The 65022-nt window shown below is 24.8% G+C and overlaps 6 protein-coding genes across 7 annotated transcripts in view; 3 read left to right on the forward strand and 3 right to left on the reverse strand.

Annotated features, from left to right (window-relative positions):
- The window catches only part of LOC128954446 (transcription termination factor 1-like), a 1182-nt gene extending 503 nt beyond the window's left edge, over positions 1-679 (reverse strand). The window contains exon 1 of the mRNA XM_054300025.1: positions 1-679. This exon is cut by the window's left edge and continues 503 nt beyond it. Coding sequence (XP_054156000.1) covers positions 1-679 — 679 coding nt within the window.
- Positions 680-22750: 22071 nt separating this feature from the next.
- Positions 22751-26062, reverse strand: LOC128954434 (zinc finger protein 83-like). 2 transcript variants are annotated; one of them, XM_054300014.1, is made up of 9 exons: positions 24812-26062; positions 24507-24743; positions 24160-24429; positions 23898-24062; positions 23717-23828; positions 23516-23622; positions 23342-23419; positions 23086-23197; positions 22751-23003 (listed from the first exon to the last, which is right to left on the reverse strand). In XM_054300014.1, exons 1-9 carry the CDS (start codon positions 25929-25931, stop codon positions 22877-22879), a joined length of 2328 nt encoding a protein of 775 aa, XP_054155989.1. In that variant the 5' UTR covers positions 25932-26062; the 3' UTR covers positions 22751-22876. The 2 variants fall into 2 exon arrangements, with proteins under 2 accessions (XP_054155989.1, XP_054155988.1); XM_054300013.1 differs by having other exon boundaries at positions 23504-23622.
- A 10173-nt stretch (positions 26063-36235) lies between these two features.
- On the forward strand, positions 36236-37545 carry LOC128954447 (chymotrypsin-like protease CTRL-1). The gene is made up of 3 exons (XM_054300026.1): positions 36236-36381; positions 36841-37276; positions 37369-37545. The coding sequence occupies exons 1-3, from the start codon at positions 36236-36238 to the stop codon at positions 37543-37545; spliced, it is 759 nt and encodes a 252-aa protein (XP_054156001.1).
- A 493-nt stretch (positions 37546-38038) lies between these two features.
- LOC128954448 (chymotrypsin-like protease CTRL-1) lies at positions 38039-39842 on the forward strand. Its single transcript, XM_054300028.1, has 3 exons — positions 38039-38286; positions 38793-39228; positions 39666-39842. Exons 1-3 carry the CDS (start codon positions 38039-38041, stop codon positions 39840-39842), a joined length of 861 nt encoding a protein of 286 aa, XP_054156003.1.
- A 3589-nt stretch (positions 39843-43431) lies between these two features.
- LOC128954449 (chymotrypsin-like protease CTRL-1) lies at positions 43432-45332 on the forward strand. The gene is made up of 5 exons (XM_054300029.1): positions 43432-43462; positions 43541-43543; positions 43980-43998; positions 44067-44508; positions 45156-45332. Exons 1-5 carry the CDS (start codon positions 43432-43434, stop codon positions 45330-45332), a joined length of 672 nt encoding a protein of 223 aa, XP_054156004.1.
- Positions 45333-45776: 444 nt separating this feature from the next.
- Positions 45777-49500, reverse strand: LOC128954450 (uncharacterized). Its single transcript, XM_054300030.1, has 4 exons — positions 49422-49500; positions 47463-49346; positions 46159-46329; positions 45777-45832 (listed from the first exon to the last, which is right to left on the reverse strand). Exons 1-4 carry the CDS (start codon positions 49498-49500, stop codon positions 45777-45779), a joined length of 2190 nt encoding a protein of 729 aa, XP_054156005.1.
- Positions 49501-65022: the final 15522 nt, after the last annotated feature.

Below are 65022 nucleotides of genomic sequence, written 5' to 3' on the forward strand. Positions count from 1 at the left end.
CATATGGTTCACCATTTTTGTTGAACGATCGGTGATAATAATTGCTTATCGCATACGGCGTACACATAAACTTTTCGCCAATTTTGCTCCACTTATTGCCATACAATGTATGCAATTGTTTTATCTTATCGATAGTTTGCACCGACATCTCACTCATACGTTTCAATGGCTTGAATGAAGTCCGCGACACATAATAGATATTTTTGATCGTACGGTTAGGCAAACCGTTGGCCAACCGTAACAAAAATTGCGTACTTTTAACAAAATCCTGAAACTGTTTGCGATCCTCTTTCGTATATTTGCCTATATATGCAAAATATCCTAATAAACGTAATTTCATCTCAACATCGCACTCGTAGTCATCACAATATTGATCCCAATTTTGTTTTAATACTTGTACTTCACGTTTAGTAAATTTTCTTTTAATTACTTTTAAATTATTATCTTTAATAAGCTTATGGTCTTTCGCTGAAATATACTTATTGGTAATTAATAGATGTAATGGAGAATCACTTATAAGACATTTATTATTTTGATTTGTATGTCTAGGATTGCAATCACTATAATCACTATCAATAGTATGACAATTAACTGGTTGTGTATTGAATACAATGTTTGTCACAAAGTTTTCAACACTTTTATCATTCATTAGTTTTTTGTTATCAAATGTGTCTCTCATTTCACAATTATTTGAATTATTATTATTACTATTAATTGATTGTTCCGTATATTTACTATTATTTTGCAAACATTTGTTGTCAATAATATTATTATTATTATTACTATAATTGTCATTAAAGTTTTCACAACTTTCACTTAAAGAGTCATTAAATTTAATAATTTTATTAAACTTATTATTATAACAATCGGTAACAACAAAACCGTTTGCAATACTTTTACCACTTATTACTTGTTTATCATTTAATTGATAATCAATTGATTGATTCATTAATTTTTTATCAACAAATGTGTGTTTCATTTTACAATTATTATCTGAATTATTCATATTATTGTTATTATTATTACTTTCACTTAAAATTTCACAATTATTTCTATCATTCATATCATTATATTTAATAACTTTATTAAACTTATTATTATAACAATCGGTTAAAACAAAACCGTATCGTTTGTTGTATTGATTATTAATATTATTCATTGTTTTTTTTGTTGCAATCAAAATAATAATTAACTAAAAAAACAACAAAAACTTATAAAACTATGTCTTAAATATCGCTATAATTATTGTTAATTAGTTGTGTTTCACGTGTTGTTGTGTTTTGTTTATATGTATTAAATAATTTACAGACACTTATCGATGACATCACATTTGAATTTGAAAATCATTGAATACATTCACACATACATTACGTCTATAATTATATAATATTATAAAATGTATTTATTTTTTTAATATTAATAGTTTAAATAACTATTATTTTACTGTAATTCATAATTTTTTATTTAAAAAAAATTATATTTTATATTTAAAAAAAATTATATTTTATATTTAAAAAAAATTATATTTTATATTTAATAATATCTTAATTTATATTTTATATTAGCAATATTTTTATTTTATTTTATAAACTGTTGAAAACTATTGTATATAAAAAATTATATATAAATGCTTATTTGGGAATTGTTTTTAAAAACAATTCATATGTGATGTCAATGGTTGTGACAAAAAATTTTTATAACAAAAAAATCCAAACTTTTAAATCGCAAAAACATACACACATTTGGGTATTATATGTTTTCCTTATTTTATTTTTAAAAATTATCATAATTTTATAGTTGCGTTGAATTGTTACTAAAAAAATATATTAATTTTAAAATTTACATTATTTTATTTTTAAAGATATTTTTTAGTTGTTTTAAATGTAACAAAATATTTAAATTATTACTTCAATAGATATCTATTATAAAAAAATAAACTTAATATGCAAAAAATAATTTGATAGTTATGTAATCTAAAATACCTTTATATTTAATTTAATATTCATTTTAATTTTACATTATATTTAATAATAAGATTTTTAATTTATTATTATTATTATTATTATTATTATTATTATTAGTAGTAGTAGTAGTAGTAGTAGTAGTAGTAGTAGTAGTAGTAGTAGTAAAATAATTGTAAACAATATTATTATTTGAATATTTTTTTAATCGGAATTAAAATTTTATTAAATTATCACAAATTATTAATAACTAATACTAAAATTTTTGTAATACTAAAAAATACCTGAATTTTGATTTTAATTTGTATAGAATAAACATGAAAACTAAAAATGACAAAACATGCACTTAATTATTATATTAATATTAATACAGTTAGTATCAAATAATATATTATTAATTATTATACAGTATTATACGATATGATAACTAAACAATATATAATTATTATAACCAATACTATAACATATATTGATAAAGTGTTTTATGTATTATTGTTTTGATATCAATTACTGATTTTCAATAACTGTCTGATTAATCCAATCGACATAATTGGATATTCGCAGAAAAATCATTGAAACGTCAAAATTATTGGCCAAACAATCGTCGGTACGCATTACTAGACTAAGTATGCCAATGATTACGGCCCGACCCCCGCCGTCCACATACTGTATCAATGGTCCGCCAGAATCACCCTATTATTTGTTTAGACGGGTTGGCGGGCGGGTGTGTGTGTGTGTGTGTGTGATAAAAAAAAATAGGTTTAATGAATAGTTTAAGGTTTATTAGGCGTCACAAAAATATAGTTATTATTATCATTATTATATATAGTATATTACAGCTAATTTTTTTTGGTACTTAACTATACACAAACCGATTCCCGTTTCCAATGGATATCGTTTGGCATAAATCCTGGGCTCACCGTCCGAATGGTTGTAGATATTGTCTATTTTAACAAAACCCGTACGCAAACGTCCCTCATTGACTACACCATTGGCCAGTCGACCAAAACCGGCAAACAGTGCCAACTCATTGTCAGTGTTATGTAGATCTTTGTCGGGCAAACAAATACCGTTTACCCTATGATATCCGATTTGATCGGCAAACTCGATATGTTTGTCCAATTTTACTAATGCAATGTCAAACCAGTATCGGTCAAAATGGCTATCATTTTTAAAGACCGGATGAATATACCATTGTTTTACATCATAGTTATTATCGCTATTATAGTCGACTGTCTGAACAATGCTTACTGTTGTTTCGCGATTAAGACTTATAAACAAACAAAAAAAATAAAACAATAAAAATTATAAATAATTTTTTTTACTAAAAGTCTAATTTAATTAATAATTATTTTTTAATATTTATAAATATAATTAATTTAATTACTTTTGACAATGAGCTGCTGTTATAATCCATTGTGAGTTTAGTATACTACCAGTGCATCTTTGCCTACTATAATATATTAATATATCATAGTTTTTATATTAATATTATTGATATAATAGTTAATAAAAAACGATTTGAAAAATTTGATTATTAATTAAAAATATTTACAAATCATATCTGAATCCTAAAAATGTTTTATAAGTCCAAATCAATGCAATCCACGGCCACTCTCCCGGTTCGGCGAACCGTCCGTTTTGTACACTACTAGTGATTACATTGGATGACCAATTGAAACACTGACCGGTAGTCAACAGTGATTGTCTGCCGATACCACACGTGTCTAGTGTTACGTTCGGGTATTGTTTGATACGTGAGTGCAAACCATTCACTACTACTACTACTGACACTATAGACAGTGATATCAAAACATTAATAGTTAATATTAAATAAATTTTAATCATTTTTATTTTTTTATTTTAATTATGATAGATATGTATATACTATATATTTATTTATAATTGTTAAATTGTTAAATAAATGCATCAAATATTTAAATATTGATATTTAGTTACATTTTTTATAAATATTAAATTATAATAATTATCAAATTTAAATTTCTTTATATTTTTACTTTACAGTGTTCAATATTTAACTATTAATGAATCAAATTTTTTTGGTACTTAAATGTATAATATTTCAAAAAAAATATTAATGAAAATATTTTGTTACAATAATTTTTTTTGTGTTACTTATTTAATTATTTTTAAAAATTATTAAATTTATAAAATTCATACAATATTTCTTTAATTATTTAGCTATTATAATAAATTGCTAATAAAATTAATTTTCTTAAAAACTTTAAGATGACTAAAAACTATTTCATGTTAAAAATTATTATTATTAGTTAATAGTATCAGTAGTAGTAGTAGTAGTAGTAGTAGTAGTAGTAGTAGTAGTAGTAGTAGTAGTAGTAATGAATAGTTTGCAATTGTTTTATTATATTTATAGTAAAAAAATATTTCAAATAATTTTTTTTAAATATTAAATTATATACAATCTTATTAGTTGTCACTAATTATATTACTAATTATTATCAATAACAGTACTATTAATCCAATTGACATAACTGGACAGTCGTATGAAAAACATTGCAGAGTTAGGGCTATTAAATAGACAATCGTCAGCTCTGGTCAGACTACTCAGTATACCGATAAGTACGGCCCGACCCCCGCCCTCGATATACTGGATCAATGGTCCGCCTGAATCACCCTATTGTTTAGTGTTTAGATATACAGTATAAACAGGGTATATGTAGTAAAGGCTAATATAGACATATATTTATTGTTATAGTTTGATACTTACTATACACATACCGATTCCCGACTCGGGTGGATATCGATGGCCATAAATTTGTGGATCACCACCGATCCTATGGCTTGAGAAACTATCTATTTTAATAAACCCCGTTTGCAGTAGCCGTTCATCATTGGCCACACCGTCGGCTAGTCGACCAAAACCGGCAAACAGTGCCAACTCTTCATCGGTATTGTAGATATATTTGTCGGGCAAACAAATACCGTTTATCCAATGATATACTATTGTTCCGATCTGACCACTGCTGGTCACTATCGTAATATGTTTGTCCAGTTTTAACAATGCAATGTCATAAATGTTTCGGTGTTTAAGATTTTGGATATTTTCGTAATCCGGATGAATGAACCACTGGTTGACATCATAGGTATGATTAGTATTATGTCTAACAATAATCACTGACATCGAGTGATTGACTCTTTTGAATAAAAAATAAAAAACAAAACAAAAAAACAAATCTTTAAATTTATTTTTAAAAAATAATTATTAAAATTATTCTAATATTGTTATGTAAAAAATTCTTATCAATAAATATATTTTATATTGTAATTATGAAAATATATAAAAAATAATAATTAAAATTTTATTGTATTATACAGTACTTTATACAATGGGCTGCTGTTATAATCCATTGTGTATTTAGTATAACTCCACTGCATTTAGATCTATACAAACAAAAAATCATATAATACTGTAATTTAATAATTAAATTACAAATTATAAACATTTACATAAATATATTTATTTATTTTTTATAATAATGATAATTATATTTATAAAAAAATATACTAAACATATCATATTTGTATCCTAAAAATGATTTGTATATCCAAATCAATGCAATCCACGGCCACTCTCCCGGTTCGGCTAACCGTCCGTTTTGGATATTTGCAGTCATATTATAGTGTAGACACTGACCGGTCATCAACAGCGAGTGTCTGCCGATACCACACGTGTCGAGCGTTACGTTCGGGTATTGTTTGATACGTGAGTGCAAACCATTCACCACTACTACTACTGATACTATAGACAGTAATATTAAAACATTATTAACTATTATTATTAAATAGATTTTAATCATTTTTATTTTTTGTTTAATTTGAATTATGATAGATATGTATATATGCTATATATTTATTTTTATAATTGTTTAATTAAAATGAATGCATCAAATATTTAAATATTTTGTTACATTTTTTCCATAAATATTAAATTATAATAATATTATCAAATTTAGTATAGACACTGATATTAAATTAATTAATAATAACTATTTTTTGAATAAATTTTCATTTTGTTTAAGTTTGTATTTTAATATCAAATAATTTATTTAAAAATTCAAGTTAGATTAAGTTATAAAGTATAATATTTTAATATATTTTAATTGAATAAAATATAACATATAAATTTACTGTATTATATTATACTATTAGCATATTGATAAACATATATATTTTTAAAAAAAAACATTTATTATAAGTTAGTATTAAAGTAAATAATTTTAAAAAATAACTTATAATTAGTATAAAAATACTGTCTATTAATTTTGACAATGTTTTGCAAACTAATATAAAATTTAATTTATATTATAATAAATATTAACTTTATATTTATACTAAAGTATTTATTGAATTCAATTATTGATTGATTGACTATTCAATAACTGACTGATTGTTGTTTATTGATTATAACCATTGATTGGATTACCGATTAAGATATCATTGAAAATATTATTAAAGAGTTTTTATAGGCAAACATTTTCAATAAATTATTAACAACTTTAAGGATAAACAATATATTTATTTTGACATTAAATTGACAACAAATAAATTATATGAAACATTGAAATTAATTTTGTTTTTAATATTGATATAAATCATAAACTTTATTTCTAGTAACCCGTTTGTGTGATTATATTAAATGTTATAAAATAGCAATAAATTGAGTAAATATTGGTTTAGTATTTTTAACTAAATTTATAATAGAAACAAAAACTTTGTAAAAAAAAGTTTTACAGATTTTTTTGAATAATCGTGAGAAAAATTATTACAAATTCATTGTAAAGTTAATTAATAGTAATAAAAATAATAATAATTTAGACAACTATTATGAGATAATACACAAGTGTTAAGATGACAACATTATGTTGAAACAATTAAGTGATCGACAAATAAATGATAAATAAATAATTAATGATAAAAAAAAGTGATAGCAAACTGTGTGACAAAAACTAAGATTTTTAACAAACATTACATTTAATACACAATTTAATCAATTGTTGTCACACAATTAGCAGTGATTATAGTGATTGTAATAATAATAATATCACAAAAAAATGTCTTATAAGCGATTCTCCATTATATCTACACATTGCCTATGCTTTTATCAAATTGAAAGAGAGATAACCAAATAAAGTAAATAAGTTTTTTTAAAAGTTATTTAAATGAAAGTTTTAGTAGACATTAGTTTGAAAATATTGAAAACAAAATTTAGAGAAAAATTAAGAGAAAAGTTTCCCTATTTTTTTTTATATGATTTGCCAATGGTTTGCCGTTTTGTCTAATCGTACGATTTATAAAATCTATATGAAACCAAAAAAAAATTAAATATAAAAAAATTACTGGTAATTTAGTTATTTATTAATAATTAAAAAAAAAATATTTAGATAATACTAGAAATTAAATACACAAAAAAAAACATTACACAGTATATTGAATAAAAAAATTTAATAAAATTTAATTATTATTTTAAAATTAAAAATTCACTTACCGTACTTGTTGTTTTACTCAGGGTAAATTTTCTAACATAATTAGCATACGATATGTAAACATTGGTGACCATTGGTTGGGCCAAAATCAGACAACCGATAATCAAGTGGTCATCAATTGGATAGTTATGACAATTGACTAATCGTACGGTAGTTAAGTGCAACAATCGGGACAACGATTTCAATGACTCAAGAGTTACGACAGCATTGATAATATTGACGACTCGTAGTTGCGGTAAATGGCGGCCAATGTTTCGGAAAAACTCGTCACTGCAGACACTGTTTCCGAGTCTGAGCGACAATTGTGTCAATTGTTTCATATGTTTCAATGAATTACTTCCTAATAAATAGTTATCATTTGGTTCGTAGATAAGCCAACAATCAATGGCCAATCGTTTCAATTGTTTCAGATCTTTGCCCAATATTTCCATCAGTTGTTTGAATAGAGAAACAGTGATCTCAAAGTTTATGGATATAAATAGATATTTAATTTTATAACACCGACGACTAAATCTATGATTTAGTAAATTACAGACAAATTCAGTAGAAAATCCGTCAATCATTAGTCTAAGTTGTCTTAATTGATACAACTGTGACAATGACCGGACAAATACGGGAACAACTGATTCGTCTTCAAACTTGACAACAATGTCCAACGCTGTCAATTGGTTGGCATAGTTGCCGACAAACTGGCCAAACAGTGACTGACCGACATCTGACAAACTGAATGCTACCGACAGTAGAGTTGTGGGCAAAATACAGACACCGCTGCCATCAGTAAAATAATAGTCTAAATCTATTAGTCTATTGAAATAATTAGAACCGATAACCAGTTTCTTGAGTTGTGGCAAATGCTGACTGATTTTGGTGACCACTTCTCGATAGTTGACTATACTTTCCAATAACACCAGTGTCTGTAATTGTGATCCAAATTCGGCCAATAATCGGTCAAAACTAGCTTTACTGACGGTATAACCGATAAGACTAATGTGTCGCAAATGTCGACAATATGTCTCAACAATGTCTACGAGTTTGTTGTCGACAAAAATTACTTTACAACTACTGATGACTACTTTGTGAATGTTTGGACACTTTTGGACAATCGCTGAAAACAACTCAACACTTTGGCTATAATTATAATAATCTTCATAATCGATGTCTAAACCGATGTTTGTTTGCGTACTGAATATCAATCTCATCCACTGTTTTGAAACTAATTGTTGTTTCAATTTGTCTTCAATCGTCATCTTCATCGACGACAGCAATTGTTTCGCCAATTTATCGCCGAAACGATCAAACGAGTCCCTCATTGTTGGTAATCTTGTATTAGTTGTGATCATCATCTTTACCATTGTTTTCCGATGTTGTAATAATTATCTTCAATGTCTAATAACTTTTTTTTAAAATAAATGAATTTCTATTTATTTATTTAAAAAAATAATAATTATTTTTAATTTATAAACAAATTAAAATACATTAACTGATTAATTATTATGTAATACAAACATACATTAAAATACTTTTTTTAGAAATTGTATTCAAAATACTAATCAATCAAATGTTTTTCAATAAACTTAACAATCAATTAGTATTAACATTGAGTCAAATAAAAAAAACAACTAATAGTATACTAACTAATAATTAATACAATTATTATTGTGTTTTAACACATAATAATAATTATTATAATATTTTTACTAAATTTTTTACTAAAAAAAAATCTCATTACACTTAAAAAAAATTAATTAAACACCAATTGTTTTACTCGTTTATCAAACAATTACCAAATTTTTTTTACTATTACTATTACCATAAAATAATTATAAGTTTTTTTATTTAGTATAACAATTACTGTATATTAAATATCATATATACAGCTATTATCATATTAATTCAATACTGTATTACTACTGTATATAACATATGATTCAATACTAAACTTTTAAACTTAAATTTACTTTAAAATTAAAACTATAAAAAACTTTTTTTGTTTTTTTTGTTATTAATATGCAATAAAAGTCAAACACAAACATTATGCTAATTACTGTAAAAATTCAAAATCTATTAGTAATTAATTTTAACTAAATATAATTAAATAAATAAATTATTATTTAATTAAAAATAATAATAAATTATTATATATATATATTATTAATAAAATATTAGAAATTAGCTGATAAATTAATTTTTTTTAAACTATTTATATTTATTTTTTATTAGATTTTTTATATTAAAAAATAAATAACAATTAAATGTTGTATTACTAGACGTTAATAATGTTAGACATGTATTGCATCAACAGTTATACAGTTTTTTTTTTGAATTAATCAAAAAAAATAGAATAAAATTTTTATATAATTTTTACAGTAATTATTGAATGCATTAATAGTTTAATTGAAAAAAAAAATTTGATTTTGTTTTGATTGATTGACACCAAAACTATTGACATATTATTTATTATTAAATAATAATTTAATTGTGATTTCAATTAATCAAACAAAACAATTGATTACACATTTGGTTAGCATTTTATGTAAGTATTATTACAATATATTTATAGTGTTATTAAAGTTATTTGTTATTTATTTTTTTTGTTGATTTAATTTCATTTGAAGTTACCGTAAGGTCGGTCTCAATGACCACAACGACAGCAATGATGATGACATCGACGAAGAAGGACTCGTTTGATCGGTTCGGCGATGATTTTTGTCAACTATTGCTAACAAATCTGCCAATCGATGACCGACTAAGACTGCAATCGGTGTCCAAACAGTGGTCGACATTGATATTTATCACAGAAACACATCTAGTATTTGATAGTAAACTACTCCAAAGGATGTCTTTGAATTCGTTTCAAGATTTCAGACAAACACTACGTTTGTTTGAAGTGATCGTCAAGAAGTGTCCAACTGTTCAAACACTGACTATAAGTGATATCTACTTTTGGGACAATTTGTTTGACTTATTAGTTAACTATAGTTCACAATTGAAACACATTTGTCTTAAGCCAACTAATAGGTATCAATGGGTTACCGGTAATCAAGCTATTGATCAGTTTTGCCACCGATTTGGCCATCAGTTGCTAACATTCAAGTTTGACGGCTATTACGTTGAAATCAATAGACAATTGTTTCATAAAGTTGTCGACTGTATGACAAACTTGTGTACACTTCATATAAATATCAAATCATCAAACGATATGAGTCTCGTATACAATGAAAACAACAAATCGTTTCGATTACCGAAATCATTGAAATCATTGACCATAAGATGTGATGAAATTTTTATATCAAAGTTTCCGATATTTGCCGAAAGTTATGGCCAACAAATGCAATCGCTTATCATAACTATCGACGAACCGATAGACTCGCCGAAAGATCTGTATCACCAATTGATGTCCGGTTTTCAACTGATGTTACAATTGAAAGAATTGAAGATTTCATTCAATAAGTTAGTCGACGATAGTATTGCCGTCGATTTGTTGGTCCAAATTGGCCGCAATTGTCGCCGACTTGAAAGCCTACACTTGAGAACATTTGTCCGAAGAAAACAGACCATTGAATGTATGTTTGATACAATCAATGCTAGTTTGGCGCCGAAATTAAGACGATTATCATTGCACTTGTATTTCATGGAAACCGATACTACAATCGGTACTAACAATCCGATAGTATTGACAAGCCATCGACTAAACCGTATGAAACTATTAACCCATTTGTCAATTGCGGTAAATATATGGCCGATAATCGATAAGCAATTTTTGCGTGACATTCATCTAAATTTACCGCGACTTCAGGCCATCGACTGTAAGCTACTGGCCATCAATGATATGTATATGAAATCGTTGACACAGTTAGCCGGAAATCAATCGATTCTAGGATTACTACTCAAACACATTCAATATTTATTTGTTAAATATAAAGATAATAGTAATACTAACAAAAAAATTATTCAATATTTTGAGACTAATAATGTTGTTAAATAATAGTTATGATGAAAATTTCTATGATTTTATATCAATTATTTTCTTTAATTATTACATTTATTATCATTAATTTTTTTTTATGAATACTCATAATTAACATAAGATTTGACACTTTTTTAACATTTTATTGTTGTTTTAATTCAATCTTTTTTTATTGTTTTAATTCAATCTTTTTATTACACTTATTAAAAATTTCAAATAATATCCACAAAAAAATGTAACAAAATGTTCAATAATATAAACAAATAAATTATACAATTTATATTATTATATTATTAACATAATATAAATTTAAATAATAAACTTTTTTTTATAGAGTCTATAGACAATTATAACAAATGAGACAAAAATTGTATTATTATTAAATACAGTACTGTATATATTGTATGTTTATACATGTTATTATGTAATACACATGTTATTATGTATATATTATGTAATATTTACTGTAAAAATGTTAAATATTGTATAACTTAATTGATAGATATTGCATTTGATTTATCAATCGGGGGAGTTAAGTTTTATTTTAAAGCAAACATTATCAAAATCTGTCTAATATTTATAAAAAGATATTCACATTTTTCCAGTACAAGATAGCAAATTTGCTGAATAATTTTTGTTGCATTTTTATGACATTATATTTCAAAAAAAAATTTCTAATATCTGATTGTTTATCGTTTATCACATTATGATTGGCAACTCATTGATAATCTGGACATAAATCTACCAAAACTACAATATTTGAAATAATTGTATAATTTGTGTAAAAATAATGGTATAATTTAATAATAATAATAAAATATTATTAAATAATTAATCACTTAATTAACATATGATACAGTATTCAATTATACTAATGATATAATAAAACATTAAATATTGAAACAAACAAAAAATATTTCTACTACTATATACTACTATATTTAATAATTATATCATTTTTTTATATAATATTACCTTAAATGTAGATCATATACATGATATAAATGTAATACATTTTTCTAATATTCAAATTACAATCAAAAATGATATATAATATTAAATAAGTTTAAATTAAAAATCTATTCATTTTAAATAAATTACTATAATAAAAATTTTTATTAGAAAAATATTATTAAATTAAATATATTATTTTATGATATTATTATTATTATAATAATGTATAAAACAATTAATATTACTTTAATATTAATTATAACTGTAGTATCAGTATTAGTAGTGAATGGTTTGCACTCACTTATCAAACAATACCCGAACATAACGCTCGACACGTGTGGTATCGGCAGACAATCACTGTTGACTACCGGTCAGTGTTTCAAGTGGTCATACAATGAGACAACTAGTAGTGTACAAAACGGACGGTTAGCCAAACCGGGAGAGTGGCCGTGGATTGCATTGGTTTTGTGTGAAAAATATTATTGGATATTTAAGACAAGCAGGTAATCAAAAATAGTAATATAATTTAAATATTAATATATATATTTATATTTATTATTATAATAAACTAATTTATTTAAAATATATATATATATTAATAGTTAACTATTTTATATTTACTTTTTAATATAAAGTTATATATTTAATTTTATGTTTATTTAATGTATAATTTTTTTAAAACTATTTAAATATTAAGTTATCATTGTCCGGGTGTTATACTAAACAGCAATTGGATTATAACAGTAGCCCATTGTCTCAGGTAATGTCATTGTCATTAATATTTTACATTTATAGGAAATATAATATTAATATAAATTTATAAAATAGATATTTTTAATTTTAATTATATTTTTTGTTTATGGAAAATTATTTAGATATACATTTTTTTCATAATTTTATTTTTTTACAAAAAAAAAATATTGTATAAAACGTGATGTTATTAATTTTAACTTAATTTCATAATTCAATAACTGCTAAATCGTTTAGTAGTTATTTTAAAGTGTCGAGAATCGAATTCTCTCCTATCGTAGGGTTCGGTGGGTTCGAGTCCCCCATAGGTATCGCAGATTCTTAGTGCAAATTCTTTCCAATTGTTTTATTTTCTAAATTATTTTTTCTATTTTTTGAGTGAATTTTTTTTATCAATTTATAATTCTGGATATTAACATATTTTTCAAAACTTTTTTTTAAAAAAAAACTCTTTTAAAAATATCATTAATTACTAACTAATACCCCAAAAAATAACTATTGTTTAATAATTAATACAACTATAAATACAGTATATTCAAAAAAAAAATTGAGTTAAAAATAATAATTAAAAACAATTTGTTTTTTTGTTTGTTTTTAAAAGTACTGATTACAAGTGTCAGAATGTTCGTACAGTTCAGGATCATAGAGATGATAGCCATACATATGGTGTCCAACAGGTTCACTATCATCCACTATATTTGGGATTTGATTCAAAAAGCCCTACCCATGACATTGCATTACTTAAATTAAAGTCACAAATACCGATACCGACGACAACAACAACAACAAGTGGTGGTAATAGCTATCAGACAACGCCAGTAGTGAACAGTATTTGTTTGCCCGACAAAGACATTGTTAATACCGATGAAGAGTTGGCACTGTTTGCCGGTTTTGGTCTGATTGATGAAGACATCAAAAATTGGGGTCCATTGCAAATGGGTTGGATTAAAATGGATAAACCATATAATAATAATATAGATTCATCGGCCCATTGGATTATAGCCCATATATATCCACCCAATACAGGAGCTGTAATTTGTGAAGTAATTATATGAATTTTTTTTAATCACCATTTCCTGTACTATATATATATATATATATATACTGTATATATATATAATATTGGAATAATGGAATTTATTGGGAATTTATTCAAATTTGTCAAAAATTGTCGTTTAAAAATGCAATAAAAAGTGATCACACCCAATATACCCCCAAGTTTTTTTTAAATTATGATATTTTACCCCCTCCTATACCCCCCCCCTGAGATCAAAAACCTTTGGCAACCCTGATATATATATAGTATATAAGAATTATATACTATATATATATATAGTGTTTCTATAATTATTTATAATTATTTTTTTATTTTAAAACTATATACTTTTAAATAATAGGGTGATTCTGGCGGACCATTGATCCAGTATGTCGGGGGTCGGGCAGTACTTATTGGTCTAAACAGGGCGTCTACAGTCGTAAACAATGAAAAATGTACTCCTTATAAATCATATTCAATAATGGAATTTACGAGAGTTTCAAAATTTATTGATTGGATCGTCGAAACTATTAAATATAATTAATTGGAAAAAAAATATTTTTTATTTTTAGAAATATATCATTTATTCCAGGGTTAAGTAAGGGGGGTAGGGGGTAAGGCCAAAATACCCCCCCCCCGATTTTGGGATTTTACCCCCAGACTATTTGACCAAATAGGAAAAATTGTTGCTTAAAAACGAGGAGAAATGACCCCCTCCCCCTAGTTTGAAGTTTAAAAACTTTTTAATTTTAGTTGATGCTATTTTAGTAAGTGTTATGTTTTTAATATTTATAATAATCTAATTATTGATTAAAAATACTTAAAATAATGTTGAAACTCATAAAAAATACATTATTTTAATTAAAATAAACTAAAAAATTAAAAAATATCTATTTGTTGAAAAGAGTAATCATATTATAATTTAAATATAAGTTTAGGATAGTTTAAGAAGTTAAAAAAACAAATACTTATATTAGTTTTTTAAAAATTTTAAATTTAATTAATACTATTTTAGTATGTGTTTTTATGTTTTTAAAATTTATATGAATCTAATTATTGATTAAAAAATAAGTAAAAAAGTTAAATAAACGTTAAAACATCAAAAAATAACATAATTTAAATTAAAATATTAAACTAAAAAATTAAAAAATACTTATTTGTTGAAAAGAGTGATCATATTACAATTTAAATATAAGTTTAAATAGATTAAGAATTTAATAAAACAATAAATACTTAAATTACAAGGTTTTTATTAAAAATTTTTAAAATTTTAACTAAAAAATTTAATATATTTTCAATTTTATAATTAGTATTCTCTCAGTATCTATATAAAAATAACAATAAAAAATAAAAATATAAATCTATAAAATTTAAACATTAATTATTATTTAAAAAATTAATTAATTTAAGTTAAAATTTCTAAAATACTAAAAAACTCATACTGTATCATTAATGCTTTTATCAACTATTTTTAAGAATTAAATACATTATTATTTTATTTTTTGTTAAAATTTAAGTTTTTGTTTTTTTGTATTTTTGGAAATTTTATTTATTTTCCTGGGAATTTATACGGGAACTTATGGGAACTTATGGGAACTTATGGGAACTTATGGGAACTTTATCTAATTTACATGGGAATATTCGGGAATTTAAGGGAACATTAGGGAATTTTCTCTTGACCCACCCCCTTGATTTTGGATTTTTGAAAAAATTGCCGTTTAAAAATGCAATAAAAATCTTACCCCACCCAATACCCCCTAAAATTTTTCGAGAATTTTGTAAATTTTACCCCTGTCTACCCCCCCCCCTAAAATCCAAAACCTTGCTTAACCCTGAATTTATTCATATATGTAATAAATTTTTAGCAATGTATTTAATTGTATTTAATTGTATTTTTTTTAATTTTAATTTAAATTTTAAATTTTAATTTTAAATTTTAATTTTAAATTTTAATTTTAAATTTTAATTTTAAATTTAAATTTTAAATTTTAAATTTTAAATTTTAAATTTTAAATTTTAAATTTTAAATTTTAAATTTTAAATTTTAATTTTTAAATTAAATTTTTAGCAATGTATTTAATTTAGCAATATATATAGAAATTTAGTTATTAATAATTATTTTTTTGTTTTTTTTAAAAGCAATTGTTTGGAATAAAAAGTATCTTTTATCTGAAATCTTGTACGTAAATATAAATAATAATGCAATAAAAATATATAATTATAAAACATTATAAAATTATAATATTGGTATAATAAATAAAACTAATATTATTAGATAATACAAAATAATAATCAGTTTTAAACAATGAAATATTTATATAAATTAAGTTTTTAATAATTATTTTATGTTTTCTTCTCAATTCTTTGTCCAACACTTTGTCCATCAGTTGGACTACTGGTTGTCAATGCTATCCAATTGTATGTCAGTTGTGTTGTCTGTGTTTTTTCGCAACTTATTGATTGTTACAATGATTATAGTGATTATCATTAACATTGATGTCTTACCCCTACTGAGATCAAGAAATATTGGTTTTTACCCCCCTGGCCTGAAGCCAAAAAGCTAGAGGGCCCCCTGCCAATTTTTTCAACTATATAAAATTTTATATTAAACAAAAAATAAATAAATATTGAATTAGTTTTAATATAAATTAATAGATTATATATAAAAAATAAATTGATAAAAATACTTAATTACATCAATTTAACATTATTTACACTAGTTGGGGCACTCCAAAAGAGAAAAAGTTCCCTAATAAATTCCCACCAAAATGTACAAGAAACAAAACGTTATAATAAATACAGTAGTATATCATTAAAATTTTAATTAATAACAATTTTTTTCAAGACTAAATAATTGTATTTTTAATTAATTACCATAATTAAAATGATTTTGAATAAATTTTGAAGTTTATAAAAATTTTAGATATAATTTAAATAATAAAACCTATTAATCAAACTTTTAAATAACTTTATCAAAAGCATGTAATAGTGTAAAGCATATATCAAAATCTGTATTAGTATTTTTAATATCGTATTTACTAAGTTAGTTATAAATATATATATATATATAATAATTAATATTTTTAGCTAATATTATATTTATTAAATAATCAGTTTAATCAATTAAATAATAGTAAAAATATGAATATATTTAATAAATTTTATTTCGTTATTATTAATTTGTAACTAAAAGTTTTTAATAGTTTACTATCAGTATTATATTTATATAATGTACAAAAATTGCTATTAATTTTAAATAGGTTATTACCATGGTCATGTTTAATTTTTATATAAAATGTTTGTAAAAAACTTTTATATCTATTATGTTTCGCATAATTTAGCAATAATTTCTCAATAGATTAATATATTTTTTTAGAGCTTATACTAAATAATATTGAAAATCATATTTCAGAAAAAATAATAAATAAAAACAAATATCAGTTATTAATATATATAAAGCGACCCCCATTATCGACCCCCGCATAGGAGTGCCTTTACGTGTGGCTGTATGTGTGACTGTGATATGTATTAACCAGGGTTAAGCAAGGTTTTGGATTTTAGAGGGTTAGACCGGGGTAAAATTTACAAAATTCTCGAAAAATCTTGGGGGGGTATTGGGTGGGGTAAGATTTTTATTGCATTTTTAAACGGCAATTTTTACAAAAATCAAGGGGGGAGGTCAAGAAAAAATTCCCTAATATTCCCTTAAATTCCCGAATATTCCCATGTAAATTCGATAAAGTTGCCACAAGTTCCCGTATAAATTCCCAGGAATGTAGGTAAAATTTCTAAATAATACAAAAAAAACTTAAAAATTAATAAAAAAAATTAAAAATTAATAAAAAACATAAATTTTAACAAAAAAAATAATAATGTATTTAATACTTTAAAATTATTAAAAATACTTTAAAAAGCATTAATGATACACTATGAGTTTTTTATTATTTTAGTAATTTTTAACTTTTAAAATAAATAATTTTTTAAATAATACTTTGTTTATAGTTTATAGATATATATATTTATTTTTAATGTTATTTTTATATAAATACTGACTGAATACTAATTATAAAATTGATTTTTTTTAATTTTTTAGTTAAAATTTGAAAAAATATTAATAAAATCCTTGTAATATAAGTATTTATTGTTTTATTAACTTCTTAAACTATCTTAAACTTATATTTAAATTGAATTATTGTTACTCTTTTCAACAAATAGGTAATTTTTAATTTTTTAGTTTAATATTTTAATTAAAATTATTTTATTTTTAAATGAGTATTAACGTTATTTTAACTTTTTTACTTATTTTTAATCAATAATTAGATTCGTATAAATTTAAATAAACATAAAAACACATACTAAAATAGTTTTAATTAAAATTTTAATTTTTAAAAACTTCAAAAAAATTTCGTTACGTTTCGGGGGGGGGGGGGGGGTCATTTCTCCTCGTTTTTAAGCGACAATTTTTCCCATTTGGTCAAAAAGTCTGGGGGGTAAAATCCCAAAATCTCGATCCTAGGGGGGGGTATTTTGGCCTTACCCACCCCTACCCCCCTTACTTAACCCTTGTATTAACATAACACACTTAAACACATTAAGCATTGATATCAATGTGTGAGACATAGCATCACATTTTAGGCAACACTTTCTCAGAAAGTCTTAAACAGCGGCGGCTGAGGCGATGATATTAATTACAATTATATGGTCAACAATACGTTCAATTTAAAAGTGACCAAGGACAATGTTGTAGATAAATTTAAACTAAATAAAATTGTAATTGGTCATTTTTTAATTAATTGTATAATTTGCTAGATAAATGCAGTCTACTATCATTTATAATTTTTTTTAAAACAGTCGACTATAAATTATTTAGTATATAATTCAATTAATTAAAAAATGACCAATTACAATATTATTTAGTTTAAATTTATCAACAACATTGCCACTTGGTCACTTTTTAATTGAACGTATTGTTGATCAGATAATTGTAATTAATAGCATCACCGCCGACGCTGTGAAAGATTTTCTCACACTATCACAAAGTTTTCATAACATTTCATAACAATTTCAAATTATTTGTCTCTATTGTCTCAATACTATCATTGAATAAAAATATAATATTTAATTTAATTAAAACGGGCCGTAATTACGGGCTTAAAAGTCTTGTTATTACTAATTGATTGCTAATATTACATATTTATTATGTAACGATATTGTTATTGATATTATAGTTTATTTATATAGTTATTGATTAAGTAGTAATTATATTAAATATAAGAATAAAAAGTATAAATAAAATAATTACAAATAAACTACAATAATAACCAATTAAACTATTATGTAATTTTCAAAAAATAATTTAAGGATTAATTTATTGTTAAGATTGACTTAAAAAACTTTTTTTTATACTTAATTATATAAATTTTGATAAAAGTATTGCTTAAATACTAAGTATTTTAAACAAACTTGAGATTAGTTTTGTTGAAAATAATAATTAGATTTATATATTTAAAATTATAATAACAATAACTATATCATACATTATTTTATTATTCATATTTTCTTAATAGAAAATTATTGTTAAAATACAGATAATTATAAATATGATAATATATTATTATTTTAATAAATTTAAATCATAATTAGATAATACATAATAATACTAATACTTTTTTAGCAAACAATTATTCAAATAAATTTAGTTTTTTATTATTATTATTATTGTTTTTTTCTCAACACTTGTTTGTAATAAATCGGATCTTTGGCCTCAAGTCTTGAAATATATTCATCCGTTTCTTGTTTTATTTGTTGTGTGTATTGAATCTGTTCTTCAATATAACTATTCGGACGAAACCTGTTGTGTAATGTCTTGAAGTCAATGGTTTGTCCCCTACTATGTCCATCAGTTGGTCCATCAGTTGGTCCATCAGTTGGTCCATCAGTTGGTCCATCAGTCGGTCCATCTGTCGGTCAATCAGTTGGTCCATCAGTTGGACCACTGATATCAATGCTATCCAATTGTATGTCAGTTGTGTTGTCTGTATTTTTTCGCAACTTATTGATTGTTACAATGATTATAATGACAATCATTATCATTGTTATTACGATTGAAATTATTATAAATAATTCATTAGTAAAGTTATGATCATTAGGTATACGAAATTTTTCTGAAGCTATAAATATATTAAAGTATATATGTTTTATTTTGCTAAATTAAAATTTTGTTAAAATCATATACAGTATATTTATATTGATATTATTAAAATTTTTATATATTATATATTACTTTTTAATACTTACAATTAGTTGAATTCATTGTAATACTTAAATAATTAATTTTATAAAATAGACTTTATTAAAAATACAATTTTATGTATAAATTTATATATTAACTAATTGTATAATTATGAATTGGTATAAAAACCAGTTGAGAATGCTAGAAAGCATTTCCATACGAACTCCTAATCCAAATTAAAAATTAAATTAAAATCGAATGATTAAGTATGACAAAATAAACTCAACTATAGTTATGTGGTGTATCAAATCACTCAGTATGAAAGAATAATTAAACTTTAGTCATGTGGGGTATCAAATGATTTAGTATAAAAAATAAACTTAAACAATTCATATAGAGTATCAAATAACWAAAATAAATTATTATATTTACTMTAAATATAACTTAAWTTTAAAGAGTATTAACTCAAGCTTCATCTTATTTAAAATATAAAAATTTGTTTGATAATTTCATAACTTATTTTTAATGTTTAATTCCAATCCAAGAATTAAATATTAATTTTAAATTTTTTTACTTTGGCCGCCATTTTATATACGTTCATAAAGATATTAAATGTTTTATATTAATCATTATATCTTATTTTTAAAGCTATATTCAAATTTATACTTATATTTTTTCAATTTTTTTGTACTTAGATCGTCATTTTCTTTGTTCCCGAAGAGATATAAAAATTTTAATGCTAATTCATAGAGCTTGTTTTTGATGCTTTAATCAAATCTATATTTAAAAATTTTTAACTAAAATTTATTTTAACTTTGGCCGCCATTTTCTCTATGTTCCTGAAGAGATATCAAAATTTTAATGCAACAACTAAAACAACTATACACATATTGTATATCATATTACTCAGTATAACTATTAATACTCTACTAGATACATATTTGTATCAAATGACTCAGTATGACAAAATAAACTCATTTAGTCATGAGAGCTTATTTTTTATGCTCTATACACTTCTAAACGTTAAAATTTTTACCTAAATTTGGCCGCCATTTTTTCTATGTTCCCGAAGAGATAACAAAATATTAATGCAAGTTTTTATGTTTGCTTTTGATGTTTTATTCAAATCTATACTTAAAAAAATTCTTAAAATTTTCTTTACTTTGGCCGCCATTTTCTCTATGTTCCCGAAGAGATATCAAAATTTTGATGCAACTTTTCAATACATTATTAGTAGTGCTCTAACCGAATCTGAAGTCAGAATTTCAAAATACAATGAAATGCGGAAGGACAGACAGACAGACAGACAGACAGACAGACAGACAGACAGACAGACAGACAGACGGAAGGACATATAGAATTCAGTACGTACTCCTTTCAGGAGTTCGTGAATATTGTATTATTATTTTATAGTTTATAACTATATCTGAAATTTAATTATTCATCAAACATTACACAACAACAACAACTACAACAATAGAAATTGTTTATCAAGTGTTAAATAAAAATGTTTTAATTATATATTAAGTTTTAAATAGTTCAGAAATGTATATAAATAATAAAATATCAATTCAAATATTTAGCAAACATTACAACAAATATTAAATAAATTGATTAACAAATGATAAAAAGGATTTGTTATAAACATATAAACATTTTTATTGTTTAGAGAATATTTAATATCATATTTTTATTTTTAAAGATTAAAATAATTAAAATTAAATATATATACTTATTATTTTTTAATTTAAAAACTATACAAATATAATATTATAATTATAAAATTATTATTATTATTATTGTTTATACAAATATCTAAAAAATATTTATCAAGTGTTAAAAGGATGTGTTAGTCATACTTATAATAATTTCAAAATAATAACTATAATTTTTTTTTAATTAAATGTTTCATATATCTTAATGTAACAGTACTGTTAATGGATTTAATTAAATAAATTTTTAACTACATTAAATTTATACGGTATATATTTTTTGCATAATTATTCACATTATAAAACCTTTTTTTCAAAAAAATAAATAATAATAATTGATTGATTGTATTATTAATTAAGTCAACACTCAACAACATATACTTACTGTAATTATTGTTAGGTAACTACCAAATTTATTACACTTGTTATAATCACAATCATTGGTGGCAATAAAATAATTGTTGTTTAGTTTGTATTGATTTATATAACTGTAATAATTTATTTGTTGTTTAATTACTATATAAAATGACAATAAGGTAAATGACAATTTCAATTAATATCAGTTATTTATTTAATTTTAGAAACCAAAAAAAAAACATTTGAAAAATACCCAATGCTTTTAACGGTAAATTAAAAACAACAATTACCGGTACTGTTATTGTCTTATACCGTGTATATAGACCGTAGAGTAACTGATTGATTGGTCGCTTCCATATCATATGTTTAGATAACAACACTCTTATGATGTATTTTTGTCGATTGATTTACGATGAAACTGTAGATGACTGTCCAAATAGGACTTGCATTTAAACATTTTATTACATTGAGGACAGGGTATGTGCGGCTCGTTATGTATTTTCATATGTCTATTGAAATAAAAAAAATCATATAAATTCAATTATTATTTTACAAACAAAAAAATAATAATATTGTATTTATATAACTAACCTTGATAATTTTGTTTTGAATCGAAATTTTTTATCACATCCGGGCCAATGGCACCCGTATATCGCTGGACTGTCCTCATGCAGTCTCTGTGTATGCGATTTGAGATTTTTGACTATATATTATAAACAATTTTTTTAAAAAAATAAAAGAAACAAAAATATTAATTATTATTTTAGTGACTTTAAAAAAATAACAAAATAAATCATAACTTTATTAACACTTTTTTAAATACATTAAAACACACACAAAAACATACCTGAGTTAGTAATAAAGTCACAGCCGGGCCACTCACATGTATAGTCTTTAATACCAGTTTTACTATTGTTTTTGCGGACTATATTTTTATCCGACAAAAATTAATAAATAATATTAAAATTACGATACAGTTGTTATATCACAACAACAAAAACTAACTAACCATTGATCTTACCATCCTTTTGATGGATAAGCCGATGGCCTCGTAGACTGCGTTTACTTTTGAATAGTTTTTCACAGATAGGACACGGATATGTAGGATCCCGGTGCACATCCATATGACTAATGAGAGAGAAAGAGAAACATAAAAAATTAATAATTTTATAATATTAATAAATCTATTATTATTTTCATTAATAATTAAATAATAATAAACCTGGTCAACTGAGTTTTGAATGGAAACTTTTTATCACATCCGGGCCAATGACATATATGCAGTGCAGGCCTGTCCTCGTGAACAGTGGCCGTATGAGACTTTAAACGCCAATCTATAATACAGTATATATATATATATACATATAAAAAATATCTATAAAAACTATTATTTATTGGTATACCTGTTTTGGTAACAAACTCGCAGCCGGGCCACTGGCACTGGTAGTTACGTTCGGTAGTATGAACCAATCGGTGATCTTCAATGGCCCGTTTGGTGACCGTACGGTGCTCACATCCAGGCCAACCGCACAGAAAATCTTTGATACCCATGTGTCGATTTTTATGAGCTATAAATATATATATATATAATTACACAACAATTATAAGCCAACAAATAGCACTACAGCTAATAATGTAATAATAATACTAATAATAATAACAAACATTTTAGGGCCGATATGTTATGCGTCCGGAACTGACAGTCCAGCCAATCGCACGTATAGAATGTAACCGATTTGCCCACCGCATGGATGACCCGCATATGTAGATTCAGTGACTTAAGACAAGCAAACAGTTTGCCGCACAGATCACAGTACAAGGATTTGTTTGGTTTGATACGCAAATGTCGGCTTTTGATGTGCTCCCGGAGCTCATTGTTTTTATAGATAACTTTATCACAGTAGCGGCACTTATACTTTTGTAACGAATAGTTAACTAACAAACAAACAAAATAATTATAAATTATTTTTAGTATTAATTTTTAAAAAAAATAAAATAATGACAACAAATACATTGTTTAATTTGTTTTTCATTCAACTGATCCAAACCCTCGCCTTTGGCGTAGTGTTTGAATCGTTTGTGTTTAAGGACATCGCTTTGATCGGCAAACGGATGGCCACAGATGTCACACTTGTAGGGTTTGATGTGCCGATGATGTCGGTTAACGTGCGACTCGAATGACTTGAAGCCACGACACCCGTAGTCGCATAGATCGCAAATATAATTGCCATTAGGTGTCAGACATTTAGCTGATCCAATCAGACAGACAAACACCATTAAAATCAATAGAAATCATTGAATATCAATCAATCAATACCTTTGAGTTGTTTTAATTGGTCTTCATATGACTCGCCCGATGTTTCCGTAGGTATTGTTGTTGTTGTGCTATCAGTTTGTGCGGTAGTGCTATCAGCCGTCGACTGTTGATTATCACCATCTGATCCATCATCGAGTGACTGTTCGTTTCCTACTTTTTCAATCGCCGATGACTTCGGTGTCTGATTTGTTGGCCGCGGACTCTCATCATCGTTGTTGTTGTTTTCGCCGTCAATATCATTATCATCTGTACTACCGATCATCACATCGTCTAAAAAGTTGTTGCCGTCGTTGTCGTCACCGTTGTTGTTGTTAAACATCTTTATCTGACACTTAAACTCTTTGACTGTGTCTATAATTAGTTCATTTTCTTGACATTGATTACACTGTTTTACCGAAACTATTAATTCTTTAAACACTTCCCTATAGACCGACAACTGTTCGCCAAATCTTTCGTTTTTAGTTTTGTATTCAACAATAATATCGTTGACATCAATAGTAGTTATCTTTGGCCGAAAACTGCTATTATTAGTAGTCATAGTAGTCTTTTCACTTGTATTGGCCATCATTTCACTGCTATCTTCATCGTCATCATCATCAGCACCAGTAGTCACCGGCTTATCGACTGCAGCCGCCAAACAACTAGTAGTAGTAGTCTTCTCCAACTCTGTCCATTTGTCGGCCAACTGGTCGACACTATCGCAACACTTGGAACAACCGGTTGCGCAGTCCATCAAATCGTTGACCACTTCCTCAAACAATACCAATTGTTTTTGTAGTCTTCCGTTGACTGCTTTGATTTCATCGAAAGTACTATTAATATCATTGTTATTGTTGACAACAGCCGCCGTCGCCGCCGGTGTCCTAATCTTTCTCTTAGTCGTCGACAACTGTCCTTCTCTTCTGCTACTCTTCTTGTTGTTGTTGACAATGACATGTTGTACTTCATAGTCATCTTCATCATCGTCGTCGTCGTCATCCACCTCTTCAGCAGCAAAACTGTTGACCATTTCTTCGCATTGTTTGATCTGACGAAACAGTTGCCGATTTTGGGCACTAATCTCGTCGTAGAGATTGTTATCGGCATTGATGGCCACTATCTGCCGGTATCTGTCATCCATATCTATATATATATAATCCAAAACTTTGTGTGTGTGTGTGTGTGGATCAGTTCAGGTGATAATCAATGACAACAATAACAACAATACTATTGTTATGATTGAGTGAAACAAATGGCATAAACATTGAGATCTCATATATTAAGAGATATTTTTAGTAAACATTAGGTCATTATTATTATTATTATTGAGTAGAGTAGAGATGTCTACAGTACTATATATATATAAAATGTATTAAAAACTGTTTGATTATATTCGAAACCAAAACAACAGTAGATGCACCACAAGCACATAAATATATCATAGATTATACTTAATATATATATACATACAAATAAAATCGTATGTACAATAACTATGTAACATTGTCTATGCTCCGCCCCCTAAACATTTAACACTAGTATTGCGCGCATATATACAGTAGTATAAACACTAGTGTGCTAGTGGGCGGCCATTATTGTTTTGGTTTTGAATATAATCGAACAGTTCTATTACTTACAGTAAGCGTTTAGACGGTAATTGTTTTTTTTGTTGTGTACACCTGTAGACATCTCTACACTATATTACATGAAATTTTTTAACGAATTATTTCATTTCATTCAATTGAATATATAGTCAATTGATTTACGATATAATTAATACAAACTATTATTTGAAATACATTTTTAGTGATTAGTGAAGACAATCAATGACCACAACATCGGCGGCGATAACAACGGTAAAGAAGATACAATGACCACAACATTAATGCGGGATTCGTTTGATCGGTTCGGCGATGATTTGGTCGGACTATTGCTGTCGTCGATGACGAATAATATTAGAAGAAATGAAGACAAATGGAAATTACAATTAGTATCAAAACAATGGCAACGATTGATATTCAATGGACAGACAGACATTGTTTTCGATAATATTTCCGATAATTTTCGGCAAACAGTTAGACTATTTGCGGCAATTTTACCGAAATGTTGTTCAATGATTGAAACAGTTGTCATTCGTAACCACCAATTGTCTGAAGAAATAGTCGATCTATTGGTTAGACATTGTCGACGACTAAGAGGTTTACGACACTTGTGTCTTAGCTCATACTGTTTGGACGGCAATGATGTCAACGCCGACCGATTGTTGGCGACATTTGGACCACAGTTGCAATCATTTCAGTTGCTAACTGTTTCGGGTAATTATCATCAGGTGGTCAACAAACTCGTAGGTTATTTGCCCGGAATCAAGAAACTGGTTGTCGGCGGCGGTTATTATAATTCGCAATTAGTAGACATTCGCCACTATTTTACCGACGACACCGGTGTCTGTGTTTTGCCGACAACAAGTTGTCTACAATCGATTGCCATTCGGTTGACAACCGAATGGCATTTTAGTACGTTTGCCGACAACTATGGCCACCAATTGACAGCACTTGATATTGTTGTCGAATTTGAAAATGAATCAATTGTTCCCTCATTTTCTAAATCGTTGACACGATTTTGTCAATTAAGACGACTTAGACTAACGATTAATAGGTTTTCTTCGGAAATTATCGGCAATTTATATACCAATGGATTTAGTCGTCGGTGTTTGAAATTGAAATCTCTATTCATTTCGACAAATCATTTGGAATCGATTACCGATTGTCTTATTAATCAATTGATGGACACATTAGGCAAAGATCTTAAACAATTGAAACGATTAGCCGTTTATTGTCTTGTTGTCAATGAATTTGGTAATAATAATAATAAGACAATACTAACGAGTAATTCATTGAAACATATGAAACAATTAACACATTTGTCACTGAAATTGGGAATTAATGTTATTAACGATCGTTTATTCGATGACATTGACCGCCATTTACCGCGACTTCAATATATTGACATCAATCAGCCGGACATTACCCGATCGGCACTGCAATCCCTGTCCCGATTGCGTCACTTAAATACCGTACGATTAGACTATTGTCGGTTTCCTATCGCTAGCCGCTATATTATCGATGATTTAGTTTCGGCCCAACCGAATCTGGCCAATGTTTACATATCGTTTCGCTATTGTCATAGTAAATATTATCGGGGTAATTTTATTAAACCAATATTCAATTGATTTTATTTGTAACCGGTTTATTATAACCGGCATATTATTATTATTATTATCGTACTATTTATTTATGTTATAAATTGTTGAAATATTAGAAAGCAAATTGATTGTTATTATTATTACTATAATTTATATCTATATTATATTAATATATATCTATATTATATTAATATATATCTATATTATATTAATATATATCTATATTATATTAATATATATCTATATTATATTAATATATATATATATATATTGTATATATACAAAAAATTACGGTAATATATATTATATAAACTATCAATTATTATATTATCTTAATATTTGAATACATATTGTTTTAAAGTTAAATATAAAATACAATACTTATAGAGAATTAAATTTATGAATTTAAAAAATACAAATATTTTTATATATATTGAAATATGAGTTGGAAAATAAATTACATTTAATATAATACTCTAAGATTTTATAAATTATTAAAATATTAAATAAAAATGATTTTCATTTATTGAGATACAGTAAAAAAATATCTAAAGTATGCTTGAAATCTATAGAATTATTAGTTTAATATCAATGATAATAATAGTATCAGTAATAGTAGTGAATGGTTTGCACTCACGTATCAAACAATACCCGAACGTAACGCTCGACACGTGTGGTATCGGACGGTTGATGACACAGTTGATGACTACCGGCCAGTGTTTCAATTGGTCATCCAATGTAATCACTAGTAGTAGTATACAAAATGGACGGATAGCCAAACCGGGAGAGTGGCCGTGGATTGCAGTGGTTTTTATTGAAAAATATTTTTGGATATTTATGTTAGACAGGTCAGTTAAATACTAACAATATATATTATATTTATTATTATAGTTTTTAAAAATTATTTTTATTATAGTTTTTTTTAATTATTTTTATTATAGTTTTTTTTAATTATTTTTATTATTATATTTTTTTTTAATTATTTTTATTCTATATATATATATACAGTATATATACATATTGTTTATAATTTTATATTATAATTTATAATTTTAGCTATCAATGTACTGGTGTTATACTAAACAGCAATTGGATTATAACAGTAGCCCATTGTATCAGGTAATGTGATATTTAAAAAAATAAATAAATTTTATGTATATATAATGCAACATAAATAGTATATTTCGATAAAATTTATCAAAAATTTTAGATAATATTTTAATACTATTTGTTTGTTTATTTATTTTGAAGACCCGATTACACCATAAGTGTTCGTACAGTTCAGGATTATAGAGATACTGATGTTAAGCATACATACGGTGTCCGACAGGTTTACTATCATCCAAATTGGACGACTAGTTTTGATAAACCAAATCTAAAAAACGGTTACGACATTGTATTATTAAAATTAAAATCACAGATACCGATACCAAATGATGGCCATCATCGGTATCATCAGCTGAACAGCATATGTTTACCAGACAAAGACATTGTTAATACTGATGAAGAGTTAGCATTGTTTGCCGGTTTTGGTCGGACTGATGAGGATGTGGACAATTCAGGTCTACTGAGGATGGGTTGGGTTAAGATTGCAAAAGCAGTGTTTAATCATTTTGATTATTGGAGTAAATGGATAGTAGCCAACAGGTATCCAATGCTATCGGGATCAGCACTTTGTAAGGTTAGTACATATACACCTACTACTACCGGGTAATAATAATAATTATTATTATATTAAGTACTGTATATATATAATAATAGGGTGATTCTGGCGGACCATTGATCCAGTATGTCGGGGGTCGGGCCGTACTTATTGGCCTAAACCGAGCCGTAGAGACTACTGGTCATTGTCTGAGTGATAAACCAAATAAAGTAATGGATTTTATGAGAATTTCAAAAGAGATCGATTGGATTATCAATATTATTAATAATAATAATAATAATAATTAATTATTTAGATAACTATTAGTTTTATTTGCTTTTTGTTGTTGTTGTTGTTGTTGTTAAATAATAGTTAAAATACTAGAATTTATTTTTTAATTAAATTATTTATTATTTTTATTAACACAATAAAATTTAATAGTCCTCTTATATTTTTTTCAAAAAATCCTATGTATTCAAAATTTTAACAATTGGCAACCCTAACTATCAATACTAATATCAATTGCTAATAATAATTAATTAATTAATTAATTACTGAATTTTGTTATTTTATGTATAGTATATTATTATTTAGATTTTATTATCTATTAAAGTGTTAGTATTATTTAATAAATTATTATTATAATTATTATTATTATTACTATTGTTATATTAATTTAAGTATATTTTACATATTAGATATCAAATTATATTATAATAAATTATTTTGCAAAAATAAATAGTATTAAAATTTTTATGATTGACTTTGAAATATTAGAAAATGTAAATTAAAATTTTAGTTTTTAAAAAAATATTTTTTCATATTTTATATTCATTGAAAATATTATTATAACTTATTTTAATATAACCAATAAATCTGTTGATCATTAAAATATGATTGAAAACTATAAAACAATACATTTTCTTATTATTTTAATATCAATGATAACATTAGTATCAGTAGTATTAGTGGTGAATGGTTTTCATTCACATATCAAACACTATCCGAACTTAACACTAGACACGTGTGGTATCGGACGGCTAACACAGTTGATGACTACCGGCCAGTGTTTCAATTGGTCATCCAATGTGATCACTAGTAGTATACAAAACGGACGGTTAGCCCAACCGGGAGAGTGGCCGTGGATTGTATTGGTTTCAGGAAAACGAACTTATTATGAATATATATTTTTAGAGAGATATCAATAGTAATTATTATTATTTTTTAATATATATAAATATATATTAATTATAATTATATATTAATATTCAACTAAATAACTCAACTACCGGTATATTATAATCAGAGTTAAGTAAAGGAGGTAGGGGGTGGGGGTAAGACCAAAATATCCCCCAAGATTTTTCGAAAATTTTGCAGATTTCACCCCAGTCTACCCCCTCCCCCTAAAATCCAAAACCTTGCTTAACACTGATTATAATATAATAAGTGATTTTTGAAAAAATACATTTTTGTTTAAATATACACATTATATAAATCAATATAATATAAATTGAATTATTTTAGCATAAACAATAGTTATATTATTTATTTAAAAAAACAAATATATTGGGTTGCATTTCATTATATTTTATTTATATTAATAATTGATAATTTATTGATAATATTTTTTTAAAAGTCAAAAATGCACTGGTGTTATACTAAGCAACTATTGGATACTAACTGCTGCACATTGTATTAAGTACTGTATATTTGATAATTAATAATTATTTAATTAATTAAATCATGTTTTTTTAAAAAAATAAATGTAACAAATGAATAGAATTATTAATAACTTTAAAAAAAATATTTATTTATTTGTTTTCAAAATTTTTATGTCATCTAAAAAAATCAAATTTAATCAAAAAGATTTGATTACGTGATTACTGTCAGTACAGTTCAGGATCAGAGACATACTGATGGGCAGACATATGGCGTACAGAAACGTATTGTTCACTATAACTACTATAATGCCGATAATGATAAGCCAGACTCCAGATATGATATCGGATTATTAAAATTGGATAAACAGATACCGTTACCAAACACAACAACAACAACAACAATGAATGGTCATAAATATGATCGGTTGAATAGTATTTGTTTGCCGGACAAAAACATTGTCAATACCGACGACGAGTGGGCACTGTTTGCTGGTTTTGGTTTTATGGATGAAAGTCTCGAAAATCTAGGACCAGTTAAGATGGGTTGGCTAAAGATTCAATGGTCAAGGGATATAGGTTTTCAAAAATATGGCGATCATATAATAGCCTATAGAGATCCTATTGGTTCAGGTGCCGGCTTGTGTAGGGTAAGCCACTATCAAACTAACTTAGAAAAACCTATTTATTGATATATATAAATAATATATATTAATATATATATATATACTGGTACAGTATTGTAAATTTAAATATATTACAAGTTATATAATATATATACAATTAAAATAATAAGTTAATAATAATGTATATAATAGGGAATTTTACTGTGAATTTACTGTGAATTTACTGTGAATTTTACTGTGAATTTACTGTGAATTTTACTGTGAATTTACTGTGAATTTACTGTGAATTTTACTGTGAATTTTACTGTGAATTTACTGTGAATTTACTGTGAATTTTACTGTGAATTTACTGTGAATTTTACTGTGAATTTACTGTGAATTTACTGTGAATTTTACTGTGAATTTACTGTGAATTTTACTGTGAATTTACTGGGAATGCTGGGTAAAAATGCAATAAAAATTTTTCACCCCCTATACCCCAAGATTTTTCGCCAATTTTACCCTACCCTGGGTATCCCCCCTATGAGATCAAAAGTCCGTGGCTTAATGGTGTAATGAACTAAGACGTCGGCTGTTTGCACTTGTTGCCTGAGAAACAACATAGAGGTACGACGTCCGGGGATCGATTCCCTGGTGAGCCACTGTTGTTTATTGCCATTTCAAATATTAAGTAACAGCTAGTTTGGGTACAAAGAATCGTCCCCTTACCAAGCTGACTTACTGTTTGTAGGTACTCCTCTAACTATGCTTATGAGTGCTATACGCATGCTATGGGTAATAATACAAAAAAAGGGGACAGGGTCTCCAAAAAGTGTACCATACATACTATGTGACGTGCACTATAAATCCTGATCCTTTTTTATGAGATCAAAAACTTTTAGCAACCCTGGTATAGATATATATATATATATATATATATATATATATATATATATATATATATATATATATATATATATATATATATATCTATATATTATATAAATTGAATATATATATATATATATCTTAAATGTTTTTTGTTGGTTTCAATTTTTTTTCTTCAAACAATAGGGTGATTCTGGCGGACCATTGATCCAGTTTGACGGTAATCGTGCGGTACTTATTGGCATAAATCATGGTATTGGCAGTACTACTGATTGTCTTGGATATGACACCTCTAGTTATATGGCATTCATAAGAGTTTCACGATTTATTGATTGGATTATCGAAACTATTAAATTTAATTAATTGCTATTTGTTTTTTGTTGTTTATTAGATTAGACTTTATTAGGCGTGGTTAACATATTACGTTCACACTTTTTAAAAAATCTAGACTCCCTCCCTCCCCTATGTTCGCATTTGTTTGCATGTAGCCCCCCACCACAAGAAATAAAATATTATCTAAATGCAAACGTTCTTAAAGACTATACCTCTCCCCTCCCCCTCGTTCGCAAAAGTTCGCTTTGACTAACCCTCCCCCTCCCCTCAAGTGCGAACGTAATATGTGAACCACGCCTTATAGTTAGTATTAACTATTAACTAATTATGTTAGTTCATTAAAATGTTAATAATATTTCTAATAATATTATTATATTAAATTACAATAATTATTTTATTACACAATAATGTTTAGTATAATTTTTATTATTATTGAATTTTATAGTTATTTAATCTTTTTTTTTAAAAAAATATTTGTTACATATTTTTTATGAAATAATTGCTATTTAATACTATTAAATAATTATAACTTTTTTAAATAATTTTTTTTAATATAAACTATTAAATTATGTAATATCCTTGAAAATAATACTTAGCAATACTTTAGTTTAAATTTTTTTTTATAAAAAAGTTTTTAGTCTATAATAAGTTTTTTCAATTTTTATTATACAATTATATTGAAATTTGACTACAATAAAAATTACAAATAAAATAATATTCAATAAATTACTAACTTTTAAAGCATTTAAATTTAATATTATAAAATATTCAAATTAAATATAAATATAAATAAATGATAATAGTATGTCTAAAACATGTAAAAAAATTAATTTTGTTAATAGTTTAATAATAATAATAGTATCAATAGTAGTAGTAGTGGTAAATGGTTTGCACTCACGTATCAAACAATACCCGAACGTAACGCTCGACACGTGTGGTATCGGCAGACAGTCATCACTGTTGATAACTGACGGCCACTGTCTCCGGTGGTCATCAAATGTGATCAATAGTAATAGTAGTCTACAAAATGGACGGATAGCCAAACCGGGAGAGTGGCCGTGGATTGCATTTATTTTGGGAGAAAAAACCTATTATACATATTTGATAATTAAGAGATATGAGAGGTAAATGTTATTAAATATGATATAACATTTATATATAATATAACAATAAGTATATCGAAAAATAATTTATGTATAATTACTCTAATTATTGATTATTAGAAAAAATTAATACATTTTTTTGGATAAATTTTAATAATTAAAAAATACAATATAATTTTAAGTTAATTTTTTTAGCATAATCAATAATTCAAGTATTTAATTAACTATTATACCCTAATATATATTTAGAAATAATATGTTTTATTTATAGCAAATATACTATAATTATATTAATATTTATATATAAAAATAACTATAATTATATAAATATATTAATTTAAATATTAAAATTATATATTATAGTTATAGTTGTACTGGTGTTGTACTAAACAACTATTGGATACTAACTGTTGGACATTGTATTAGGTATTTGTAATTATTATTATTTTGAACATATCATAAAATCTATAATTTTATTTTAATTCAACAATAAGTTTAATGTTATTTATTTAATAATAATAATAATTTGTTATTTTCAACAATTTTTTACCAACAAAAATATAAAATACTAAAAAAAAGAAATGATTTTAAGCTAACTGTTAGCACAGTTCAGGACTGGAAACATAGAGAGGGCCAGACATATGGTGTAGACAAACGTATTGTTCACTACAAATACTATACGTTTGATAAAAAAGATAACAGATATGATATCGCATTATTGAAATTGGATTCACAGATACCGATACCAAACACCTACACAACAACAACAACAACAACAGGTAGTAGTGGTCAGTATCCTCAGGTAAACGGAATTTGTTTGCCCGACAGAGATATTGTTAATACTGATGAAGAGTTGGCACTGTTTGCCGGTTTCGGTCGCATTGATAATGGAGTCGACAATTATGGACCACTGATGATGGGTTGGCTTAAGTTAGATAAACTATTGAACAATATTAACGATAAATGGGGCGATTGGTTCAGAGTTCATAGATATCCTGATAATACAGGTGCAGCTATGTGTAGGGCAAGTAAAACAGTAATTATTATTATAAAAAAAAACAAAACAAAATTTACTGATTGTATAGTATTTATATAGTTTTATAGTATATTTGTCAATATATTTTTTTATTGAAAGTTATTTTTTGAATACAAAAAAATTAGTTTTTTTTAAATTTTCAAATCTCAAGGGTGATTCTGGTGGACCATTGGTACAGTATGTCGGCGATAGGGCCGTATTGATTGGCCTAAATCGGGGAACGTCTAGCAATACTGATTGTTTGGGCTATAAATCGGATAGAGTGATGAAATTTATGAGAGTTTCACGATTTGTCGATTGGATTAATCAAACAATTATTGAAAATTAGTTTTTTAATGTTATATTTATATATATATATATATATAATTATATCTTAATTATTATTATTAACTATTAATTATTTGTTATTTTTAAAATAGATATTAAAAACATTTTTTAAGAATATAATCTAATTGAACAAACTATACAATAATATTAATAAATATTTATAATTATTATCTAATATAAGAAAACAATTAAAAAATAATAATAATTACAATAATTATTTTAGTTTTTTTAAGTTATACGAGTTTATATGTGTTATTTAAAGATCAAAATATTATCAATTTTATGTTACATATTTGATAGTAATATAATAATAATAATAATAAAATTATTAAAATTCTCAAATTTCATAGAAAATTGTATAAAGTTTTTTTTATTAAATAAAATAATAACAATAATAATATGATTTCTATTTATTATATTATGTTTATACCAGTTTGAAAAATAGAAATAATTTTTTTTTAAATAAAATAAAATAATTATTTTATTAATATGAATAAAATATATACAACAAAATATATAACTATTATTAGTTTAATATCATTGATAACTATAGTATCAGTAGTATTAGTGGTGAATGGTTTGCACTCACGTATCAAACAATACCCGAACGTAACGCTCGACACGTGTGGTATCGGCAGACAATCACTGTTGATGACTACCGGTCAGTGTCTCAGATGGTCATCCAATATGATTACTAGTAATGTACAAAATGGACGGATAGCCAAACCGGGAGAGTGGCCGTGGATTGTATTGATTTCGGGACAAAAATATTATTGGGGTTTTATACCAACAGATAAGTAATTTTTAATATTTATTTATTTAAATTATTAAAACTTTATTATAAATACACAAAAAAGAAAACACACTAAACATTTAATTTCTAAATATATAAATTTTACATATACTTTAATTTTTGTTTACCATAGTTTTTATTTTTATTAAATTGACATTAAATTATAAAAATTGGTAATAATAATCATAAATTATTTACTTGATTTTAGTACTATTTTTTAAAAATAATTTTATATATATATATAGTTATGAATGCACTGGTGTTATACTAAACAGCAATTGGATCCTAACTGTTGCACATTGTATTAAGTAATTAGTAATTGCTGTAAATTTATAAATTATTTAACACCAATAATAATAATAATAATAATAATATATTTAACAATATGATTGATTGATTAGTAATATTAAATTTTGATTATTTAAATAAATGTTTATTTATTTTTTTTGGTATAACAAAACAGTTTTAAATTCACAATAACTGTACGGACAGTTCAAAATCGTAGACATACATCAGCCGATCATACATACAGTGTACAGAAGCGTATCGTTCACTACAAATACAAAACAATTCATGGATTAGACAAACGATATGACATTGCATTATTGAAATTAGGTTCACAGATACCGATACCAAGTAGTAGTAGTAGTAGTAGTGGTCAGTATCCGCTAATAAACGGCATTTGTTTACCAGATAAAGACATTTTAAATACCGATGAAGAGTTGGCATTGGTTGCCGGTTTCGGTTGGATTGATGACCGAATCGGCAATTATGGACCACTGATGATGGGCTGGATTATGGTTGACAAACGTGATGCTAATAATGATGACGACAATCAATGGGATAATTGGTTTACAGCGCACAGATATCCCAACACTAATGGTTCGGCTATATGTAAGGCAAGTGTGTGTTTTTAGATAAATATTTTTACTGTACTTTTTTAAAATTTTTTAATTACTATTATTTTTTAAATAAAAAAAATTAATAATAGGGTGATTCGGGTGGACCAGTGGTCCAGTATGTCGGCAATAGGGCCGTACTAATTGGTTTAAATAGGGCCAGTACTCTGAATATTGAGTGTATGTCCTATAAATCAGTAGCTATAATGCATTTAATGAGAGTATCCAAATTTGTCGATTGGATTGTCGATACTATTAGATATAGTTAATAATAATAATACAAAAAATAAAATGATAAATACAATAATAAATCATAATTATTAAATTAAGTACAATATTATTATTATTATTATTGTGATTTTTATTTAAATTATTAGTTAGGGTTTTTAATGTTTTATTTTAATAATTAAATTTATAGTTTATTTAAAATATATTTTTGAAAGTATCAAATGTATGCAACTTTGTTGTACATTATATAATACAGTATTTGGTAACTGATATTTACAATAGTGTTGGCAAAAACAAAATATTTTTTTTTTGAATAATACAAAGCGTATAATAATTATAATTGTTATAAAAATAATAGTAATATTTTTATCAAAAAAAATATTCTTAAATTTCAGACAATATATTGTATTGTAGAAAATTTTATTACTAATATTAAAATATGTTTAACATTATTAGATTATTACTGTATTAGTAAAGTAAAAAACTTTTAAAAATGCTTATTAAATGTTCAACAATACAAATATGATTCAAAAAATGATAACTTTAGTATCAGTAGTAGTAGTAGTAAATGGTTTGCACTCACGTATCAAACAATACCCGAAAGTAACGCTCGACACGTGTGGTATCGGCAGACAATCACTGTTGATGACTACCGGTCAGTGTCTACACTATAATATGACTGCAAATATTCAAAACGGACGATTAGCCGAACCGGGAGAGTGGCCATGGATTGCATATGTTTTTGTTCAAAAATATTTTTTGTTTATTATACCAACTGATAGGTAATTTTAATATATTTTATATATTATTTAATATGTTATAACTTGCCATATAATATCAATTGCAAATCAATAATCATCATTTTTTTAATATAACAAATTGTTTTTTAGTGTAAATTTTACTATTTTATAAATTAAATTACAATTAAAGTTTTTAGTAGATTTCAGAATAACATTTTGTCTTATTTTTGTTTTTAAAAAATAGTATTGAAATTATTATAAAATATATAATTTTTTTTAAAATATAAATTTTAGTAATTATTGTACTGGTGTTGTACTAAACAGCTATTGGATACTAACTGCTGGACACTGTATTAAGTAATTATAGTATTATATTATTAATAGATACTAGTATAATATTATTTATCATAATATCATAATAATAATATTATTATTATTAAAATAATTTTAAGGTATTACATTATGTCACATATATATCGCATATAATATATGTACAAAATAATTGCAATGAATTTATGATAATTTGTTTATTAATTAAAAAATAAAAGACCCGGTTATAAGATAACTGTGCGCGCAGTTAGCGATCGGAGACTTACATATAAAGTGGACATTAGTATTGTTCACAATAAGTACAATACAGATGATGGCAATAAAGACAGCAAATATGACATTGGATTATTGAAATTGATTTCACCGCTACCGATACCAACCATCACAACAACAACAACAACAAGTGGTGGTCAACCGTATCGGCCGCTTAAAGTAAACGGCATTTGTTTGCCCGACAAAGATATTGTTAACACTGAGGATGAGTTGGCATTGAATGCCGGTTACGGTTATATTGATGAAGGTGTTGTCAATTATGGACCACTGAGAATGAATTGGATAATAATTAAGAAAACAATTAATAATTTTTATGATGGTTGGGGTAATTGGATCATATCTTATAGATATCCACCTAATACAGGCTCTGCTATTTGTAAGGCAAGTTTAACACTGTTTAATATGCATAGATTTATAATAACAGGGTTAAGCAAGTTTTTTTTGAGGTTGGGGTGGACGGGTCCAGTGTTAAGGTAAAATTGCAAAAAAAATTATGTTAAAAGGTCATAAACTCCCCCAACAGTCTAATATGATATGATAACACTCACCCATTGCAACCCTTATATATAAAACTGTTTAAATACAATCAAAACCAAAACAATAGTAGACGCATTACAAACACATAGATTACACATAATATATACATACAAAAAATATATATGTTTTATATAAACTCCTACCCTAAGCATTATACTTATAATATTATATATTCACATATATATATAGACTACTAATATTATAGGGTATCCTTGTGTATACTGAGACAGTTTTACATATATATGATATTTTTATTTTATAATTATTTGTTATGATTATAGGGTGATTCTGGTGGACCACTGGTCCAGTATGTCGGGGATCGGGCGGTATTAATTGGTCTAACATCGGCCAGTTCGGTTAAAGTTCATTGTCTATCAGACAAACCAAAATCTAAAATGATTTTTATAAGAGTTTCCCGATTTATCGATTGGATTGTCGATACTATTGAAAATAATTAGATATTATTTTCTATACTCTATAATAGTTAGTATTAAATAAAAAAATATTATGTAGTTTTATTATAATTTGTTATATAATTATTATAAATATATTTTATTATATAACTAATATTATATTAAATTAAATACTTATACTTTCACTAATAAAATACTAACACAACATACATATATATAACAATATATTTTATATGATATCTATATATTATAAAACATAAAAATAACTGAAAAATATTTAGTTTTTATTACATATTTTATAATAATTTTTTTTTAAAAATAATTAAGTAAAAATTGTTATTTAGGATTAAAATATTTTTATTATTATTAGTAGAATATAAACTAAAATAAATGTTTACAATAAAAATATAACAAAAAATATATAACTATTATGTTTATTAGTTTTATATTAAAGATAACAATAGTATCAGTAGTAGTAGTAGTAGTGAATGGTTTGCACTCACGTATCAAACAATACCCGAACGTAACGCTCGACACGTGTGGTATCGGCAGACACTCGCTGTTGATGACCGGTCAGTGTCTACACTATAATATGACTGCAAATATCCAAAACGGACGGTTAGCCGAACCGGGAGAGTGGCCGTGGATTGCATATGTTTTAGTTCAAAAATATATTATGCAATTTTTAATAATTGATAGGTAAATACTGTATATATATATATTGTTATATTGTATATATTATTATATATATTATAACTTGCCTTATAAAATCAATTGCAAATCAATAATAATATTTTTTTTAATATTACAAATTCTGGTGGACCAGTGGTCCAGTATTTTGGGGATCGGGCCGTACTAATTGGTATAACCTCGGCCAGTTCGGTTAATGTTAGTTGTCTGGCATACAAATCAAATGATGTAATGGTTTTTATAAGAGTTTCCCGATTTATCGATTGGATTGTCGATACTATTGAAAATAATTAGATATTATTTTCTATACTCTATAATAGTTACTATTAAATAAAAAATAGTAGTTTTGTTATTTTATTCAATTAGATACAGTAGAGTAATATTAAATAAATAGTAAAATAAATTGCAATAAAGTTTAAATTTTTGTATACATATAAATTATAATTTGTTAAATAATTATTATATTACTAATATTATATTAAATTAAATCCTTATACTTCATAAATTATAAGTATAAAAATCTAACTTATATTTGAAAAATATATTATATATCTGTGTATTATACAGTATATCATTTAAATAATTGAAAATTATTTAGTTTATATTACATATTTGTTAATAATATAAATATATATTTTTTAGTAATATTCTCAAATTGCAATCAGTATAAAGTAATAATTGTTATTTAGGATTAAATTATTTTTATTATTATTAGTAGTATAAAAACTTAAAAATAAATGTTTACAATAAAAAATTCATTCACAAAAAATATATAACAATTATGTTTATCAGTTTAATACTAATAGTATCGGTAGTAGTAGTGAATGGTTTGCACTCACATATCAAACAATACCCGAACATAACGCTCGACACGTGTGGTATCGGCAGACAGTCATTGTTGTTGACTACCGGTCAGTGTTTAAAGTGGTCATCCAATGAGACAACTAGTAGTGTACAAAACGGACGGTTAGCCGAACCGGGAGAGTGGCCGTGGATTGCATATCTTTCAATTCAGAAATATATTATGCAATTTATACCAATTGAAAGGTAACTACTATTTATATATTGCATATAATATTATATATGTTGAAATTTGTTCTATAATATCAATTGCAAATCAATAATAATATTTTTTTTATAATATTACAAATTTTTATTATATTAATAATTAAATTACAATTAAAGTTTTTAGTAGATTTCAGAATAACATTTAACAAAATAGTATTAAAATTATTATAAAATATATAATTGTTTTTTTTTATAAATTTTAGTATTTCTTGTACTGGTGTTGTACTAAATAGATATTGGATACTAACTGCTGGACACTGTATTAAGTAATTATAGTATTATATTATTGATAGATACTAGTATAATATTATTTATCATAATATCATATTATTATTATTATTAACATTATGTATTATGTAATATGTGTACAAAATAATTGCAATGTATTTATGATAATTTGTTAATTAATTAAAAAAAATAAATAAAAGACCCGGTTATAATATAACTGTGCGCGCAGTTAGCGACCGGAGACATACATATGACCGTCCATACAAATTGGACAAAAGTATTGTTCACAATAAGTACATTATTGATGGCAAAAAAGACGGAAAATATGACATTGGATTATTGAAATTGATTTCACCGCTACCGATACCTAACATCACAACAACAACAACATCAAGTGGTGGTCAACCGTATCGGCCGCATGATGTAAACAGCATTTGTTTGCCCGACAAAGATATTGTTAACACTGAGGATGAGTTGGCATTATTTGCCGGTTATGGCTATATTGATGAAGATGTTGTCAATTATGGACCACTGATGATGAATTGGATTATAATTAAGAAAACTGTTAATACGACTATAGATAGTTGGGGTAATTGGATCAGATCTTATAGATATCCGCCTATTACAGGCTCTGGTAATTGTAATGTAAGTTTAACTGTTAATATGCATATAATTATAATATCAGAGTTAAGCAAGTTTTTTATTGGGGGGGGGGCGGAAGTCTAATGGTAAGGTTAAATATGAAAAAAATTAATTTAGCAGATCATTACCTACATACCAACACTTGACTATGCTATGATACCACACAGTGTGCACACAGTGTGCACACACACACACACACACACACACACACTCACACACACTCACACAAAGACACACACACCCATACCAAGCCATATATATATATAATATTTTTATTTTATTATTATTTGTAATGTATAGGGTGATTCTGGTGGACCAGTGGTCCAGTATGTCGGGGATCGGGCCGTACTAATTGGTATAACCTCGGCCAGTTCGGTTAATGTTAGTTGTCTGGCATACAAATCAAATGATGTAATGGTTTTTATAAGAGTTTCCCGATTTATCGATTGGATTGTCGATACTATTGAAAATAATTAGATATTATTTTCTATACTCTATAATAGTTACTATTAAATAAAAAAAGTGGTAGTTTTGTTATTTTATTCATTTAGATACAGTAGAGTAATATTAAATAATTATTATATTACTAATATTATATTAAATGAAATCTAACTTATATTAAAAAAATATTATATATCTATGTATTATATATCATTTGAATAATTTAAAATTACATATTTGTTAATAATTTAAATAAACATTTTTTTGGTAATATTCTCAAATTGCAATCCGTATAAAGTAAAAATTGTTATTTAAGATTAAAATATTTTCATTATTATTAGTAGAATAAAAACTAAAATAAATTTACAGTTTTACTGTAAAAATTTCATTCATAAAAAATATATAACAATTATGTTTATTAGTTTAATACTAATAGTATCGGTAGTAGTAGTGAATGGTTTGCACTCACATATCAAACAATACCCGAACGTAACGCTCGACACGTGTGGTATCGGCAGACAGTCATTGTTGACGACTACCGGTCAGTGTTTAAAGTGGTCATCCAATGAGACAACTAGTAGTGTACAAAACGGACGGTTAGCTAAACCGGGAGAGTGGCCGTGGATTGCATATGTTTTTACTCAAAAATATTTTTTGTTATTTATACCAATTAGAAGGTAATTATATATATATATATATTAATATGTTTAACACTTGCCCTATAATATCAATTGCAAATCAATAATCATAATTTTTTGTAAAAAAATATGACAAATTGTTTTTAAGTGTAAATTTTATTTTATATTAATAATTAAAATACAAATACAAGAGTTTTTAGTAGATTTCAGAGTAATATTTTGTCTTATTTTTATTAACAAATAGTATTAAAATTATTATAAAATATTTATATATATACAGTATATATATAATTTTTATTTATAAATTTTAGTACTTATTGTACTGGTATTGTACTAAACAGATATTGGATACTAACTGCTGGACACTGTATTAGGTAATTATAGTATTATATTATTAATAGGTTATAGATTGATATAATATTTATTTTATCATAATATCATATATTATTATTATTATTATTAACATAATTTTAAGGTATTGAAGAATGTATTATGTAATATGTTTACAAAATAATTGCAATGTATTTATGATAATTGTTTATTAATTAAAAAAAAATAAAAGACCCGGTTATAGGATAACTGTGCGCCCAGTTATCGACCGGAGTCTTACAGGTGATTATATATACGATGTGGACATAAGTATTGCTCACTATAAGTACAATACAGATGATGGCAAAACAGACCTGAAATACGACATTGGATTATTGAAATTGATTTCACCGCTACCCATACCAACCACCACAACAACATCAAGTGGTGGTCAATCTTATCTGTCGCCTGCAGTAAACGGTATTTGTTTGCCCGACAAAGATATTGTTAACACTGAGGATGAGTTGGCATTGAATGCCGGTTTTGGTTATATTGATGAAAGTGTTGTCAATTATGGACCACTGATGATGGAATGGATAATAATTAAGAAAGCATTTAATACTACACGTGATGGTTGGGATAATTGGATCAGATCTTATAGATATCCGCATTATACAGGCTCTGGTATTTGTAAGGCAAGTTAAACACTGTTTAATATGCATACATTTATAATAACAGGGTTAAGCAATTTATTTTTGGACCGGAGGGGTGGATATGTCCAGTGTCAATATTAAGTAAACAGTTCATACCCTAACCCAACACTTGACTATGATATGATAACACACACACACACACACACACACACACACACACACACACACACACACACACACACACACACACATACACACACACATACACATAGACATACACATAGACATACACATAGACATACACATAGACATACACATAGACATACACATAGACATACACATAGACATACACATAGACATACACATAGACATACACATAGACATACACATAGACATACACATAGACATACACATAGACATGCACATAGACATACACATAGACATACACATAGACATACACATAGACATACACATAGACATACACATAGACATACACATAGACATACACATAGACATACACATAGACATACACATAGACATACACATAGACATACACATAGTCATACACATAGACATACACATAGACATACACATAGACATACACATAGACATACACATAGACACACACCCATAGCAACCCTGATATATATATATAATATTTTTATTTTATTATTATTTGTAATGTATAGGGTGATTCTGGTGGACCAGTGGTCCAGTATGTCGGGGATCGGGCGGTATTAATTGGTATAACCTCGGCCAGTTCGCTTAATGTTCATTGTCTGGCATACAATCCAAATGCTATAATGATTTTTATAAGAGTTTCACGATTTGTCGATTGGATTGTCGATACTATTGAGAATAATTAGATATTTTTTCTATACTCTATAATAGTTACTATTAAATAAAAAGTAGTAATAGTTTTGTTATTTTATTCAATTAGATACAGTAGACTAATATTAAATAATTATTAAAATTAATTGTAATAATGTTAAAAATTTTTATACATATAAGTAGTACAGGGTCCCTTTATCCTAATTTTGGGGCAATAAAATTGCTTTCCCCCATATAATTTTTGTAGTTATTTAAATATCTAAAAATATAAAGTTTAGAAAATATATACCGAAGGTATCTATGTCTATAAAAACAATCATTATTCTTACATTCTTTGGCCTATAATAGGTCGTACTTATCAATTGATTTAACTGAAGTTCCTTAAGCATTGCTATGGTTTCATCAATTGATTTAACTGAAGTTCTTTAAGCGCTGCTATGGTTTCATCAATTGATTTAACTGAAGTTCTTTAAGCGCTGCTATGGTTTCATCAATTGATTTAACTGAAGTTCTTTAAGTGCGGCTACAATGAGCTCTAATTTTTCATAACATATCCTCAAATTTTTCATAACATATCCTTTATTAATTTGATATAATAGCCATGGGTTTTTACTTACCTTTTTTGTAACATCTTATATATATATTTATTAAAATTAGTTACTTTTATAGACAATTTTAAAATTTTATTTTACAAAAATAAAAATTTTATTTTTTATTTTAATACAATAACATCTGATTCTTTTAATTTACTATTCAATAATTTAGTATGTTTATCATTCATTTTGTTTTTATAATTATCAAAATCTTTTTCTATTTTATCTATTAGATTAACCAAAATATTATAATTTTTATCCTTTTTACTATTTTCTAATGCTAGATTTTCTTCTTTTAATGCTTTAATTTCATTGCGATAGGCTTCTTCTTTTATTTGAAACAAGATTTTAGCCGCTTCCAACTCAGATTTTAAGTCATTTATTTCCATTCGTCTGGATTCCAATTCATCAACTATAGAAGTAATGTATTCCTGAGACACTGATTAAAATGATAAAAATAAATAAAAAAGAAATTAATTACTTAATTAAAAAAATCATTAAAGTAAAATTTAATATAATAATTTTAAATAATATTATATATAATAATTATTTAAAAATTAATGATTTATCTTATGTTTTTAATTATGGGTATGAAAGTACACAAAAACTTAGAATTACTGCTTCAAAATCTTATCAATATATAAAATTATATGAAAATGATACAGAAAAATTAATAGAATTTATTAGTAAACAATTTACTAATAATATATACAATTCAATTGATTTTAAGTATGATAAAAGTCTAAAATATGAGTACTATGCATTAACAGCAATAAAAAATAAAACTAAACTTAATATTAAATTAGGATCAAGTGTTTTGAATCCAAACATACCTTTTTTATCAACTACAGTTGATGGGTATATAATAAAAAATAATAAAATCATTTCAATAATAGAATTAAAAATACCTGAAAAATTGTATATTTATAGTATAAAACAATTAGAAAAGTTATATCCAACATATTTTACTGACAGAGGAATTTATAAATGTAATAATGTTTATTGTATATCCACTAATACCAGATATTATTATCAAGTACAAATATCGTTAATATTATTAAATTTAAAATCAGCGCTATTAATATTTTTTTCTATTTATGATAATTCATATATTCAAATAAATATAACACGAAATGATAATTTTATATTTAGAATTTTATTAAAATTAAATAAAATATATAATACATATGTTACAAATTATTTATTACAAAAGCTATTGATACAAAGATAAAAGTTCATGACCAAAGGGAAGAGTCATATCTTTTGATGTTAAAATTACACGTTTATCACTTGTTGGTTTTAAAATTTTTTTAAAATATCGTGTATAAATTTTAAATGCATCTTTGTCTTCATTAACTATTTTAAACTGTCTTTGTAGTACAGATGTTTGATTATTTTCTGTTTGTGTTATTTGATTATTAGCTAATTTTTTTAGACAATCAAAATCAACGTTAGATGTTATTTGAGATTGCATAATACCTTTCAATTTTAAATGAGTGTAAATGTTATTATTTTTAATGTATCTATACCCATAACTTTTAGGTCCAATTGATACAAATTCAACACATTTACCATTAATTTCATCAGTTAAATTTCCTAAATAATTACCAGTTTCAATAATAGGATCATTCAAATTTCTTAAATATATTACAGAATCAGTATCATAATATAAAACACTATGTTTTCCATTAATACGATTTTTTTCTATTCTGTCCAATAAATTATACAATTCAATTCGTGCGTAGGCAGTAACAAATGCGGCAATAGTAACATTATAAGTACGAGCTTTGGAGTCTTTATCATCTAAATATTGCCAACTTAACACCGTTACATCATCGCTTGCTTTAAAATGTCCAACAATTTCTTTATCTTCGCTAAACCAAAGTTTTTCATATTCATCATATGAAGATATTATTTGTGTTTGTGGTTGATTAGGTTTTTGAGCAAATTTCCCCCAAAAACTATTAAGCATTAGTTTAGCAATAAATCTTAAAGATTCATTTTTTTCAATTTTGTCATAGTCCAAGTCAATGTCTTCTATTACTTTGTAATCATTTATATAATTTACTTTAAACATTTCCAATAAAATGTCATCTGATGTAATAGTTGCGTTTTCATTTTTGTATTTTATAATATTTTCAGTAAAGTCAGGCCACCCGCTAGCTTCTTGCTTAATTTTCAACCACATATTTATATAATGTTTAAAAAGATCACTTGAAGTCGTTTCATATTGATGTATTTCGAAAATTTGTTCAATAACATAACCATGTTTAATAGCAAGTTGTAATTCAATTGAAGTCCAAGTACCAATTATTGATTTATTTTCACAAAAACATTCACAATGTAAATTATTTTCAGCACATGTTTCACACAATGTAAATAAAAGTTTATTATTTATTCTACTTGGTAAAACAGGTAAGTAGAGACTAGCGTTTGGCTTAATTCTACATTTTACTATTCCGAATATATCTTTAATAGATGGAAAATTACATGTAATCACTTTTGGATGACCAATTGGGTATTGTTTATATTTTAAAACATACGGGTATAATGAACAAAAGTCCAAATATTTTATTTCTTCATCATCTTTACATACATAATTATATCTTAAGTTGTTAGTACGTCCACCAAAAAAAGCATCTTTAATATCAATTGATTTTTTATAGTTGTTGCTATTAGATACTTCATCACTAGTAGATCTATAATACACTTTTGCATAATCAAAATCATGCTCCCATTCGAATTCAACTTTAAATCCTCTTCTTTCATAATAGGCAATTTTTTGTTGACACTGATTATATTTTTCATTAAACGTACCACCAATGTTTGGCTTAAACTCATCGCGATTTAAAGGAAAACAAGTTACACAACCATGATAATAACATCCAAAAAATTCGTATACGATCTTTTTTTCTCTGTCTAAACCATCAGGCCAATATCTTGATCCCAATCTAGCATTACGTTCAATGTTTAATCCGTTTTTTAAAATTTTATCTTTTTTAATAATGTCTTCTATCCAAATTCTTTCTTTGTCTGATTTGTTTTTATAATTATCATATCCACAAACTGGTGTATTTGCAATTTGTTTTTCTTGAAGGAAGTTTGCTTTAAAACATTCCATTGCAACAGATGCTAATGTAAAATTACGTGTTATTGGATCTAATCCAGTAATCTCTTTAAATGTTTGACGATATTTTTGAATTGCTTGTAGAAGAATTTCACAATCATTCATACAGTATGTAATCAACTCTTGTTTAAAGCTCCAAATACCAATAAATGAGTCATACCAATCATTAAATTCAATTTGTTGTTCTTTTGTCATATAATCACATCCAAAATATTTTTTATCTGGTAATTTATCTAACACTGAATTATAATTTTTTGGTTTATTATATTTGTGTGGAAATGTACCCTTTTTTAATTCAACATTTAATCCAAATGCTTTTGGTAGTTTAGCTAAAGACGTTTGAAAAAAATTTAAAGAGTCTAATATTTTCACATTTTCAAGTTCAATTTTTAATAGTTTTCTACCACGTGGAGTTATTTCAATATCTTTATACCCCATATTAATCATTTCTTTGAGAATAAATTGTCCATCATAAGCTCTCATATTATGAGCAAATACGTAGATTTTCGATTTTCTTCTGGAAGCAATATTAGATAAAGAGCTCAAGTATTTAATAAAACTATTCACGCAGCGTTCACCAAAGAAATATCCATCTCTTGCATGCCCATCGTCAGATTCAGTTTTATAGCACAGCAAATTTGCTATATGTTTACCATTGGTATCGGTATAAGATTCAATATCAAAACAACAAATATATTTTACAATTAAATCTTCTTCAATCAATTTATTTTTATTTTTTGGAGAGATGTAACAATTATGAGGTATATAATCTACTTCACCACAATATTTACACTTGTATTTATCACAAACATGTTTTTTATCATATTTAATGTTATAAACAAATTCACAAATAATACACTTTTTAATAACTTGACATCTAGTATAATTATGATTATTATAGCACTGTTGATTATTGAAAGTTATATTACATTTTTCACAAGTTATTAAAATGTTTTCATCATTACAAATTTCACTTAACTGACATTTATAACAGAGCTTTGGACATGTATGTAAATTTTTATTATTATATGGTTTGTGACAATTTTCACAAAAATACACCATACCATAAAAACCTACAATATTCACAATTGCATTATAATGATTATTATGATGTTGAATATAAATTTTTTTGGGTTTAGTTGGGCCACGAAACATAAAGTTTGTATAACTAAATCCAATAATAACAACTATTTGATAATCTGGAAATAAATCTTGTAATTTTTTCCATTCATCAATAGTGAACGGTGTTGTTGGTAGCACGTTAAGTTGACGAAGAATAGGAACTGATTGAAGAAATTGTTCTCTTCTTTTGTTTTGTATTATCTTTTTGTATTGAGCGTCACTTTTTTTATAATCATGAGTAGCTTTAGACACTATAAATGCACGTATTCCACAAGTTTGATCATCTGAATTATAAGGGTCAGATTTTATTTCAACAATAGAAGTTTTAGATTTTATAATTTGATTTGATGTTTTAATAGCTTTATTAGCACCACCACTTTTTGGTAATATATATCTAATTGATAATTGGATGTTATTTTCCAGCCAATTTTTGTAACTTTGCAAAATGCTACAAATTTGACCAAATAAAATTTTGACAGTATAGTCTTCTCGACGTTTGAAATTTGAAAATATTTCTGTCTCGCCTTGTTCCGGATTGCTGTCTTGATATAAAGACAACGTAAATGGGTTGTTTGGTGGAATATCTTTCAATCTATCATTAATTAATTTATCAATGCATTGTTCCATATCTTCATTCAAAACTTCCAGGTCTTCATTATTTTTAATAATTAAATTAAATGCGACATTTTTAATATATTCATTCAATGATTCATAAATATGATTTTCCTCATGTAGTATCTGCAAATCACAAGATGACGAGCGAATTCGTTTACTTTCAGACGCCATTTTAAAACAATATTTTAATTGCTGTTTATATAACCTAATTCGTAATTAAAATAAAACAAACGTTAAATATACGAAATTATTTATAAAAGATATTAAATATATTTTTAATTTGTGTTATGAAGTTTAAAGATAAAATGTGTTTTAATGAGTTTAAATATTCACAAAAAGATTATAGAACATTTAAATTTGATATTATTAAAAAAAGTGATATTTATTATAAATATTTAAATAATTATGAAAGACAAATTGATTTTGTAATTTATGTGGATTATGAAAAAGATTACCATCCTTTAATAATAAACCCTCAGTATCGTGAAATTTTTGATGAAATTATTAGTATAATGTTTCAATCATTTAAAGATAACTATACTTTTACTATGAATATATTTAATAGTAAATCTGATTACGATGTATATTTTCGAAAAAAACTGATAAAAGAATATGACATAAATTACATTATGGATAAATTAGAAGACATTTGGGTTAACAATCATATACCATACAAGCGAGTTGACGATGTAATTTCAATAAGAATAAATGTCATAGCAACAGAAAATGACTAATGGATTTTAAACATGTTCAATTCAAACATCCAACTAATTCTCTGATTGTTGGAATGACTGGTAGTGGTAAAACAATATTAACAAGAAATTTATTAAAATATTATAATATTTTATGGAATATTAATAAATTAAATATAAATATATTATGGTGTTATGGTCAATGGCATAATTTAATTGATGTCAGCATTGTTGATAATATTAAGATGAAATATATAAGTGGAATACCTAATGAAAATACTATTAAAGAATTTAAACCAGATATAATTGTAATTGATGATTTATTAAATGAAATGAATAAAGATAAAAATTTTGAAAATTTGTTTATTAAAAAATCACATCATTTAAATATAAGTGTTATTTTTTTATCACAAAATCTGTTTTATCAAGCAAAATCAATGCGAACAATAAGTTTAAATTGTCATTATATAATATTAATGAAAAACCCAAGAGATAAATCTCAAATAATGTCATTGGCTAGACAAATATTTCCAAATAATACTCAATATTTGATAAATGCTTATAATGATGCAACAAAGTATGCTTATGGTTATATAAGGATAGATTTAACTCCTGATACACCTGATAATTTACGTTTACTTTCTGGTATAATTCCAGATGGTAAACAAACACCTGTAGCTTATGTCGAATCAACTTAAAAATTGTATTGAAAAACTAAAATTAATAGTAAGTATTAAAGATACATATTTACAAAAAAAATTATTAAAGTATTTATCAAACAACGAACTATATGATGTTTTAAGAGAAATAGCTATTAATTACTATAATGGAAATATAAAATTATCAAAAGATCAAAAAAATAAATTAATGAAGTATAATAAAATAATTAAAAAATTGACAAAAACTCAAAAAAATTTGTCAATAAAAAAGAAATTAATAGTTCAATCAGGTGGTTGGTTACCTATTTTATTACCAGTTATATCTGCTTTAGCACCTTTAGTAGGAAAAGCATTATCTAATTTATAATGTATAATAAAATGTTACTAATTCCTATTGATAATATGAGAAATCAGTTAGAAACTATATTAAAAATTTGTTTAAAATTAGCGAAAAATAATGTATATGACGAAAGTTTAAAATTAACTAACGACGAATTTATTGTTGATAATATTATAGAATTATTTAACAATAATAGTGATAGTATTTCAAAAGAGTTTATTAGTATTTTAAAAAATTGTAACATTACATCTGATTTAGTATCAAATATTCAAATAAAAAAAGAATTAGATAATCAAATGTATTCAACTTTAAATCCAATAAAAATAAAACAAAATATATCAGAAAAAAATGGAACTAGAAAACGTATTAAATGGGATTTATTACGATAAATCTAATCCAGGAGGGTTTTCTTCAATTGATAAATTATATAACGAATCTAAAAAACTATTACCAAACATTACTAGAAGACAAGTTAAAAACTGGTTATTAGGTCAATTTACGTACACTTTACATAGACCAATACGTAGAAACTTTAAAAGAAATCCAATAATTGTACCACAAATTGATTATCAATGGGAAGCAGATTTAATAGATATGCAGGTAATAGGTAAAACTGGTAAACGAATAAATAAAAAATATAATTATATATTAACTGTAATAGATAGTTTATCTAAATATGCATGGGGTATACGATTAAAATCTAAAACTAGCTCTGAATTAGTTAATGCATTTAAAACAATTTTAAAAGATAAACGTAAACCACATTATTTACGAACTGATAAAGGTACTGAATTTTTAAACAAACCTTTTAATAATTTACTAAAAAGAGAAAATATTAAACATTTTACAAGTAAAGATAAAAAAATAAAATGTGCAATTGTTGAAAGGTTTAATAAAACATTAAAAGAAAAAATGCAGAGATATTTTACATCAAAAGGTAATAAAATATGGTACGATTCTCTAAATGATATAATATCATCTTATAATAATTCTTATCATAGAACAATTAAAATGACTCCAATAGAAGCAAGTAGTGAAAATTCTGAAAATTTATTTAAAAAAATCTATAAAATGAGTTATTATGATTTAATTAAAAAACAAAATAAAAACAAAATAAATATTAATGATTCTGTTAGAAAAGTGGAAGAAAAAAACATTTGAGAAAGGATATTATCCTAACTGGACAGATCATATTTTTAAAGTAAGTGATACAAGAAACGAATCAGAAAAGAACACTTATATTATCAATACAGAAAATAACGAGATATTAAATCAAAAATTTTATCCAGAAGAATTACTAAAAGTAAATGAAAATCAATATCGTATTGAAAAAATTTTAAGAAAAAAACAGTAAATGGTGTTAAAAAATGTTATGTTAAGTGGTTAAATTTTCCATCTACATATAATAGTTGGATTAACGAGATAGAGATACATAATCTATAAAAGATTGTATTTTTATTTAAAAAAACAAATGTCATATTATATTAATATACATCATAAAATTAACAATTCTCAAAAACTTGAAGATTTTGAAAGTAACATACAAGATTTTAATCTTGAAGGTGATTGGGAAATTGCATTATCAGAAGTAACTTTTAATAAATCATTCTTAACATTACCATTAGATCAGAAAATTGAATTTTTATATTTTGATGAACAAGCTAAAAATTATTTGTCTGTATATACAAGCAATGATTGTTTTATTCCTAAAGGCGATTATCATATAAAAGAATTAATTGAAAAAATTAATGATTCATTTAAAATTTTAGTTGAAACAAATGATGGTATAAGTTGTTTCAGAAACAATAATATAAAAATTATAACAACTTTACCTCAATTTCAATTACATGATAAAATTAAATATCTTACTGGTATAATATCTAATAATCAAAATTTCTTTGTTAGATTTGATGAATATTTAGGTGAAATGTTAGGATTTGAATATAATGAAATTACTAAAATTGCTAAATCACAGTTTTTAAAATATAAAAGACAAATAAATTTAGATACAACAAAGCCTTTGACACCTATTAAAGAACAATTTGTACTTGAAGCATTTCAAACGTATGATTTATATAATTCAATAAATAAATTATATATTACAACTAATCTAAGTAAAAATAATTATATAAACAATTTAGAGACAAATATTATTAGAGTAATAAATATTAATAAATCAAATTATTCTTATGTTTATAACATATATAATAACCCATATTATTATCCTTTATCTGTAAATAAATTTAATAAAATTAAAATTGATATTTATTTAGATTATTTTAATAAAATATATTGTGATTTTAAGTATGGAGAAATATTTTTAACATTCCATTTAAGAAAAATAAACAATAATTATAATGAAAAATCAAATAGTAACTCAAACACTTCTAATAATAGACCTATACATCCATGGGTTAATGAACCGATAAAAGTAGCTGAATGTGGTGAAGTAGAAAACGATGAATGATTTTTATTTAATTGCTTATTTAAATCAAATTAATATATTACCAACATTAATAAGTAACGAATGGGAAATATGTTTAAATGAAATTGATATAAAGAAAAAGCCTATATATGTTGAAGAAGATCAATTAATTACTTTAACATTTATTAATAATATCAAAGGTATAAACGCAACTTTTTCTAATGATACATTTTTTAGTAAAGGATATTATTATTCAATATACGAAATAGTTAAAGAAATTAATAAAACAATTGAAAAAAATATTTTAACAATAGAAAATAAAAATCAATTTAAGTTTTTTGGCGCTTTTCCTTATCCATCAATAATGTCAAACAAACCTAAACTTAAATATACTAATGGATTATACACTATAATTTCTGGAAATTTTGAAGATATAAATGAAAAGCTATATTTCAATTTATCAAATAATTTATTAAAAATATTAGGAATTTCAAATAATGAAATTATTACTAATTTTCAATTTATTAGAAATAATTCAATTGATTTTATAAATATTTATTCTGATATATGTGATTTAAGACATTTTAATGAGTATTATGATCCTTTACTTAAATCTATTAATATTAGTAATTATGAATCTGGTAAACATAATATTATACTTAATAAAGAATATATTAATATATCAAAAAATACTGATAAAGTAATATTTTATTCATGTAATGATAGTATATATGATGTTAAATTATATTTACATTTTAGAAAAATTAATAAAAGTTAAAAATTAAGTAATATTTAATATTTAAAAATGGATAATAGTTTTTATGTAACATTGCCATCTAACGTAAATTCAGATTATTTTGAAAATACAGTAGCATCATTTAAAACAAAATTAGCTAATCCTATAGAACTTGGCATAAAAAATTATGAAGTAGGCTTATCTTCAATAAGTTATACAAAAAGTTGGTTAAATATACCAACTAATGAATATATAAAATTTTATTATTTTCATAAAGATCAAAAAGTTTTAAAACATGAAGCTAAAATTATTAAAGGATTATATTTAGATATAAATAAATTATTAATTGCAATTAATGAAGCTATAATTGAATGTGAAAATGAGGCAAATATGAATGATAATATTAAATTAAGAAGTTGGGTTGACAATCATACAAGTTCAGTGAATAATTATATAAATTTTATGACACATTTAAAAAAGAATAAGGCAAATATAACTGAATTTGGCGAAAAAAAATATGATGTTAATGTAAACATGATATTTAAATATGACTGGCCTGAAAAATCAGAATATATAAATAAAGTTTTATTAAATAATGAATTAAAACCTATAGCATTACCTAAATTTCAAATTGATGAAGAAACTAAATCAATATATATTGATCATACTAAATATAGATCTTCCGTTGTTTTTATGGAAATTCCATATTTAATATGTAGAATATTAGGTTTTGATAAATTTGAATTAGATAATAAAATTATTAATTACATGATTTCAAATCAAAACACATATGATAAACTGGAAAAAAATGATAAAGATAAATATATTGCAAGTGATATAAAAACAATTTGGGCTAAAAGTCCTTATGATTTACATTCATGCTTTCATAGTTTATTTGTATATACAGATATTATTAAACCACATTATGTTGGTGATACGTATGTTCCATTGTTAAGAATGGTAGAAATTCCAAATGTTAATTTTGGTAAACAAATAATATTAAACTACCCCGACTGTCAATATCATAAAGTAGATTGTAAGGAATTTAACTCAATTGAAATTAAAATATGTGATGATACAGGACAAAATATTCCATTTTTATTTGGTCGTACTATAATAGTTTTACATTTTCGAGAAAAGTTATAAAAGGCATAAAAAAATATTTAAATATTTATTAAATGGGTTATTTTAAGAAAAAAACAATTCCAAGTGTTAAAATAGGTAAAGGACGTCGAAAAAAACGAAATCGGCGTAAAAGCAACAAATCAAATAACTTCTTAAATTTTATTAATAAAAGGATAAAGAGAAGACGTCGAAGACAAATAAAACATGCATAATCCATACATTGATATTTATAATCAGCAAATAGGTAATGGAATTCCTGTTTTTCAAGGAATACGAGTACAAAGAGGTCATGGATTTTTTGGTACACTGATATCAGGAATTGGTAATTTAATAAAAAATTTTGCCCCAGGATTAATAAAGAGTATTTTACCTTCTGGTATTGGATTGGCACAAGATATTATAGTAGGAGATGATATAAAAGAATCAGCTAAAAAAAGATTTAAAGAAGCTGGTAAAGCGGCAGGTAGTCATACATTAGATACATTAAAAACAAGATTACAAAGTGGAACTGGAAGAAAAAGAAGACGAAAAAGGAAAAACTTTGGTAATAAAAGGAGAAAAAAATTTAAATATTAGTATTTAAATTATGTATAAAATTCATGAAAAATCTCATACAACTACATTACCATATTTTGATATATTTGCTATACCACCAACTCAATTTACAATAGATAAAAATATATTAAGTGAATACAGACCAATATCCCCTTTAACAAGCAATACACCAATTGAATTTTTAATTGATACAAGTATTGATGAATATATTCAATGTAAAGATACTTATTTGTTTTTGAAATTTAGAGTTGATATTATAAAAAAAGCTGGAGGTAATATTGACGAGGCTGATTGGGAAAAAATTCAGCCTGTAAATAATTTACTTCATTCTATGTTTAAAAGTGTTAATGTAGAAATAAATAATAAACCAATTACACTTGCACCACAAACATATGGTTATAAAGCTTATTTGGAAAATTACTTAGGATATACAACAGATGCTAAAGAAGGTTTATTGAAAGCTATTGGTTATAGTATTGATGATAATAGTAAAGATGATATAGATACTATTTCATCAAAATTAATCCGACCAAAACCTATAAATACAGATGGAAAAGGTAAATCTGTTGTTCTGTATGGTAAATTAAACATTGATATACTACAACAACCAAAAGCTTTACTTGGAGGTTTAAAATTACGTATTAGATTAATACCACAAGATCCAAATTTTTATTTTTGGAATAAAGACGATACTTTAAAAATTAATGTATTATTTGAAGATGTATGTATGTATGTTACAAAATCAAAAGTAAATCATTTAGTTGTTAGTGCTCATAATCACGCATTAACAAAAAGATTGAAAGAAAGTGAAACTCCAACAGCCAAATACCCAATTACTAGATCAATAATTAAACCATTTGCAATTACTCAAGGACAGATAGATGCTAAAATAGAAAATTGTGTAACCGGTCAATTACCGAGAAGAATATTTTTAGTAATGGTAGACAATGAAGCATACAATGGTTCATTAAAATTAAACCCATTTTATTTTGACCATTTTAATTTAAATTATCTTAGTTTAACTGTAAATGGAGAGCAATATCCAACAGTACCATTTACACCAGATTTTACAAATAATTTATATATAAGAGAATTTATGTCACTTTACGAATCATTAAATATAACTTCAACAGACTCATATTTAATGTTAAATTATAATGAATATCGTAAAGGTAACGTAATTTTTGGATTTACTTTAGCAAACGATTGTTGTGATGATAGTAACAAATGTGGATATGTGAATCCTGTAAAATTTGGTAATATTTCTATACATTTTAGATTCACAACAGCATTAACTAAAACTATAAATGTATTGTTATATTGCGAATATGATAACATATTTCAACTTGATGTTTTACGTCAACCTGTGATTAATTATTTATGAATACTTTACAAATAAATGAAGAATTGAAAAACTTAAATTGTTTTGTAGGTACTTTTCCAAAGGATAAATTACCATTAAAAAAATTCAAAAAAAGACCATTAGCATTTGTTTTAAATACTGATAGTAGTGATTTACCTGGGGAACACTGGGTAGCATTATTTATAAATAAAAAAAATACTGCAGAATTTTTTGATTCATTATCAAGTTTTAAATCTCATGAATTAATATTTAATGAAATATTTAAATTATTAAAAATTAATAATATAAAATCTATAATATACAATACTAGTAGCTTACAATCTATAACTACAGATACATGTGGAGCTTTTTGCATATTATTTATAAAATTAAGATGCTGTGAATACACTTATATGCAATTTATTAAATTATTTAATAATAATTTAATTTCTAACGATGACTTGGCAATAAAAATTTTATAAAAGGACTATTTTAACAACATAAAAAGTAAGTTATGGATAAGATTTGTGCTATTGTTGATATACAAGGTTTTCAATTACAAGATAAATTTCTACCGCGCGAGGTCGCTATTGTATCAGATATTGTAACTCAATGTCAAGAAATCAACCCCGTTATTGATATAAAAAATATGTGTAACGAAGATCAACAAACAATATACTATACAACTAAATATATAAATGGATTACATTACTTACCATTTAACAACAAAAATTTTTGTTTTTTACCAAAACCAGATGAAGTTGACAATATTCTATTACTTTGGTATAGTATGACAGCAACAGATGAAAAAAAATATTTTGGACACAAAAATACACAACTTGGTCATTTATTAAACAAATTAAATATACCAAACATTGATCTTAACAAATCAGAATATAATTTTCCAAAATACGGTGATTTACAAAAAAAATATAAAGATAATTATGTTTGTCTGATACATAAAAAACCTAAAACAGGTCTAATTTATACATGTGCTTTGCGGAAATGCGCTCATTTATATCGGGAGTTGAATGAACTTTATCGCATTGATAATATCTAAAAAACGTTTTAATTTCGAAAAATGCTATAAAAGATATTAAATAATTAGTTTATTTATCTAACTTTCAGAATGTGTGAAAAACAAAAAAATAAATCTGAAATTTGGAAAACTGTTTTCTCATTAATTTTAAGTGAAAAATATGATCCAGATTTTAAATTAGCCGAAATCAAAGAAATTGGAACGGATGGTTTGATGTTTGATCTTCGAACGACAATTAAAGGGAAAAAAACTAAAAATGGTGTTACAATTTTAGTTTCAGAATTTGAATTTTTTAAAAATGCATTAAAATCAAATGATAATAAATGTCATGTGTTAGAACATAACACACGTAACCTTAAAATTGTTAAAAATAGTGAAAATTTAACTATTGAAGTTCTTAAATCGAATGGCATGAAAAGTTGTATTACATTAAACAATGAAGAAACCATCAAACTAACAACTAACATTGATGACATACATGGAAAATTGTTTGCGCGTGCGTTAGAAAAGAATATATATTTAAAGTTTAACGAAAGTTCATATGTACATCAATACATTATTGATTAGATATAAACAATGACTGTTACTATTACTAATGTCTGTGCTTTATTTTCTACTAATTGTAAATTAAAATTATCAGAAATTTATAGTAGTAATGCTTATAAATTATTAAAAAATAAAAAGTATGATCATAAAAGATTTTCTGGACTTATTGCTAAATACAAAAATACTAAAACAACATATTTAATATTTAATAATGGAAAGGTAATGATAACTGGAGGAAAAAGTGAAATTCAATGTAGTACATTGGCTAAACAGTTATGCAAATATCTTCGTAAAATTGATTATTATAATGCATATATAATTGATTTTAAAATTGTTAACTATTGTGCAAGTACCAGTTTAAAAAAACATCTAACTAATCAAGATATTATTAATATTAAAAATAATTATTATAAAGAAACAATATTTGAACCAGAATTATTTCCATCAATCAAGTTTTCTTATGGAAAATACAAACTGACTATTACTCGACGTGGTATTGTTTATGGTACTGGATTCAAATCAATTTTAGATGCTAATCAAACGCTTTTGGAAATTGTAAATTTAATAAATGATTTATTGTAACATTTGTTATAAATAGATTTATATAATATAAATAATTAAAACATTGTATTTATTCATTTAAAATTTATTAATTTTCCATTTAAATAAAATATTAACTTTATTAAATTTTCACAATAAATTATCATTTATTTAATAATTTTGTAATTCATTCATTTGTATCAAAGTTTCTTATTCTTTTATGATAGACACAAGCAACATAACGATATTCCTTTATTATGCGATGACCACAATTGCAATAAATACGTATAGGTAAAGGTTCCTTAAACAATTCAATACAATTTTTGCAGTACCTACAGTTTTGACAATAAAAAAATTGTAGCAAAGGATCCCGTTCATTAATTGTAACCAATATTTTGTCCAAATCTGTAGTTTGATTTAAACAACGAGTACAACTAATAGTAGATTCAGCTTCAGCAAGTAAAACAGGGCTTTCTGATCCTGAACTCATCTATAAAAGAAATAAAATATTAAAATATTAAAGATTTTATATGATAAAATATCTATTATTTATATTAATTACTTTAATTTTTTTAAACATTTCAGTACTTTATATTATTTGTTATTTTAAAAATATTAAAATTTATGATATGTCTTTGTTATGTAATAATTTAAATGGAAGTGGTATTATAAAAGTAATGACTAAGTGATATAATGTATAATGAAATATTTTTTAATATATTTTAATATATCATTTATTTAATTTTACATAATATATAAAAATTTGTTATAAAAAGACAAATGGCTTAATTATATTAATTATGAATGAATTTTGTTCAATTTGTTTAAATGCTAAAAAATTAATTTTTTTTGAAAATGCAATTAATCCATGTAATCATAATTTTTGTAATGAATGTATATTACATTGGTCAACATCACAAACTGAACGTTCATTACCTATAACATGTCCAATTTGTCGTAATTTATGGAAAAATACTTATGACAAACCTGTAATTAGTATTATTTCATATGAAATTAATAATATAAATTCTACTGATTTATACGATACTGATTCTATGGATGACTATGAAAGTGATACAAGTGATGATGAAGATTATAATCAATACATACAAGAAATTTTAGATCGAGATGTTAACTACAGACTAATTCAACAGAATAGACAAAATAAATAAATTATATTAAACAATATATAATAATTTAATAATAATGATTTTAAATATTATTTAAAATATAAGATAATAATTATTAACATATTTTTTGTAAAAATTTGATGAATTAAATTAACATCTGTTTACATATATATATCTTTCAGGAAGTGTTTATAACGTATCAAATACGATACATGTTATATAAAGAAGTAATTTTACATTAATTTTAAATATAAGAATGGTTAATACAAAAACATTAATTATTATATTACTTGACAAAAGTATGTCAATGAATGGTAGAAAAGAGGAAGTAATTAATGGTTATAACTCATTAATTCAAACACAACAAAATGTTATTAATGACGATGCTAGAGTTTTATTAATAACATTTAATCATAAAATATATTTAACTCAAAAACCAACTGACATATCAAATGCTATTTTATTAAATGATACATCGTATATTGCTGAAGGTTTTACAGCACTTTTTGATGCAATTGGTTTTGCTATCAAAATAGGAGACGAAGTCAAATTTAATGACGAAAGAGTAATTTGTTGTATAATAACTGATGGCTATGATAATTCATCGAAAAAATATAACGATATCCAAATTAAAAAAAAAATATTATCACGTGAAAGGCAAAATTGGTCATTTATTTACATAGGAGAAAATGTAGAAAAATTTGTAAAAGAAGGACTTTTTAGTACTTCAAATTCCCGAAGGTATGACGTAACTGATGGTATTTCTAATTTTAATCACTCATCTCAAGGAATACATAAATTACGATCATCAGAAGAAAAACATACACGTGACATTTGGTTATAAAAGTAAAAATGTAAATTTATTTATTTATTTATTATTATAATCAGTTATGAATACATTTAATTTATTATTAATTTTATCTCTTTCTTTGACATTAAAATAATCACAGACAGAAGCATCATATTTGCAATCCCAGAAGGCGTCTTTCTTATCGCGAATTATTTTTTGCAAAATCTTTTCATCGGGTTTTATGACTTTATAATTGGTATCTTCAGAAACATATAAAATTGGATAATTGTCTGGCGATTTTTTACTTGGATACGTAATTAAAGTTGGCTTTATTCTTCGGATATTATTATTAAAAATAGTTTCCCACTGAACAAAGACTTTGATTACTTTAGACCATTCTTTATTATCTGTATATATATATATATATATATATATATATATATATATATATATATATATATATATATATATATATATATATATATATATATAAATAAAATTTATAGTTTTATTTTTTTATTTAATATAATAATAACTTACTCTTGTTAGTTTGCTTGTTCATCATTTTATTAACAGATTGCAAATGTAAATTAAAGTTAGACATCTGGTAATTTTTAAAAATAAATTGTTTTATTTAAAACTGTAATATTTAAATTAATTAAATAATTTTTATTAAAATTTTCTAAAATAAAAAATATTTTAAAATTTTAATTAATCATATTCAAATTATAATTCACAATACAAGTAAATTATATATATATATATATATATATATATATATATATATATATATATAGATATAGATATATATATGATGTATTATATAATGAAAATTTAATTCTCTTCATGTAAATCATTACACTGAAACGTATGGCCAATAAAATGTTCTTCACAATAAAAGTAATAATCGTTTGATCCATTTATAATTCTCCCCATATGTTCATCAAGCGCAGCTTCTACTAAACCTCTAATATGCGAGCAAAATATGCCTTGTATATCATCGCTATCATCATCATCTTCTACAATAATGACATTTTCACAAACATCAATCCATTGTTTGACTACGTTTTCTCTCTGTAAAGTAGCCAACTCTTTCAAAGTTACTTTAGTACTTAAATCGTTTTCCATTTCTTTCCAAACTTTTTGATAATATACTTCGTATTCTTTAGCAATTAGTATTGGCAATGATGGATCAAATAACTCGGAATCATTCAAATTTATGTATAAATCTTTGTTAACTCTTTCAAGAGTTTCATACGTTCTAGTATCCAAAAGATACTCAATTTGTTGACCAAAATCTTTATTTGTAATCCCATGTTGACGTGAAGTAACATATTGAGCAACATTAATAACTTGATTATTATTTCGATACATTTTTAACCTATAAATTAAAATATCTTATTAAAACAATACTTTTTTAAAAACAACAAATACTTTTTAAAATATATTTATAATTATAAATAAAATATATCTAACGCATTTATTATTGCATTTATTACATTATCTTAATAATAACACAAAAATGATAAAATATAAACACAATTTTATTAATAATATATTAATAAATAAATAAATGAATGATATGACACTTGTATTTATATTATCAATACCATTTTTACAATTATATTAATTTTGTTGAATAAATAATAATAAATTACATAATCTTAATAAACAAAAATTATAAAACTTGAAATATGAATTTTTTATAAAAGATTTATAATTTATTTATAATAATTATTTATAAAATAATTCAAATAATTATACAATATTCTCGTTTTTTAAATTCAATTTTTTATTCAAATAATTATTGTAAAATTATAATTAAATAGATTATTACAATAATTAATATAGAAAAAATACAAATTACAATAATTTTTTTATTTCTTCAATATTATTACTTTGAGTTTGTGATAATACATAATTATTTTGTTTTACTTTGTCTAAAGTATTGTCCAACACCATCCGAGTAATGACCTGTTCGAACAATAATTGATCTTTTAGTTCTTTATTTTTCTCAACTAGTGCATCATAGTCTGCTTTAGTTTGAGCTTGGATTGCTTTCTTTTTTGCTCGTGACTTCCTTGCAGCTATTTTGTTTTTAAATCTTTCAGCATTTAATTTTTCTTCTTCAGTCAAGTACTTGCATGGACGTCCACGTTTACGTGTCTTGACTGGCAAATCACCGTCAAACTCAACTTTCACATAACTTTTTATTTCGTGTTTTACGTCTTCGAGTTTACATTTTTCAACATCCCCATTGGAATCCACTTTATAAACAATTGTATTATTATTCACTAAATAAAAAAGTTTAATTAATTTAATGTTTTAATTTCATATAAACTAGATTAG

The sequence above is a fragment of the Oppia nitens genome, unplaced genomic scaffold (genome assembly GCF_028296485.1).
Source record: "Oppia nitens isolate AA-2021 unplaced genomic scaffold, nextdenovo-longstitch-racon4-pilon3 scaffold27_pilon_pilon_pilon, whole genome shotgun sequence".
Lineage (NCBI taxonomy): Eukaryota > Metazoa > Arthropoda > Arachnida > Sarcoptiformes > Oppiidae > Oppia > Oppia nitens.

What these genes read in the sequence shown, in the direction of transcription:
- LOC128954434 (XM_054300013.1), bottom strand. Translation starts at nt 25,931, where the DNA reads ATGGATGACAGATACCGGCAGATAGTGGCCATCAATGCCGATAACAAT. An exon ending in TAACATATCGGCCCTAAAAT is followed by an intron (nt 24,063 to 24,159) that starts GTTTGTTATTAT and finishes ATATATTTATAG; the next exon opens with CTCATAAAAATCGACACATG. An exon ending in TTCAAAACTCAGTTGACCAG is followed by an intron (nt 23,623 to 23,716) that starts GTTTATTATTAT and finishes CTCTCTCATTAG; the next exon opens with TCATATGGATGTGCACCGGG.
- LOC128954447 (XM_054300026.1), top strand. Translation starts at nt 36,236, where the DNA reads ATGACTACCGGTCAGTGTCTCAGATGGTCATCCAATATGATTACTAGT. An exon ending in GGTTTTATACCAACAGATAA is followed by an intron (nt 36,382 to 36,840) that starts GTAATTTTTAAT and finishes ATAACAAAACAG; the next exon opens with TTTTAAATTCACAATAACTG. An exon ending in ATGGTTCGGCTATATGTAAG is followed by an intron (nt 37,277 to 37,368) that starts GCAAGTGTGTGT and finishes AATTAATAATAG; the next exon opens with GGTGATTCGGGTGGACCAGT.
- LOC128954448 (XM_054300028.1), top strand. Translation starts at nt 38,039, where the DNA reads ATGATAACTTTAGTATCAGTAGTAGTAGTAGTAAATGGTTTGCACTCA. An exon ending in TTTATTATACCAACTGATAG is followed by an intron (nt 38,287 to 38,792) that starts GTAATTTTAATA and finishes AAAAAATAAAAG; the next exon opens with ACCCGGTTATAAGATAACTG. An exon ending in CAGGCTCTGCTATTTGTAAG is followed by an intron (nt 39,229 to 39,665) that starts GCAAGTTTAACA and finishes TTATGATTATAG; the next exon opens with GGTGATTCTGGTGGACCACT.
- LOC128954449 (XM_054300029.1), top strand. Translation starts at nt 43,432, where the DNA reads ATGAGACAACTAGTAGTGTACAAAACGGACG. An exon ending in CAGGCTCTGGTATTTGTAAG is followed by an intron (nt 44,509 to 45,155) that starts GCAAGTTAAACA and finishes TGTAATGTATAG; the next exon opens with GGTGATTCTGGTGGACCAGT.
- LOC128954450 (XM_054300030.1), bottom strand. Translation starts at nt 49,500, where the DNA reads ATGAGAGCTTATGATGGACAATTTATTCTCAAAGAAATGATTAATATG. An exon ending in TTTAACTGATGAAATTAATG is followed by an intron (nt 46,330 to 47,462) that starts GTAAATGTGTTG and finishes CATTTTAATCAG; the next exon opens with TGTCTCAGGAATACATTACT. An exon ending in AAATCTAGCATTAGAAAATA is followed by an intron (nt 45,833 to 46,158) that starts GTAAAAAGGATA and finishes ATGAAAAATTAG; the next exon opens with AGCTCATTGTAGCCGCACTT.